This window comes from Haliotis asinina, chromosome 1, assembly GCF_037392515.1.
Source record: "Haliotis asinina isolate JCU_RB_2024 chromosome 1, JCU_Hal_asi_v2, whole genome shotgun sequence".
Classification (NCBI taxonomy): Eukaryota; Metazoa; Mollusca; class Gastropoda; order Lepetellida; family Haliotidae; genus Haliotis; species Haliotis asinina.
This window is the reverse complement of record NC_090280.1, coordinates 74907266-74979354: the sequence shown is the minus strand read 5'-3', so window position 1 is coordinate 74979354 and position 72089 is coordinate 74907266. Positions and strand designations below refer to the sequence as shown.

Below are 72089 nucleotides of genomic sequence, written 5' to 3'. Positions count from 1 at the left end.
TTAGATATCAAAATTGAGCTACATTCTCGTTCGATAGTTAACTCGGACACAGGATAAATCTCCATATCAAACTCTAGGAGACATGGCAACGTATTATATCTTTTTGAATTTATTGTATTGTATTGTATTGTATTGTATTGTATTGTATTGTATTGTATTGTATTGCATTGTGTCCAGTTTAGCAATGTTGAACAGCTAATGAATATCTCCATATATTGCAAAGTCAGTGATAGTTTGGCGAGTCGCCCGTGGTTTCTTTCTTTCAAACCAAGGAATATAAAGATTGACCAAGCCATTGACAAATTCAGGTCACGTGTGGCAGGAAGTGTCCGGTTGGATACCAAGAGATCCTATGGGCCACAAATTCAAATGTCAGTGCCAAACATTCACCAAATAACGTGGCGAGATATAACAAAGAAGATTAACAATATGAATAATAGTTTCGAAATTACCATGTGAATTATACACTTAAAGACGCTTATGCATAATAAGTACCCTTTTATAATAAATAATCTTTTTGACAAGGACTAAAAGTTCATGCAGAAAAAAGCTGATATAGACAGGCTCAAAGAAAAGTTCACCCAAGTTAGATATCAAAATCGAACTACGTTCTCGTTCGATATTTAACTCGGACATATGATAAATATTCATATCAAACTCGCTGAGACATGGTAACTTGATATACCATTTTGAATTTATTAAATTGAATTGTATTGCATTCTATTATGTGTGTCCAGTTTAACGAAATGAATATCTCCATACATTGCAAAGTCAGTAACAGTTTGGCGAGTCGCCCGTTGTTTCTTTCTGTCAAACCAAGGAAAAGAAAAACTGAACAAGCTATTGACAAATTCAGGTCACATGTGACAGGAAGTGTCCGGATTGCATCCTGCGGGCCAAAAATTCAAATGTCATTGCTAAACATTCACCATATAACGTGGCGTGATATAACAAAGAAGATTAACAATATGAATAATAGTTTCGAAACGGTGAATTATACACTTTGAACAGATTCCTACTAATAGATCGAGTCTAAACCAGAGAAACCAGTGGTTGAAATGGTGACCACCCATCAGCACATTTAGGACACCATGATATGTGTCAACCAAGTCAGCGTGCTTGACCACCTGCTTCCGTCTGTCGCCCCTTACGACAAGCATTGGTTGCAGAGGGCCATCTCTGCTGACAAGGAACCTGACATGGATAAGTAATGAAAGTTTTGAGAGGCAGATTGTCCCAGACACGTTATTCCTACATGTTGATCACTGGATTGTCTGGTCCAGACTCGATTATTTACAGACCGTGGCCATAAGACTGCGGCGTTAAACCTTTGATGGAATAGTCAGAGACTGTGTGATATCCGCTCCGTTAATGCAGGATCACCGCCCTCCGTAAGATCTCCATACAATGTCCATGCGATTCCTGTGCAGCCTTCATGCATGTTTCCCTCGGCCTGTACCCAACGAAATCGCACGATGCACGTAGACAATGTGAACACAAACGTCGCAAGGCGTGGTCATCCGGGATGCGTGAAAATCAGACAGAAAATCGTAGATGTGATCCAGGTAGAAATGATACAAGTATGACCTCAAACAGGTTTTACAGAGATAAGTAATTTCCATAAACTCTGAAGTGATGACGCTAGGGTGTATCAAAGGATCACGGGCAGCTGCAGCATTAGCCTAAGATTAAGTGATGTTCACCGGAAGGGTTTCGTTGTGTCTAAAGGGCTGTGGGACAACATCAAAATGGAAAATGGCGTTTCCCCATGTGGCAGTTGCCATAAGCAACAGAGGTACGGCCAAAATGTTCATCATGATTCCAGCTGTCGCCTGAAAGTAATAATGTGTGAGTGAGTTAAAATTAAGTCACATCGACAGAATTTCTGCGACAACTACAGGAGTTTAGCATACATGATTAATTAATGTTGTGATATTATTCTGACGTCAAAGGACTTTGAAATGACTAGATTATTACATATCATGATAAAACTAGCATAGCAGTCAAGATCTGTTTTACAGTATGAAACAGGCCATAGATCGCCAACGGCTGCTCACCATAGTATGGGCAATGGGGACGTTTGCTTTTGCTACAAGCGTGGACCAAAGCTGGAGTTACATGTGTTGTTCGGACGCTAAATGTAACCCAATGGTAGACATTGTCCCTTACTATTATTAGGATAGAAATATATACACTTTGAAAGACCTGGTCCTACGCAGCCTCTGTTGACAATATAAGTGTCTTACCCTGTCGGACACTTTGATGTGGCCGTAGCCAAAGACGATGGCATTTGGGGGCGTGGCAGCGGGCAACATGTATGCAAATGAAACAGAGAGGGCTGCCGGGAACATGTAGAACAACGGGTTCACTCCAGTTCCAATAGCCTGTAGAATGGAGAGCAGGGTTCGTTTAGTCCAGGAAAACATCATCTGTGAATACTTAAGTGAGTGTGAGTAAGTTTAGTTTTACGCCGCACTCAGTAATATTCCAACTATATGGCAGCAGTCTGTAAATAATCAAGTCAATCCAGTGATCAACAGCATGAGCATCGATCGGGCCAAATGGGAACCGATGACATATGCCAACCAACTCAGCGAGCCTGACCACCCGATCCTTTTAGTCGCCTCTTATGGCAAGGGTTTGCCTTTTCTACCTTTGACCTTCATGGATCTGTGAATACTTAAGGATGCATATAAAACGTCATTCGTATAAATGGTGAATGAGTTGATTCTGTAACCGCTGCAACATCATTGCGGCTGACCCCAGACATGGTCTTCACACATTGCACCCTAGTGGGGAATCGAACCACTGACCACTAGACTACCCTATCGTCCCTCGTATACAATGACATTGCTTGTCATTATTCGTATACAATCAGTCTTTCTATATTTCTTTGTAGTGGAGGTCATAGGCCCAGGCTACATTTAAGTACAGAGTGGTACATGTGTGCATATAAAGTTCAACAGACAGTAAATTGATTTACAAAATGTACAAAGGGAAATCTGACGTTATTGGCAGACGGGTGAATCTCGAACTTTCCTTCCATGGTGTACATACATAGCTAGGTTTCTTTACAATATCTGGATTGACAATTCACATTAGACTATTACATTTATGAATAGTTGGATTTGAATAGAACTTATGCAGTAAATACAAACATGTTACATTTGGAAAACATTTACAGACTAAAATAAAATGAAATTCGTACAAATGCTAAGTTTGAACATGAATATCTGGAATAGTATCAAATAAACGTCACAAAATGGAAAGCTTCCTAAAGTTCTTTGAATCGTGAATCAGTGAAATGAAATTGTTTTAAGTCATTTTATTGAATTTGTATAATGATTACATGGACACGTGTTGTAGTCACCTTTCCTAATTCCTGATGAACCGATTATGGGCTATGACGTCATTTATATTACACACTACGCCACTGACGAAAACACAAACACACACATGTAGCGTACCAGGTTGGAGAGGATCGGCATGACAAGTGTTGTTGTTGCTGTGTTGCTGGTGACCTCTGTTGTGCAGCACACAGGTGATAGATAATCAGAAGCGGCAGCCACGGATTCAGGCCCTTCATCACCTGCAGCTGAGTACCTATCCAGTAAGACGGGCCCAACTCCTGTAATTAACACAAAGTAGAACTAGTTACTTTTCTGTTTATGTAGTATCCAGAGCGAGTATGGTTTTACGCCGCTTTATGCTTTACATTCTGAAAAAACGTAGCAGGGTACACCAGAAATGACACACACTTTGTGCCCATGTGAGGAGTGAGGAATCGAACCCGCCTTTACCGTAACGAGCAACGCTTTAACATCCAGGCTTCACAAGAACATTTTATAGGTACAAGCAAACACACATGTATCTTTGACGATTACGATCCTACCTCACAGCCCTTAGAGAGAGCATTATATGTGTCCAAGCAAACAAACATGCATCTTTGACAATAACGATCCTACCTCACAGCCCTTAGCAAGAGCATTATATGTGGTCAAGCAAACAAACATGCATCTTTGACAATAAAGATCCTACCCCACAGCCCTTAGCAAGAGCATTATATGTGGCCAAGCAAACAAACATGCATCTTTGACAATAAAGATCCTACCTCACAGCTCTTAGCAAGAGCATACCCGCCTCCTAGCAAGAGAAAGAGTGCCCATGGCATCTTCTCGTGGAGGACCTTCCACGTGAGTAACCGTGTGATTGGAGCCTTGGCTTTTGCCTTCTCTTCTTCAGTCATTTCATGCGCGGTAGAAAAGGTACAGTTGAAGTATCACCATATCACCAATATGACCATTTTACTTCCTGGTGGTCATGTGCTGGCGTTTAGTACAGAGGCTACAGGCACTTTCAGAAAAAGGTGTAAAACCAACTGTTTCATTAAAATCAAACCTAAACAATCATTTTTGTTAAAACAAACTTCTTGCAAAAACTGTTATTTATTTCATGGTGGACCCCCTCTTAAATTATTAGTACGTAAGCACTTTAAGCATTTTCTGTATTTTTTACGGATAAAATCCCATTCCATCTCCAAAAACTGTTCGACTCCAAGAAGGTTTTGAAAGTTATAGCCCACATCTACCTAAAGTAGGTGTCCGTAAGTGCCTATCATTTACAATTTCAAACATACACAGATTGTTTTACAAAGATACAAAGTGTAATGGACAAGGTTCAGTGTTTCATTACCAAACTTACAGTTTTCAACTTCAAGTTACAACTTACTTATGGTCAAAGAGATCTCCCCAGCCACCAACTCCTCCGAGATCTCGCGAGACCCAGAAAATAACCTTTAGAACAAATACGACCATGACATTGGCTTGGGCGTATCTGATGACAAAGCACATTACAATGCAGTAAACATTTGCAGGAAAATATGCAGTATATTGAAATATTTTACCAGTGAGAAATCTTCTGAAATACCTGATATGTACAAGGAATACCAGAAAGCAGAATCCTTTTTTTTCGAACGGCCTTGAACTCAAGGCAAGGTAAGCATGCTGATAGCACGCTCTGGACTAGTTGACGACTTTATAGGCAAACATCTGCACCAGACCCATACGTTTCATAAGTATGGTAGTTTCTTTGCTGATTCCGATGTCATTTTATTATCTTTTTCTCAAACCCACTATAAAATGATTGTGTAACACATAACACAAAACACATATAATCCCGTGAGTAATGTGTCATTACAATAGGTTGCAGTACACATATGCGAATACATTGTGTTGGAGCAATTGCTATAACTGTACACTTCCTGCAGGAAGAAACAGAACCCGAGAGTAATAAAAAATGAAAGCTCACGTGATGGCACCAAGTTTCTTGTAATCTGTCACGATAGCATTTCTCACTTTCTGGGCCTGGATCTTTCTCAAAGGATCATCGCTCAAGCAAGTGCAGAGACCCCTGCAATATGAAAGTAAACAGGTAGACATTATTCCATTCTGAGAGGAAGTGCAGGGCATTTCCAAGTGACGAAATCTCTCCTACTTTGTGTCAAACTAGGACACCTCTTCGATGGCATGAAAGACTATCAGTTAAACAATGTTTCTGTTTTTAACTGTCACGTTCCGTATATATCATAGTCATTTAATGACCCAAAATGATGAAAAATAAAGTAAATGCTATAATGTATAGTAGTGTTTAAGGTACATTTAGTGCTGGGAGAATGGTGATGTAATAAAATACTTGATCGGTCGGATAGTTGATTTGGTGTGTAACGCTGCACTCAACAATATTCCAGCAGTATGTACATAACTGAGCCTTTACCAACCAATCCTGTGATCAACATCATGAGCATCGATCTACGCAATTTGGATGCATGACAAGTCCGTTAAGGCTGGTCCAAAATTTGTCTTCAGCACCACATGATGTCATTAGGGGCCTGTCTTGATGCATGTAATCCTATCCCAAGTGCATAGAACGATGCTCATGATGTCAATCACTGACATGTGTTGCTCAAACTCGATTATTTCCGGACGGTCGTCATGTAGATAGAAGATTGTAGAGTGCTTCGTAAATAATCAGTAATGGCCAAATATTCTTACTTGCATCTGAGGTACAGAATGTTGAGCCAGCACCAGCAGACAAAGAGGACGACAACAGACAAAGGTAATCCGTAGGCCATCCAGGAGGCAAAGTTGACGGGGGACTCAATACCACGGGCGTTGTATAGTCTGGAACAGCATGTTGTTGCCATGAATTATGATCCCATTATCGTTATAAATTGTCGTTTATACAACCTCATCAGCGGTTCGATAAACTGGATCGTTTTTAGGAAATGAGAAGCTGACGCCATGCTTTCTTCTGACCTTGGACAATAACAACTTCCCAAAACAAATACAAAACTGGCCTTGCTTAATCACTGTCTTACACGTCCATTTACTCATTAAGACTGGGAATTGTAGGTATATAACTCATTCTACACTCACTCATCTGTTGTAGGTACATATCACTCATTCTGCCTTGCTTAGTCATAGTCGTACACGCCGATTTACTGGGAATTATAGGTATATAACTCATTCTACACTCACTCATCTGTTGTAGGTACATATCACTCATTCTACACTCACTCATCTGTTTGCCCTTTGTTCCAGTTCCTGTAAGACTTGCGATGCCTCCGGATTTAGCAACGTATGCAATACATAGAGAAAGAGCCTTCTTCAAACGGGTAAACTCTGCTTCCTCAGCAATGTCTGATCCATCACTGCAACGGGGAGTTGTAAGATGAAACTTCCGTAAAATATCGCATTGTCCTTTTCATACGAATCAAATGTTGATTGAGATACATCATTATGATACGTCGCTTTTAATGTAATTCCTTGTAGATATTTCCAATTAGAAGCCTATTTCCAACGGAAGTTGCATTAATGTGGCTTAGAGGTGAATATTGTCGATGTAAGCACGGCTCTTATAATACGCTATCTTAGAATTTTATTGACTACAGTGCCTCCATTTTGTACTTTCATCGTGATGCATTTGTATGGATTTGTAAACTTAGTTAATTTTATAATGCAGTTCTAAATTACAACACATTTCTTAACTGTTTGTTGGTTTCGAGCCCAGTTCTTCTACGGACTGATTACTGGGATCGTTTCAGTTTCAAGGTCCTAATCAACGCGTAACAATACTTACTACATAATTAATTACACGGTTTGAACATTAATGAAACGATTATTATTACCAACAAACATAAGAATAACCGACTTGAACTCACCAGATGAAAGACAACATTGACAGATGGGGTTCAGCTCTAATAACATCCATATCGTGCCTCAAGATTGTCTGTTCCGTCACTCGTCAAGATTCAAAGTATTTGTATGAAACTAAATGGTCGTCTACAAATGGCCGCCATAAGACAGAACTGCTGGACGACGCCAGGCAACTGACAAACATTTAAAACTTTATTACAACTCGGGCAAACTACTGGTTCGACATGACATTAAGGCATGGTTTTACTGACCCTTATCGCGAACCCATGTTGTCAACACTGGTGTTTCATTACTTATTAGTCTCTACTCACCTTTATGCTGTCTTTTACGACCAATATTATTACTTCTGGCGAATAATCCAGATTGATTTTATCTCGTTTTTTTGTGTTGACGTAAAGTTAATATCCCAAGCAGTGCGCAACAACAGAAGACCCAAGTGTCCACTGTTTACTATACGTGATACTAGCAGATTTAAATACGTCATATATTTTATGGACAAGAACTTCGTTGTATTTTTATACGACATTTCAGGGTCAATTCTTACTCCTTAAACAGGTGAGTGATGGTGAGGCAGCAAGAATTATCTCTGAAGAGTCGTGTAAAGAATAACAGTAAGTTATATTTCTTGGGCATTTGTCATCACAGATGTTCCTTTATTTATTTATCAATATGTCATTTTTGTGTCACCTTTTTCATTTGGTCAGTAATCATAAATGATTTTCTCTGGTATTGTTGCTGACAGAAACTGTTGTGCTAAGTATTAATCACTAGAAGACACAAGAAACAAATCTCTAGAAGATACGAGAAAAAAATCACTAGAAGACACAAGAAACAAATCACTAGATGACACAAGAAAACAATCACTAGAAGATACAGGTAAAAATTCACTAGAAGACACAAGAAAAAAATCACTAGAAGACACATGAAAAAAATCACTAGAAGACACATGAAAAAAATCACTAATAGACTCAATAAGAACAGTGTCGGATGTTTACTATTCAAGACGCAGACTAGAAATATTAGCTTTGGGCTGTATTTCTTGAATATTAGCATGGAAAAGAAAAACAGATGTGCTGAAACCAACGTATATGTCTATGGTGTAAATAAATATGAAATACATAGAGAGAATGAACCAGGAATTCATAGCCACGATCATAATTTTCATACTGACGTTAGGTACTTAACCGAAACAACTGGGCCATCAGCATCTGTAACGTGGGCTGGAACTCTAGCAAGACAGGGATATCATCTTGCAATATGGTGGAACAGATTCTGGCAATAAACTTACAACGGTTGGATTTGTAACTTCTCCACTGGTGGTTCCTTTTCTTCCTTTTCAACCTTTTTGTCGTTACTTGATTCTTTTCCACTCATTTCAATTTCTGAAAAGGAAAATATGTCTCACAAATGGAAAACAAATTTGAAAGATTCCAAAGATCACAAAGAGAAATACTTTATTGACAACTGGAGAACAAGACGTTGATAGGTAATTCGATAGGGTTTTCCTCTTTAATTATCTGGCATGTACAGTTGTCTCTCGAAACACAAGTTAATATTAATCCGTTGTTGAATTAGTGATGCAAAGGGACATGAATCTATGTGAACTTTAAGAAGGAAGAGTGGTCAAGAAGGACATTTTCTGTCAGATAACTTCAGGAAATGTGTGATTCAGATTACTGCTCATCAAAAGATTTTTCGGATCAGTAAATTTGCCGAAGAATATGTATCGTATGTTTGTGTGTGCTGTGATGCAGAAAGCCATCCGACGTTCGAGTCTAGGACAGACAACACAATAATTGACATAATAAGCATCGATGTTGGGATATGACGAACATATATACACGAACCAAGTCAGCTAGCCGAACCACACAGTGCCGTCAACTGCCTCTTACGACAAGCATAGGTTCCTGCCTTCCGACTGAAGAACAGCATCTACGAGCATCCCTGGTAATTAGACCAATCTCTCATATGCTGGCTTCAGCTGTGGGAGAATGTCGGCTGACTAATACAGGTGTAGCGTACCTCCCTCGTCTTTAGACCTGTCTTTCGTATCCTTCAGCTGCATGAGAATGGCATTGGCTATTGGATCATCATAGCCGTTGTTGCAGTGTTGCTGATCCACATCGACAGAAACCATGTTGCTATCATCTAGCCAAGCATTAACCTGTTAAAAATAATAGTGTTTTCGTTGTAAGATTTTTCTTCAATGGGTTTAGGCTGCATTATTTCTGCTGATCATGATGGCGATCAACCCAGTGGTTGATACTATGAGCAGCATCCAAAAACCTTAACAAAGTCACAAAGCCAAAACTACAACGAGCAGCGATAAAGACTTATTGTGACTTGGATAAACATGCTGTCGGAACATAGTCGTTATTCGAATGTTCCGTACAGCGTCGATATTGAGTTTTTACGCAAGGGGAATTTCAGCTGGTAAACATATAGTATCTGTCAGTATATCATAAATGTGTAATATGTAAATCCTCCATCTGTAAATGGCTATTATGTCATTATGCATTTGGTCACTATTTGAAATAGATGTAGTACTGGTGGAGCATTATGAGATATTTCAGGAAAGTATTTCGTTCTACTTAAAATTTTCTTCTTCACATTGACGTGAGTCTGTTCAGAACAGGATGTGACTGTATTAAACCTCTGAAATGAACATATTTTACGGTAACAGAATGATTCATGATATATGACATGATATAACAACATATAATGAAATGGAACCCTGAGACTTTCTTCGTTTACTGATACTGTGGAAATCTAGACTTGTATATATTCGTTACGGGGTCTGTAAGACTGACTAGCAAGCTTTGTAAGTTTGGCGATTTTCGGCGATGCATTCATACAATGTTTTCAGAGTTATTTTACTATAATTGCTGATGTTATATCTCTTGTCAAATGGCAAAAATAAATAAAATAGAAAAATAAAAAATAAAAACAACAACAAAAAACAAACAAAGAAACAAACAAAAAATAATATACGGGCAAAGTTGTACACTGTAACAGTTTGTTAACAAAACAAGACTAGTTTGTATCGATTTTTGCTTAAGGACTCTGGATACACTAGTATCAAAGCACCATTGAAAGAGTGTAAATTGCTTCTACTCACATTCATGTAAGCCTTGGATATGACATTAGCCTCCACTACATTGAGGAGCGGGAACATGAAGACTGGAAGCAGCGCTGTCTCCGATTGGCAGCGGCTCGGAGATCAAGAACGCTGCCATCATTATAACAACGTAGGCACATCGTCCCTCCTGGAAAGTCACGTGCAGGTTCTGCTATTGCCCGCCTTGTAGCTGCTGGAAATCAACCTTTCCGTTAGTATATGTCTGGACCTGGGAGTCATTGCACAAATCAACCTTTGGTCTACTGCTGTCGAACGTCTATGTCGAGGTATTGGAGCTACGATTACAATTGCTCTAAGACTGTTTTGTACAACGGCACCCAGATGACTAAATCTGCTTTGCTAGTAGTTTTACGCTGCGCTGAGCAGTATTCCAGCTCCATGACAGCGTTTCATATATAATCGTGCCTGGACCAGACAAACCAGTGATCAACATTTCGAGTATCAGTTTACGCAACTGGGATACGATCACATGTGTTCATCAAGACAGCGAGCTTTGACCACCCGATTCTATTTGTCGCCTCTTACGACAAGCATGGCCTGCTGCTGATCAATTCTAACCCGGATCTTCAAGGGTACAAACTCGTTTAAATATCTAGAACAGATAACCAGATGTATTGCTTTTCATTCTGTACAGTCGCATTTTAAACTGATCAAAAATGTGCTGCTATAAATTCCGTATTGTCAAGTGAATTATGCTGCTCTACTCTCTGTACAGTAAATAATAAAGACAGTAACAGGCTAGGTATTCTCGAAACGTTCGTAGCCCTACAAACTTCTTTAGCCCATTCTTAACACATACGATCAAGTTAAAGTTAAAGTTAAAGTTAAAAATTCTTAGGGCTACGAACGTTTCGAGAATAAGGGCCCTGTTTCTTAAGGTTCTATAATACATCCCACACAATAGCCATTAAGAAGGAAGAGGAACATTACTTTACCACCAGCATTCAGTTAGGGCATAGAATGACATATCCGCTCCACACCTTTCACAATAGCTATTCAGACGATAGAATATCATCACCTTTCACATCCTTCTAAATACATATCTAGGCCATACAAAGATACATATTTCTTCACATTTCGTATAATGCTGTCTTATGTTTTACTTGATGTATTCACTGGGTGTAGTTTACGAGTTCTTCGCCATGTGGCGTCGTAGTAGGTAGGTGATGATGTCAAAGATAACGCTGATCACTTAAAGCTGAGATCGGTCAGTCACATGTGACATCTCTAGTCAAAGCTTACGAGCATAGAGCGTAGAATATACATGATTACAATGATAAATCATTCATATAACGCCTAGTATCCATCTGACTAGTTGTTCAATGGATGCTCTCATCAGATTCTGATTATTATTATTACCCCTGATAACCCAAGGTGCCCGTGAGGCGCTAGAAGGCTAGCAGTCACATGGCTTATCTCATCAGGTACCGAGTTGTTTTTTCTGCTGGGTGAACAGAAGCACTCTTGAACAAACTGACTTGCCTCAGGTGAGACCACGTGTATCACATGTGCCTCATTGTGGGGCAGGTCTGAATTTCCAGAAACTCTCAGGAGTCAAGCTGCCAAACACGGCCACCCACACAAAGGCTCCCCGCGATCGACTTTGCTTAATTTCGGTTGATGTGTGACCTCAGCTCTACGCACAAACTGTGTACACAATACATATCCCCCAACCATCCTCACAAACCCTAACGTTCCTACGGGTCTGTTTATTGATGAGATGCTTCATGACCAATTTCTAGGGCTCACTGGAAACATAATACAGGTTACATGAGACATACGTGTTTACCTGATTTGTTTACTGTGCACACAAACGGTACCATGCCGTATAAACGCTGTGCCCTTGACGTGACATTGAATGTTGGATGGAGATGGTCAGACATGAGGTACGAAAAGGATCACATCTCTACTATAATGCCTATAAACATACATAAACATACAAATCGGTCTGAATAAGCGTGGCGATCATGGGCCCTGGCTGTGCTATGGCATATTGACCTAGAAAGAATGAATACGTATTTAAACGTCTAAAAATTTAATGTTGAACCAAATGCCCCCCTTTAAGGTTAGAGCGGACTAACAGGATCGGGTGGTCAGACTCGCTCACTTCATTGACACATGTAGTCTATCCAATTGCGTAGGTCTATGCTCATGCTGTTGATCATTGGGTTGTCTGGTCCAGACGCAGTTATTTTCAGACCGCCGCTATATAGCTGGAATATTGCCGAATGTGGTGTAACACTCACTCACTCACTCGTTATCTGTTATGAATTATAACGAATTGGGAGACCTTTCAGTGATACGTCAATTCCTGATTCACAGGAGGAATTATGGCATCACTATGACCATCAGTGGTGGCGTCCAAACCTAACCAATATTATAGAAATCTCCACTGTAATCGAGCAAATCTTGATATATTTTAATGAATGTGGACTCTAGTGTCAATGCCAGGGTTTTACCATGTGGTAATTCTGAGACCGCATTTAGTACACATAACAATACGTACCACAGAAGCTGCAAATGACTAGTATAAATATGGGGTAGCCTAGTGGTTAAAGTATCCGCTTGTCACGACGACGACCCGGGTTCGATTCCCCACATGGACACAATGTGTGAACCCCATTTTTGGTGTCCCCGGTCATTATTTTGCTGAAATATTGCTAAAAGCGGCGCAAGCTTATACTCACTAACTCATTCATTCGAAGTGAACCTCCAGCATGAAGTTGACTCGCCATGTAGATACTCTTGAAAGCCCCGTAAGTATTCCTACACTGACCTCAGTATGTGTTACACGTATTGAATGTTATACCCAATATTCAAAGGTAGGCCTTTATGCTGTATGGAATAAAATATAGTATGAATGTAGTCTAAAGGAGGCGTAACAGACACAAACTGTCGACCAGTGTTTACAAACACGGTGATATGGAAGCGTATTCGTGCAACTATCCAAATTCTACCATCCATGTGGATAATACACTTGTTAACGTAGATAATATTTTCGTTCATGAGGATGATAATTTCACTATGGAAGAGTATCAGCACATCAGTCTAAAATAATTCTTACATCTATGTAAATTATTCTTTCGTCAACTTCATTTGTTGGCGATCTACAGCCTGGTTTTAAGCTGTTTGATTGCTAGTTTCGGTTTATGTCTGTGACGATCTACTTTTACTGTCTTTCGTTAACAGATATTTATACTTTACTGTTATTTATTATAAATCTATAGCTTGCTTTAGTCACGCTAAGGTCCTCAATGACACTGGAACATGCACGCAGCCATAGTCATGCTGCTTAACGGAAGTGGATGTGGGTCGTGGGATATTGAATAGGTATCAGAAAGCAGATTCTTGCTTGACAACCGTGTAAGTGTTATATCATAATATCATTAAAAAGTTGTTATCCACAAAGCATACTCTACACAATGGCAGGGGATCTGAACTTTTGAAGTCTGATAGAAAGAAAACCCACTGAGGAACGTTACAAAGACATTCATCTTGTGTATGCAGCATCATTTCACGTTATCACCACACGGAAACACGTGCACAACGTGGGAGCCTCCTACATGTGCATGGGGTGTCATTATGAATGTTGACGTTTTTCAGGCAGGTCGATAAATCACTGTAGACCATTTTTTTCCGCTAATTTTCTTGCATCTGTGAACCTGTCATACTCCAATTACCTAACAAGGGGAATAACTGAACGAACCACTTTGCTTTAAATGAAATCCATGAGGTGATTCATTCTTAAAACATCTGTTATTATTGTATCAACATTGATTCAATCCCATACATCTCCCTATTTCGACAATCGTACATTGAAAATACAGTTCCCCTATTTTTGAAGAGTATATATTCACCAATGCCAATCCAACAGCAGAATAGGCGTTGACAAAAACATGGCGTTTTCATTTTACATGTTTGTAATGAACTCGATGAACAGGCCAGATACAGGAAAACATACATTTACGTACACTAGCGTTACAGAGAAAACGTGAGAGGTGGAAGATACAACTGTCACAATAATGTGATAAATAACACTACAAGGTACTCGTACATTTACAACAAGGCATGGGTGATATGCAGGAGACCTCACTAAGGTTAGACAGCCATATCTTTGACAATGTAAACAACAACATTTCTGGTTCAGTGCACAACTAATCATCAAGCTGAGACCTATCTCTTATACTGGAGCAGCACAGGCTCAATTAGACAAGACCTTTTGTTCCTTCAGCATATTTATGACAAGTTCAACTGAGATATATAAGATAAGATAAACAAACAGTAAATAATGTTCAGCTGTTACCAGTTTGTATTTTCCGTATATTTTGTTATTAATTAAGTAATAATTATTATTGGGTCACAATGTTTAGTGTTTTGAATAATAATTATAATGGGTCACATTTCGTCTAATAGATGATCCGCATTTTCAGGATTCTCGCTGCAGGTTTTCCGGAAATTATCTGCACTTGACTTCCTGTTTGTTTACTTGCAGGTGGTTATTCTGGGGTATTCTACAGTGTTGGCGATGGCCGTAGGTGCTCGTACTTTCGGCTAGTTGCCGTGTTCTGAGCGACACAGATGCACAGATTGACACATTCACATTCATTCATTGGAGTATATGATCATCAATCTGCCAACCCCTGAGACTGCTGTCAGAGCTCGCCGTGTTACATTCTGCACGACTGTTTCTCTCTCGCACTAAGATTATTGGTGAGTATGCTATACAATATATTTTGTGATCCACTGCCTTAGATTTTGTCTCACCTGTATTGTATTTGAAATAGATATGGTGATATTGACTTGTGACTTTGTATAACGTGCTCTCATTGCCTAAATACAGTATCTGATTATTTTAAACTTGTCTTTGTTCTCTTTTGCTGGTTCACAGTGGGTTTCTTACACCTTTTGGCAGACTAAATTCTTAACCGTAACCCAACTGAAGTATATAAGAGAAGATAAACAAATAAGTAAATACGGTACTATCATGCCGTGCATATCAAGCACTGCATTTCCACAACATTTACCTAAACATAATAGTTATATCTTGAAATAAGCGTTTATCAAGGACATAACATGTAATTATTACAATTGCAATTGGGAATCGATGACGCGTGTCAACCAGGTCACCATGACCATAGTCGCCTTTTGTAGAAGCATAGGTTGCCGAGGACCTGTTCTATGCCAGATCTTCACGGGTTATAAGGGTATGTAGTTGAGTATTGATGATTCGTGAATCCACTAAGAAGTTATAACTGTGTTATAATGAAACGGATGGGAATAATGCATCAGCTTTTTAAATTGTAAAAGCCAATAAGAAACATAGTTAAATTCACACTGTAAAATACTCGGTTGTCTGGTACTAATAGGCTTTAAACAGTGGAAAGCAACGTCATTTAAAGAAAGTCTATATTGAATTATATAACGATCGTGTTTAATCTTATCTTTCTACAGATTCTCCTAAGTTGTCCCGCCCGGCCTTAATACCTAATGATCATAATCGTTACCAGTGATCATGTACATTCCTGGAACAGTGGAATGTATGTATAATAAAAACCTGTCGACGAAGGGCAGTAACAACACTAGAATATCAAAGAAGAAAAATAGTGCCCGTGGCATACAAGTGACATGCTAAAATCTCATAAAATTCCCAATAAATAGTGTAGACCCTACGGCCCTTGAGATACGATAACTACTTAAAATCCACAAATATCAGACTAAAACATTAAGATATTAAAATGTACACTGATAATTATTGTCCGGAACTAAAACTTATTATGGACATATGTTATTTTGCGGCAAAAGGCGTCACAAATCTTTCATATGTAACACAAATATAGACTGAGCTTAAGAAGACATTAATACGGAACATATCCTGCCATAAATTGTATCTGATATCTGAATAAAAGTAACACCCGGTGAGAAAGTTACTTCTTCAACTGATTTGCTGCAACAAAATTTACAAACCCTGTCTTCTAAAGGCGTTTTTGGGCGAGTATACCTGCCTTGTTCTATCAATACAAACTGGGTCATCTCAGCGCGGAACACCAATTAGGACTGTTCCCCTTCACCCATGGATGTTGCTTAATTAATCTCCGTTCTTAGAATTTATGGCCGTCTACTAAATGGATGTCTAAGTTTTGGGAGATACAGTGATATACACCTTTACACTACAAGAGCTTTGAGGCGAAGATTTGAGGCATGAAAGATGTAGCAGGCAAGGTTTCTAATGACAGTTTCATGATGAGAAGTAAATTAAATTCAGCTATATACATAAAGGCGTACCTACATGAAGTTACATTCACTAGACGATATATGCGTGCAAATAGCAGTTCGTCACCAGCTCAAGTTGTACCAGTTGCGTGATACGCTGTGCCACCACGTGACATACATTCCAAGGTGATGCCCGTGTCGAATGCACTGTCGGCCATTTAATTTCTCAAACTGCTTTAAGTTGTGGCGTGTTGTGCTTTGCATACAGCCCAGGTCACAAATCAGTTGACTTTAAGCTGCATTCGTCTCGTAGAGTCCTTGGCCGTGTTTGATACATTGACTCTTGAGTTTCCTCAGAAGTGATTCCTGAAATCTCTATGACTTCACTCCCGCCTCACAACGAAGAATTGTGACACATGTGGGTCTCACCCAGGGAAGTAAGTATGTTCATGAATTGCCTCTGTCCCACCATGCAGTGAATGGATACCCGTTGGGATAAATCCTATAACTGTTAACCTCCCACAGCGCCTCACCGACGGCATCGTTTACCGTAAGCCTGTTTGTGAATGTCTGCATACATTGCAAAATCTATGATGTTTCAGGGAATCGCGGATATTTTTCACTCTTTCACATCAAGGAAGATGAAAAAGAGAAAAATGAACAGGCCATTGACAAACTCAGGTTACATGTCACAGAAAGTGTCCGGATTGCATACTACGGACAGGGATCATATTGGCCACAAACTGAAATGGCCAGCATTCACGAAATAATCTTGCTTGATTTTATACAGACAAAATCAACAATATGAACAATACTTTACTAATGACCACGTCATAGCGTTACTTGAACACGGCTTATAACTGGGATATTGTTGAAACAACAAACAATCCAGCACGTGACCACGTCATTCATGTAGAATAATGTTACTTGAACACGGCTTATAACTGGCGTTAAACAACAAACAATCCAGCAAAGACTTGAACAAATACAGTACAGATACCAATCATCAAGATTCCGTGGTGTATATGGTCAAACGATGCAACTGCACTATTGGAATTCGTGAGTGAGTATGATCACGTGACTACCTTTCATTATGGTAGTCAAATAGTGACGTCATTCAAAATAAAAAAAAAAACATTTTGCTCCTTGTTCCCATAGGTGTTGGCCCACTTTCTCTAATCATCGGGCCAACTGGCCCAGTATTGTGAAAAACTGGATGCATCCTTGCAAGGGAAGATAAATACTAATTAGATTTGCACATTATTACCCCGCGTAACTATTTCATGTCAACAACCGTCCTCGTACCAGAAATATACTGTCCCAAAGGTGAAACGCATAGGCGATTTGTAGTTTTGAAATTCTATTCATTGCCAAATATTTTCAAACAATCGTCAAAATATGTAACAAAAGCGTTGATAACATAATTGTACTCAAATGCACAAGTAAAAAGAATCGATTTTACCTGAACATGTTGATTTTGATTTTCTTACATGGGTGAAAAAGTCATAGCCAAAACGCAACGGAATTCGACCTTCCACTTGAAGTTGTACAGCAAAGAGAATGCACTATCTGGCAATGAAAATCCAGATTACTTTGGGAAACTGGTATCCGTTTTGAAGGAGTTTCCAGGTCAAATCACAACGCCACGTCTTGAGTGAGTGAGTGAGTGAGTTAATGTTTAACGCCACATCGACAATATTTTAGCCATATCGCGACTAGAACATTTAACGCTGAAATGGAATGTACGTATAGAAAAAAACCTTTCGACGAAGGGCAGTAACACCACTAGAATATCACAGTTAGATTTAAGACTAGCGTGGAGCTAAAACTAATATCACTATACAATGGACAATACAACATAAAAACAGGCTACATATCGCCCACAACAAGTTCATGTCCTCATTACTCACTTCTATTTCCTCTATCAAGATTTATAGATGTATCGTTTCAAGGAGCCATTCCTGGTCCGCCCTTCCACCTTCATAAACAATGGACAATGACTTCTGAAACAGACTTTTACAAGCAGTGTGTACCTTGAAACTAACAACTGTGCAGAAGCTGTAGAAGATCAGTGTTATCTTTAAAGACCCATTCTACAAAAAAAAAAAATATCACCTAAAGAACCGATAAACGAGTGAACTAAACAAACGAAGTTTTACTGGAAGACGCGCTTGAGACAAAGTAGAGACCTGAAACAGGAGGACTCAGTTGTCTCAGGTAAAACGGCTGAGACCTGCACACTGAAGCTGATTTTAATTGGAAAGAACACTCGCTCATCCAAGCAAAGTCTTACTTCCTCGCTAACCCAAGTATATTTCCACAAGACATCTTTCACATGCTGCATCAAATCCATACGGGATAAGCCTCGCTGAGTTTTAGACCTGTTTACCTGTTTTACATTCGGCAATCACTGCAAGGACACCCCCTTGATTCGTGTTTGAAACCTGAACAGCTCTCACTTCTGGCAGTCAAAGACTGAGTTTAGCTTCAGCATGGATTACAGAAGCCAAACCCTACCCCGGATCTTCACGGATGATATTGTAGACAAATACGGGCAGCATAACTGCCATGGACTACTATCATGCGGACAGAATGCATCTATTTAAGTATACTATTCCGAAAAGGAAACGCATAAGCCATAAAGCTATTGCGATAATGTTGTATTTTCAAATATGTATAACTCCTCCACAAATATACTTTAGTGCATGGCGTTTTACACCAGTTTGAAAGAAGTAATGTCAATACATGTACAACCAAGGGATACATTTAGATAACAAAGAAACTGAGCGCCATGGTGACAACGTAGCACGGGCCCGACGTCGAATTCCTGGCTCTCAAACCAATCTCATCCAACCTGTTCCGTACAGTTTGACCGGATATCCTAAGAAGTCAAGGCAGCCTGGATGTTGTGCTCTCATTCGTGGCAGTACGATCACGCAAGTGTAGTCCCAGATGTACCGATCTTCGGCTACAGTGGTAACTCGAGGTCTGTGGGACGGGGACGGTCATTTGTTCTACCTGTTTGGTTGCCAAGTCCTGCAAGCCGTGATATCTCGTTCAGACTGACATTCAGACGCCTGACAATAGAAGATTGGCAATCTCCAGCGTGCATTCTTTCGGAAAGTATATTCCGACGCGTTTTACCCTTCGTGCTGGGATGGAAAGCTTAGTATTACGTAATTGTCAAATAAGTGTCTAAGTGTGCGAGTGAATCCCTTGAATATTCCACGGATAGATGTTTAGTACTAGACATTACTATAGGTGTCCTGCTCAGTGAGTCCCATGTACTCGGAAACCCGCATGATGTTCACCGAACATATATATATTGGAGTTCATGCTCTTTATATATAAGCAGAATCTTCTTTCATTTCGCCTAGGATGACTATTTCTTTCTAATCACGATATATATCATCTTCCCATCGTCCTTGAATACTTTGGGGTTCATCCTTGACAAACGTTCCTTCACGTCGCCATACAACCCATCAACTATCTGCTCCTTCTCCTCCTGCGATCGGGAATCTGAGAGGCCATTCATGAAAGTGCTGTTGCTCCAGTTCCTGTGGGCGGACACGTACATCCTAGCAAACTCTTCCCTGTCGTCAATTCCTGCTTTGTCTTTCTTCTCCTTCCAAATGTTGTAAAATACATCAGGGTTCACGGCAGCTTCAGCTGATAAGAGAGTTAATCCAGACCTGGAAACGGGTGACGTTTTGTCATCGAACGGTTTTCTCACTTCCTTCATGGTGCGATAACAAGCGGACATATTTGTATTGACAAACTCGTCTTTGGAGATTTTTCCAGATTCACTGTATTCCTTCCATACTTCATTCAGTACTCCCACAAAGGAAGACTGAGTATGTCTATTTTGTCCAGTGTCTCTGTCCTCAAACTCAGCGCAGACACTTACGACAAGTAAGCCTCCCCGTTTTAGTTCTCTACTTCTTCTTAGTAAGAAGGTTTCCCAGTCCAACTCAGCCTGCTTGTGTAGTTCAGCCGTCTCCTCAGCACAACTCTGGTCATCTTCGTAAATTGAGTCTTTGAAGGTGGTTGGCGTCCTTGACAGCCAATGGACAGATATCATCGACATCATGAAATGGATTGAGTTTGAAGGTAGACACTGCTTGTAGAAGTTTGTTCCTGAAGCTAGAATATAGACATTGTCCATTTCTGGGAGGTAGGACGGGGGATCAGGGATGATCCCTGACATACGTTTGAAGAGGGAATTGAAATCATTCAGTTCCAAATCTTCATAGATGACCTGGAATTGGGTGTTTGGGCCATGGTGATCTTTCAGAGTCGTTAACAACTCCCCGAAAATGGCCATGGAAGTGGAACCATCAGCTGCACCATACTCGGCAATGTTGAAGGCCGAGTCCTTGTCAGTAAACGGAATGGTTTTGACCAAGCTGAGAATGCTTTCTCGCGCTCTTTCGACATGTAGAACATTTTGTTTTCCGAGTGTTGATCCATAATTTCCTTCACCTTTGTTCCAGTATGGGCGATATCCTTTATGAGGATCTTCGTAGTATCTCACTGGGACAGCTGTAAATCCATTGTGAACTCGTAGATGTCTTCTGATTCCCGAATAGAGCATCCGCATGAGCATTTTGATGATTTTTTTTTCAAATTATAGAGTCGAATGCAATCCGGCTGTGGAATTGTTGCCTGAAGAAAAGACAAATCATATTTTTACTCATATGTCTTACTACTATTTCCTGTCAAGCTCACACAGTTATGCCATTCTGATTATGGATGGGAATATCAAGATAAATGCAAAACTATATCACCTGGTCAAATGACCTGGTCTTGTGGCTATCTTGTGATTATAAATAATTCTCAGTCCATCAATCCACTAATTTACCAGCACATTTCCCCCGACCAATCCCAAAGTAAATTTTCCCCAACCACTCGCAAAAGAGACCCAAATATTCCTGGAGCATAGAGGGGCAGTAGCCTAAGCTACTGCAATTCGCTCTGGAGAAGTGATTTCTCTGTGCGCGCTAGAAACCTGGTCGAGACATTGATGAACAACGCGTTGAACAAATAAAGGTGAGTGTAGGATGAACAGTTATATACACAGCACCAACAGCAGCAGCAACTGGATTTAGCTAAGAAGAATTATCAATAATGCTCAGGAATTGCCGCTGTTCACCCAGCAGAAAATGGGTACTTGGTGAGATAAATCATATGACTGTCAACCATCTAGCAGTAATATCATGCTAACCCATGCACAAGTGCGTAGATATGGCCGCTTGTTAAATGGACTATTGTTATGTTTTGCAGATTCAAATGAAAATGTAGCACAGAGGGTTCCGGACATCCTGGCACAGGCAGGCTGGTAAGGCTCATCACCAGCCTCCAGCCCTCTACACGCAGCCGGGATAGCGAATGGGAGTTCTCCAGGAAACGCTGCCAGGTAGAACCCACCAAGAACCTTCCAGACAGTAGGAAGACTTCCCAACACTGCGGCCTTCTGCATTAGCCTGAGTGTCAGAAGGACTGTGCATCCAGTGGAAAACCCGAGAGCTTTCCTGATCGGCAATCCTGGGATGCATGCTAAATATTATCATTATAATCCAGCAGCACATTAACACTCTTTACGCACAATATCCCCGGGGATAACCCGGTCACCAGTTTACATATTTTAACCGTGTTATACAGAGCAAGCACATGCACACTTGGTCCTTGATATAATATTACGCTTAACATATGCAAAGTAACAGCAAACTTAGTCTGAAACCCTAGCTGAAATTCACTCAGATTTACCATATGAACAATTTTCAAAGGCACACTATTCCAATCTTGTGTAATACCCAAGTATGTACTAATATATAGAAATACATTTATACCACCAGACTGATGAAAGGTAATAATAATATGATAAAAGAATGAAAGTAAATACAATAGTTCTCCGAATACTGTTCCCATCCAACTCCCCACCCGTTAGGCTGTCTTTTTAGAACCATAATCAATATGCATTAACATTACTTACGTTCACCAGACGATGTGCTTGTGACACGTCGTCACCGGCGCAGGTTCTACAAGGTATGTGATATGCAGCAGACGCTACAAGTGATTCTTAGCTATGCAGCTGGAGTCATGTTACAGATATTGTCAAGAGGTTGTCACAATAGGCCCGTGTCTAACGTACACATGGTAATTCAGCTTAGCGTACAAGTGCACGGAGACAGGAGATTTATATAGCCATTATCATACCATCTTTTCTTTCAACTGCAGACTTGTCTCCCTTGTTTGCATTGTTTGTAAAGGAATGCGAGTTGGCGATACTGAGAAGAAACACATGCAAAAATTCATCCAGAATAAACCTTTTCACTATCTTTTAATTGTCCTGCCTTGCTGCTACCTACACAAATATTTGTCGCCCGATCCCACAATCCACCATGAATCTTCTAAACGGATATCATGACCGATGCGTTGACTTTCACCTGTGAGTGGTCTGTTCTGTTCCCTTGGTTGTTTGCTTAACCGCCACAAGAGACAACCAAGGTGCGCGACCAGCCAACATGACTTAACTGACAGAACTGATTTGTACTTGGCGATTGGGCTAACCCAAGACTAATGATATAGGTAAATTTGTGATCATGGTTAAAGTCTCTCCAGAATGACCACAAAAATGGATTATTTTACCTAGTATTCCTAACTCTACTTATTAATATAGGTGTAAATTACACTTTAACAGTCCATAGAATAGCAAACCTGTATTTATGTGACATGTTGAAATCTCCACTGCTCCGAGATGTTGATGCATCAAAAGTAACAGTAACTGGTTTCGTGATATCATAGAAACTGAGTACTGGACCTGGATCTGCAGTAAGATATGCAACAATCCGTTCAAATACATTTTGTTGTTCATGTGACCAGACGTACGCTGCATACTTTTTGAGAAGTTGTCTGATTGGTTCAGGGGGTTCCGAGAGATTTGGAATGAACTTTCTCAAATAGTTTATGAACCCTAACAGTCTGTCCACTTTATTGTTATCTTCAGGTACTGAAATTTTCCTGACGTCTTCAATTTTGCTTGGATCTGGTTTAACTTCACGATTGTAACCTGTGTTGGTAACTTCTTCAACAACAAAACTTAGGCATATATCATGCTCTTTTGTAGTTCAAACCTCTGATATATTCTCTTTTGGAACACTTCCTGTGCAGACGTGATCTAATAGCACGGTCACCTCTCAAAAGGCCTGTTGAATGTAGAGAGCAGTTGTGACGGCGGATCTAACAATACATGCCAGCATCCTGCACTTGCATCAATGTTTGAATACTGTTTAGTCCCAGAGAATTGTGTGGTTATTTCCCGTTTAATTGAAGACTTAAGATGTTTTTGGATCTAAACAGACGCGAAGCTTGTCACAGCCTGCCTTTTCTACTATTTCCAAGGAAATGACCGTGTCTGTGGTTTCTAATCACACCTTGCTTAACCTTGCTGTCCAATGGTAATTGGGTTTATCTGAGTGAAGGAGGCACTTTACGTGGAAGATGTATCACGGGTGGAACTGATGAATCTTTCTCAGTGTGAAAAGGTTCATTGAGACACGCAAGTTCTGAGAAGATTTCAGAAAATTCATCTACAGTTTCCTTTGTCTTGACAGACATCACTTTGTCTATGTTAAGTTACAGTGAAGTCAATAAAGGAATTTGTCCAGTGTCCAAAACGGTAAGTTCTAATTCATTGTATCCTCTTAAAAGCTTGCACTTCCTAAATTGTGGTATTATATCACCACTGTAACTTTTTAGTTTAACATATGATTTTCGAAAGGGAATTTGTTGGTAGTCTTCCCTGAATCTTTTTATTGGAATGATGTTGGCTTGCGAGCCTGTATCCACTTTAAACTTCAACATCATACCTTCAGCTGGCAAATTTATGAAAATATCATTTTATCCACCTCTGTTTCAATTACAGTTGATGTAAACATAACATTTTCATTATTTTCAGACTTTACCGAGCCAAGAAAGCTTCCTGTTGAAGTAATGTTGTTGTAATTGTCCTTCCGTCTCCTTCAGCTCGTGAAACAGTCTACTTCTACAACATCGTTGAAAGTGGTTGAGTTTGTTGCACTTAGCACATTGTTTTCCCATAAGCGGGGCATTCACTTTTTCCATGAATATTTTCACAATTTTTACGTTTGCATGTCACTTTCTGTCTTCCTGATTTCTGAAGGTTACTTTTGTCATAAGTCTTATATCTTGCTGCATTATTCTTTGAATATGTATTCTTCCCAAACAAGACGCTGTTTTCATGTTCAAACTGTTTCATCTGTTTCAAGGATTCCTTGTCTGCCTTACTAATAGTTTTAGAGTAAGATTTTCAACTCTCGTAACAACCTTTCCTTCAAACGTTCTGTATGTGTACCACAGACTGTCCTATCTCTGATTAGCTCATACTGAAGTGATCCAAACTTGCAACCTTTAGCAATTTTCAGTAGCATATTCATATCTTCAATTATATCTTCCTCTCTTTGAGATCTTGTATGGAACTTATATCTTTCAGTGGTCACGTTTTATTTTGGAGTACAATTTTCACGAAACTTGGTTTCTAAAGCATCTGTCTTGTTGACTTCCGACTGTTCAAATGTAAAGTGTTATAAATGTCTCTACCGTCCTGTCCTATAATATACAAGAACGCATTAGGTGTTTCCTCTTCATTTGCCTTTGGCGTGTCTAGTTTCAAGTATAAGCCCATCCTTTGTTTCCATCTGTTCCAAATTTCTGCTAAATTATCTGTATCGATATTAAACTCGGACATATGATAAATACCCATATCAAACTCGATGAGACATGGTAACTTAATTTACCATTTTGAATTTATTAAATTGAATTGTATAGCATTGTATTATGTGTGTCCAGTTTAGCGAAATGTAACAGCTTATGAATACTAAGTATCTCCATACATTGCAAAGTCAGTAATAGTTTTGTGAGTCGCCCGTTGTTTATTTCTTTCAAACCAAGGAAAAGAAAAATTGAACAAGCTATGGTAAATTCAGGTCACATGTCACAGCTAGTGTCCAGATTGCATTCTGCCGGCCATAAATGTAAATGTCATTGCTAAACATTCACAAAATAACGTGGCGTGATATAACAAAGAAGATTTAGAATATGAATAACAGTTTGGAAACTGTGAATTATACACTTTGAACAGATTATATATAATAAATACCCTATCTTTTTTCGCAAGGTTCTCTGGACTGAAAGTTCACGCAGAAAAATTCTGATATACATAGACTCAAAGAAAAGGTGTCGATATTCGATATAAGCTATGTACAGATTGGAATTTGGATTGATAATCTCTAAACAATTTTCAACTATTAGGAATACAGTTTGATGTTGACTTGGAAAAAATGGTTCAACTGAACTATTATGAGAAATTAAAAAAAGACAGATATTAAAATCAATCAATGGCCAATTTGTACTACAATAGGAACAACTGTAACCGTCTTCTGATAAAACACTTAAATATTTTCAGGCAAGATGTTTTGAATTCATATGGAGAAACGCCAGATGGAATAAAGAAAGAGGTTTGAAGCACGTATGGATGTGCCTATGATAATGTACCTATAGTAAATAATGTGTGCTGTTTTGGAAATGTGAAATGGAAAATATTGATTCAATGTTTGAGAACTATTAGTGAGTGAGTGAGTTAAATTTTTGCATCGTATCGGCAATATTACAGCCATATAGCGATGAAAACAAGGTAATCAATCTAAAATATCCGTCGACAAAGGACAGTAAAACTAACTAGATTATCACAGATATATTGATGTTAAAACTAGTCATGAAATCTAAAACATTTAAACTAGAGAGGACGATACAGAGAATAAAAACAGGCTATAGGTCGCCAACAACTAAAGGCAGGTCACCACACTAGGGACCATGGGGACTTACAGTACTTTTGCTACCTGCATGGACCCTAGCTGGATTTATATCATCCCCTCAGCTGCAGGCGATGAAGTGGATTTTAGCCAAGATTAAAATGACAGGGATACTACAATTAAAATAGACGGTCAATTTAAATTACCTTTGAATGCCTTGGGACTTACGTACCTTCTCAGGAGGACAATAATTTTAATCTACTTCAACCCCCCTTGAAGGTACAGCCACTAACAATCCCAGTTACTAATCCAAATGACCACTTATAAAATATTTATCTATTCACAAATCGGATAACAAATCTAATTCTTTTAAATATGCGATAAATGATAATTAATATTACTAAAAAGATCCTTCATGGTTCGTGTTTTAAAATACTTATCCCTTGTGATGGAATATTCAACACAGTCAATCAAGACATGCTTGACTGTGATTCTTTCATCACAAGGGATACAGAACGGATGATCCTCATCTTTCGTATTGTGGCCAATACGACATCGCCTTATGATGACCTCTTCAAATCTAGACTGACAACCCAAGTAGGTGTAACCAATGTGGGGTTTAATCTCATGTAATTTATTGATACCTATCTGGGTGTCCCAATTCTTCTGCATGAGATCCCGGATGTAAGATCGGATGAAATCTTTATAATCAGAGTATGGAATAAGAAGTGGTGTCATAGATTTGGTGAGTGCTGCTTTGGCACCAAGATCGGCAAGTGTGTTCCCAGAAATGCCAACGTGGCTGGGTAACCAACAAAAGACGACGTCGTATTGACCAGTAGCAAGATCATTGTACAATTCAATAATCTCTACTAAAAGTGGATGTTTGGTAGAAAGACCCTTAATAGTTTGAAGGCACGAAAAAGGGTCTGAAAAGATTATATACTGCTTATATTTGGAATGTTTGTTGATATATTTTAAGTCTGTTAATAAAGCGTTTGCTTCAGCTGTGAAAATTGAGGTATGATCTGGCAGTCGAGAAGATACCGTTTTGCATCTGTGAAAACTTAAATCCATTCTCAAGTGACCAGTTATGAATTTTATTTAAACACATCTGTAATTGTCTGTAAATGGTATGCATATTTTTACCACGACATGAAAAAACCACGAACAATGACCCATCTATGGAATCATGTAATACTTCCGAGAGACTATTGATTTTTATGCTAAACAAAGTAACAGACAAAATACTGCCTTGTGGAACCCCCTGATCCTGATTATAATGGTCAGACAGGGATGATCCGACACGAACTTGAAATTGTCTGCCTACTACAAATTGTGATATAAAATGAGGCAAACGGCCTCTCAAACCAAAATCATGTAAATCTCTTAAGATACCATATTTCCATGTTGCATCATAAGCTTTTTCAAGGTCGAAAAAGATTGATACAGCATGATGGTAATGGGCAATGGAATTTTTAAGAAATGATTCTAGTCGAACCAAATGGTCAATAGTGCTTCTATTTTTCCGAAAACCACATTGGATGTTAGTAATAAGATTATTGGATTCTAAAAACCCCACTAATCTATTATTGACCATGCGTTCCATGGTCTTGCAAACGCAGGTAGTTAGTGTAATAGGTCTGTAGTTTGATGGATCTGTATGATCCCGACCAGGCTTAGGTATTGGTACAACAAAGGCTTGACGCCACGACGGAGGAAATTGGCCTGTTGTCCAAATATGATAAAAAATGTTCAGAAGAGTTTCAAGACATGTATTGGGTAAATGTTTCAGGAGCTGATAGTGGATATTATCAGCACCTGTTGCCGTATCGTGAGCTTGCGCTAGGGCAGTATTCAGCACATGTAGTGAAAAGAGTTCATTATAATCTTCACCATTATCAGAATGAAAGTTAATATTACGTTTTTCTTGTTGATCTTTATATTTCTGAAACTTTGTATTATAGTTTGAGGAAGAAGAATGTCTAGCTAAAGTTTCACCCAACTTGTTTGCAATGTCAGTTTTATCAGTTAAAACCTAGGGTCCATCTTTTAGATGATGAACACTAGAATTTCTACCTTTACCCTTGATTCTCTGTACCATGTTCCACACCTTTGTCTTTGGTGTACGTAAATTAATATTTGATACAAAGGTCTTGCAAGACTGGCGTTTACTGTGTTTAAAAGTACGTCGAGCCTTGGCATTGTTTATTTTAAAAATATTTAAATTATGAACTGTAGGGTGGTGGCGAAAATATTTTTCTGCCTTCTTTCTACACTTCCTAGCTTGTTTGCAACTGTCAGTAAACCATGGTCTACGAACATGTGCTTTAGCAGAGGCCTTAGGAATAGCTTCATCGGCAATACTTTTCAGTTTGTCAGAGAACAACTGAATCGGATCTGGAACTTTAACAAAAACGGCAGAGTTCAAGTTGTCAGCACACATTATCTGAAATATGGCCAGTTAGCCTTATCAAAATTCCACCTTGTGGCAGATGAGTCATCACTCTGATTTATAGCGGAAAGTATTGATGGAAAATGGTCACTTCCACACAGGTCATCGTGAACTGACCATTCAAATTCAAATTCGTTAAAAACAGTTGGGTCTGCGAGGGACAGATCGAGTGCAGAATAAGTTCCCGAACCAGGATGTAAATATGTGACAGATCCATCATTAAAGGTGCATAAGTTATTGTTTGAAATGAAATCCTCTAGGAGTTTTCCTGTATTGTTGGTGTCGGTACTTCCCCACAAAGGATTGTGTCCATTACGATCACCCATGATTATACATGGTCGAGGAAGTTGTTCAAAGAGATCCTGAAGATCGGACTGTCGAAGAGCTGTAGAAGGAGAACTATGCAAAGAGCAAAGCGAAAAGGTGATCTGGAATGGAATGAATTGTGCCGACGCAATTCAAAGTTATCAGTACTTTTCAAGTGTGTCTCTTGTAAACTAAAAACCGATGGATTAAAATCTTGAGCTAATAATTGTAGATCATTAAAATTATTCCGAAGGCCTCTACAATTCCATTGAATAAAATTAATAGTGCTGTTCATGGCGGTTCAACCGGGCATCTTGAACGCGAGGAAAGTCTACTCCCTCCTTCTGGTTGTGAAGGAGTGACGTCCATATCAAGAGGTCCAAACGGATTATGAACCGTCACTGATGTTGGTGACGTTGATGGTACCTCTAAATGCTGCCCTTCGCAGCTGTTTCTTTTCTTTATTTGACAACTGAATAACCTTTCCTGGATTAGATTGTGTCTCTGGTTCTTGTTCAGTCTGTGAGGCACATCAACAATGCATCAACAATTTCTTCTTCTGTCATGTACGCCAGACAACGAGATCGGTCACGAACAATACCTCTGCAAGAGTGCAATGTCCTGTGCACAGAGACAACAACCCGTGTATCAACGAAATTTTGTAATCCTAGCAAGTTTACAGATTGCTGCCTCCGGGCACATTCAACAAGATGTGAGCCAGAACGAAGGCGTGTAACGTTGGCTACCTCTCCGCATATACCTTTGATACCCATAGATATAGCAAAGGGATTTAATTTAAATGGACCTTCATCTGCTGTTTCAATGACCAAGAATCTTGGCCATGAATCCACTACTGCTGAAGAGACTTCATCATCAGAAGATGTTGAAAGATGTCTCCGTTTGTTCGTTTTTGAACCAGGGGGAATGTGTTTAGCCATGGTACTATAAGGATGTTCAGCAAAACCCTGATCTCCACCTGCCATCGAGTGTCAACAAGGACGATCCTGCAGTGGAAACCAAACTGCAAGATCAGAGCTACAGAGATGCTATACTCCAGAAATACAGACATAAATAGCTAAGAAATAAAAAAAAAGGAATATCAGGCTCGTCCGGCCCATGACAATCTTCCTAAGAAACTTAGAATTCAGAGGTCTATATCACCAGATTGGCCCATGAGCCACCGCCTTCTGGCACAAGTTCAATTTAATAAAGTTGTCACAATCTTTAATCAACATTTCCATGCTGTGATGATTCCAAATAAACGTTGTCCATGCACAGGGCATGACGTGACCAACCGATTGATAGAATCGGGCCAATTCTACCTCCCGTCTAGGTGAAGTCAGGGCCAAAGTGGTGTGTTGAGCAACAGGAACAAGGTTGCAGGTTCCTATTGCCCTCAACCACCAGGACCCCCTCCTCCACCAACACAGGGCCGCAACCCACGGCCAACAGGTTGGTGGACCAAATATGCCCCCTGGTCCACTACGGGGGTGTTAGCGAGCTCTTGGCGTTACCCAGCACCCACCACGAGGAGGTGGCTCGCCACGGGTGCCTTGAGAACTATTAAATATGGTTAGGTGATCCTTTATATAAACAATGTTGTATACACAGTTAGAAACTTTTTTTATGAATTGTGGGAGGACATTGGTGATACATGGGGAAAGTATTTGGTTCGAATCAGTAGTTTACGAAAACTCCGAAGTTTAAGGACTTTGAGGAGAAACGCTCTTCTCAGCTGAAGCTGTAGGGAACCCTGGTATATTTTGCAATGCCTGGAGATAATATAGAGATGAAGTAATTGATGATAAGAGGAGTTTCCCTGGATGTATGTTTCCGCTCACAAGAACTGGAACAACAGCACCTTCAATAATGGTCTTTCAGATTCCCGATTACTGGAGGAGAAAGAAACTGTATTGGATGGGTTATATGACAATGCCAAGAAATGGATTTCATTGATGAACACCTAAATATTCAAGAACGAAATTCATTCTAGAAAACGATAATCAGCCAATGCCTCATAGAAGAGGAGCATACAGGATGCCATATGCATCTGTATTAATGTTGAGTTCACAATTGTACAAAAACATAGAGGAACATGCAGGAAGTCATCTACATAGGCATTAATGTTGTAGAGAGCAATAGTACTGTGGTAAGGCGTCTGCCTATCACGCTGAAGACCTGGGTTCGATCCACGGTGGATGGACCTAGGTTCGGGTCGCGAGGTGGGTACATTTGCATAGTATCCTTGGAGAAGATACTTAGATCCACATTGTCTCAGTCGACTCAATTGTAAAATTAGTACCCACGAGGATGTGCAGGCAATGTGAGTATTTAGTTCCTTGCGCTTAACCTGCAGCATAGCTGTATATTCCCCATGGAGTTGAAAGAGTATCGGAAAGTACGTTGAAACAGGTTTCACTTTCGGCGGCATTTTAAGTATAGGAAAGTACGATAGCGTTGTATGACTTCTTTGTGTGACTGTGCCCGTCACCCTTGCTGAAACTGATTCATCAAATCACGTTCATCTATGGAACACTATGGTTCCCTATCGCTTGTGTTTGGACAGTAACCTCTGACGACGTTCAAGCATAATGCGAAGTTGATTCTTTGTTCGACAGTCCATGCAAATTGCATTTGCTGATGTAAGTGTATTACACACAGATTTGACTGTTGGAAGTAATCCTGCGTGCGCGTGTGTGAAATATTTGCAAATATTTTTTGACAAAAAATGCTAAGTGGTAATAGCTTAGTGCCGCTCTCTTACCACACCACAGTGTCATATATATCCAGGCTATTATGCACCATTATGAAGCTTTGTCGACTGTCCGTGTTGGGAGTAGAACGTAAACAATTTACAAATACTGTCATACAAAATGTTATTATGCTGAAATTTTGGAGTATGTCCCTCGCCCGTAAAATCATAGGCTGTTGGCCACGTACTTTTCTTTTGGACAGTGGCTTTTGTCAAGACTAAAATACAAAGTGCGTATCCGTCGATATGCATGGAACGCATACCAGTACACATGCATAGAGCGTACATCTGTCCACGGGCATATCTGTGCACATCTGTACACATACATAGAAAGCACATTTGTGCACGTGCATAGAGTGCACATCTGTCCACAGGCATGGTGCGCACATGTGTATGCATGGGTGGTGAGTGAGTGAGTGAGTTAGTGAGTTTAGTTTTACGCCGCACTCAGCAATATTCCAGCTATATGACGGTGGTCTGTAAATAATCAAGCCTGGACCAGACAATACAGTGATGTACAACATGAGCATCGATCTGCGTAATTGGAAACCGATGACATGTGCCAACCAAGTCAGCAAGCCTGACCAACCGATCCCGTTAGTCGCCTCTTACGACAAGCATAGTCGCCTTTTATAGCAAGCATGAGTTGCTGAAGGCCTATTCTTCCCCGCGACCTTCACGGGTGGTATTCATGGATTGAGCGCATATGGGAACACATGGGTAGAGCGCACATCTCTACAAATGCGTAAAGCGGACACCTCAGCACATGCGTAGAGTTCATGTCTGTTCACATGCATATGATTCCGTTATACACCAGAACACTCCCTTAGTGTCTATATGTTGTAGTTGAGGTCAAAAGTCGGCTCGTGTGGCGGTGGTCTGAAAGCAGACAATCCAGTGAGCAGACAATCCAGTGATAATAACATGAACATCGATCTGCATAATCTGGATAAGATGACATGTGTCAGATCCAGAACACAGGATCTCGTTAGTCGCCTCTCAAGCTTTGGCTACTGCAATCAATTCTAACGCGGATCTTCAGAGGTACAATGGCAAGTGAAAAAATGGGAACACTTCTGTACAACACATTTCATGATAAGGAAATCAACAGCTGTCACCGTCCGGTCTATCCTTTGCGTGCTCGTGGTTAGAATTGGTCTTCAGCAGCCCGAACCTTTCGCAAGAGACGACTAACGAGATCGGGCTCACGAACCTGGTTGAACATGTCATTAAATCCCACTAGCACAGATAATGCACATTGTTGGTGTTGATCAACGCATTGTCTGGTCTAGACTGGAATATCTACAGATCGCCGTTCTTTACTAGAATACTGTTGAGAAACAACAGACAAACATGGCAATCTCCCTTTTATTGCAGTTCCTGCATTGTTCGGGACTCTAGGTCAGGAAGACGCACTTCTATCTTTTGTTACGACTCACAGGCATTATCGAACGCACTTCCTGCCGCAAAGGTTTCCTTGTCGGCTGGTGATTTCAAAATAGACAACAAAGTGAATACAAACTTGTTCTTTATTCTTGTTTCTATATTACCAAATACCCAATCAGATGTACCGTTTAACAGTACCACGCCCTGACTTAACGTTGTTCTGATTAAACATATGTAGTATCAAGGCAAACGTAAACATACTTGAATCGGTAGAATGGTTAACTACAGAATATCTTTTAATGAACATCCCAGCAACAACAAAATTTGAATTGTCTGGTAGTGAGTAGTTTGATGCCACCAATGGGCTCCATTTATTGTCCACGAGAGGAATCGAACCAGGGTCTTCAGCGTGACGAGGGGGCACTTTAACCATTAGGCTATCCCAACGTTCCTTTAAACGTTCTTTTCTATGGTGTATGGTATAGACAAACCAAAGATGACTATCATAGTGGAAAATCAATACGTTACAACCATGGTGATACTGTCTCAGGGAGCGGTGGGGTAGTCTGGTTGTTAGACGTTCTATTCCCCCCATGGGTACAATGTTTGAACCCCATTTCTGGTGTTCCCCCGCCGTGATATTGCCGGAATATTGCTAAAAGCGGCGTCAAACTAAGGTCACTCGTCGTCACTGGGCTGCTGGGGACTATAGGGTATGTACACATCTTTACACGTTCGGTGTTGGAACCACGTGTGGTTGGCGAGGAGTTGATAAACACCATCTTTGTTGCCTTTTTAGCCATCTCCTTCGGGATGATCATGAGACAAAATAGCTGAGCAGAGAACGGGGCTAAATACACCGAGTCTTTTCATTTGATGGTCTTTAGATTTGCCTAAATCTATTTCCCAACGCCATCAATAAAAAAAAATAATAAAAGACAAACAGAACAAGCCAACAAAGCGACAAAAGTAGACCATAGAGAAGCACAGATGAATTAAAAGTCTGAGCCGGTTTAGAAATTTCAAAAATTCCCAAATAAAGCTCTCTTCCGTTTGTAATATATACTTTACGGTCTGGAGAACAAGTATAAATGGTACCGATAAACGGAGAGCATGTTATGTTATAAATATTTTCCAAATACACTATAAATAATCCTACGTAAAGATTTTCGTCTGGAAACATGAAACAAAACCCAACAAAAACACTACCATGAGTTTGCTGAGATAATTTAACCAAGCGATTTGATATACTCATTACTCAAATTCGGCTTTCTGACACAATGAGCGACAGCACATATTTTCTATAAGGAAAGGAGGTTACTCGAATTACCTTTGTTACTCGTCAGGACGACGTTTGACTTTTTCGTCGGACGAAATGAAGATGTTTTAGAAAGAAACACAAGTGGAAGAACAGACAAATGGCAGTTATGTCAGTAGCACATTATTTTCCGGTTATAGGGAAAAAGATGTGTTTGAAGAATTAGAATTTAATAGAATTCTTGAAATGAAAGTATGCAGTTTGGCGAACGTCTAAAACAACTTACTGACTTGGTCTTAACAGATATTATCGACGGATTGATTGACGAATGTATCGTATCCCAGTTACGTAAATCGATCGTCATGTTGATCACTGGATTGTCTGGTCCAGACTCGAATATTTAGAGACCGCCTACATATACATTCTTGGTAGCTGGAATATTGCTGACTGCGGCGTTAAACCTTCGAATAGTTAGAGAGTGTGTGATAACCGCACAGCTGATGCAAGATCATCGGCCTCCGTAAGATCTTCATACAATCTCCGTACGATTCCTGTGTAGCCCTCATGAAGGTTTGCCTCGGCCTGTCCCTAACGAAATCGCACGATGCCAGAAGACAATGTGAACACAAGCGTCGCAAGCCGTGGTCATCCAGGATTCATAGAAATCAGACAGAACATCGTGGACCACTTTATCTTACGGCGCCCGTGGAAAATGTGATCCAGGTATAAGTGATAAAAGTGTGACCTAAAACAGGTTTTACAGAAATAAGAAATGTCCATAAAGTCTGAAGTGATGACGCTAGGGTGTATCAAAGGATCACGGGTAGCTGCAGCATCAGCCTAAGATTAAGTGATGTCCACCGGAAGGGTTGCGTTGAGTCTGAAGGGCTCTGGGACAACATCAAAATGGAAAATGGCGTTTCCCCATGTGGCAGTTGCCATGAGCAACAGAGGTACGGCCAAAATGTTCATCATGATTCCAGCTGTCGCCTGAAAGTAATAATGTGTGAGTGAGTTAAAATTAAGTCACATCGACAGAATTTCTGCTATAACTACAGGAGTTTAGCATACATGATTAATTAATGTTGTGATATTATTCTGTCGTCAAAGGACTTTGAAATGACTAGATTATCACATATCATGATGAAACTAGCATAGCAGTCAAGATCTGTTTTACAGTATGAAACAGGCCATGCTCACCTTAGTAGGGGCAGTGGGAACGTTTGCTTTTGGTACAAGCGTGGACCCTAGCTGGAGTTACATGTGTTGTTCGGACGCTAAATGTATCCCAAAGTTAGACATTTGTTAGACTAATGGCAGGACAAAAATAAATACACTTTGAAAGACCTGGTCCTACGCAGCCTCTGTTGACAATATTTCTGCTGTTTGTTGGAGTAGCGCTCTAAACGTTGGCTGCTTGTAAACGGCATAAGACGCTATACCGAAACGTCGATGTTGTGAAAAGTTAATCATCCCTAAAATGTTGTCATTTGAATACTTCTACGGTACTACAGTCCCCTCGAGAACACACCCAGCAACATTTATGCTTATCTACACCATCAATAATGAAAATGCAATGATGAGAAATGGTGAAATTGCGCTTGTTTATGTAACAGGTTATCTGGTTGATCGTATATTGTCTTGAAGTGATCCGACATTCATCAAATACACAATGTGTGTATCAAGTCTATACGCTTACCATGTCGGACACTTTGATGTGGCCGTAGCCAAAGACGATGGCGTTTGGGGGCGTGGCAGCGGGCAACATGTATGCAAATGAAACAGAGAGGGCTGCCGGGAACATGTAGAACAACGGGTTCACTCCAGTTCCAATAGCCTGTAGAATGGAGAGCAGGGTTCGTTTAGTCTAGGAAAACATCATCTGTGAATACTTAAGTGAGTGTGAGTAAGTTTAGTTTTACACTGCCCTCAGCAATATTCCAGCTATATGGCAGCAGTCTGCAAACAATCAAGTCTGTTCCAGACAATACAGTACAGCATGAGTATCGACCTGCGCAATTGGGAACCGATGACAGGTGTCAATCATGTCACCGAGCCCGACCACCCAATCCCTCTAGTCGCCTCTTAAGACACGCTTAGTCGCCTATTATGGCAAGCATTGGTTGCTGAAGGCCTATTTTACTTTTGACCTTCACAGATCTGTGTATTAAACTTATGAATGGTGGGATTTGAATAGAACTTATGCGGTAAATACAAACATCTTACATTTCGATAACATTTACAGACTAAATAAAATGAAATTCGTATACTGAGTTTGAACATGAACATCTGGAAAGTTAAGTAAAGTTCTTTGATTTTGTGTTAAGAAAATCGTGAGTCAGTGAAATGAAATTGTTTTAAGTCAATTTTTTGAATTTGTATAATGATTACATGGACACATGTTGTAGTCAGCTTTCTTAATTCCTGATGAACCAATTATAGGCTATGACGTCATTTATATTACACACTACACCACTGACGAAAACACAAACACAAACATGTCGCGTACCAGGTTGGAGAGGATCGGCATAACAAGTGTTGCTGTTGCTGTGTTGCTGGTGACCTCTGTTGCTGCAGCACACACGTAACAGATAATCAGAAGCAGTAGCCACGGATTCAGGCCCTTCATCACCTGCAGCTGAGTACCTATCCAGTAAGACAGGCCCGACTCCTGAAATGAACACAAAGTACAACTAGTTACTTTTCTGTTAAGCAGTATCCAGAGCGAGTATGATTTTACGCCGCTTTATGCTTTACGTTAAAAAACAACAAACAAACAAACAAACAAACAAACAAAAGCCCGAACAAATTACACCATTAATGACACACACTTTGTACCCATGTTAGGAATCGAACCCGCCTTCTCCGTAACGAGCAACGCTTTTATTACATCCAGGCTTTGCAAGAGCATTATATGTGTCGAAGCAAACAAACATGCATCTTTGACAATAAAGATCCTACCCAACAGCCCTCAGCAAGAGCATCATTATATGTGTCCAAGCAAACAAACATGCATCTCTGACAATAACGATCCAACCCTACAGCCCTCAGCAAGAGCATTATATGTGTCCAAGCAAACAAACATGTATCTTTGACAATAAACACCCTACCTCACAGTCCTTAGCAAGAGCGTTATATGTGTCCACGCAAACTAACATGCATCTTTGACAATAAAGATCCTACCTCACAGCCTTTAGCATGAGCGTTATATGTGTCCAAGCAAACAAACATGCATCTTTGACAATAAAGATCCTACCTCACAGCCTTTAGCATGAGCGTTATATGTGTCCAAGCAAACAAACATGCATCTTTGACAATAAAGATCCTACCTCACAGCCCTTAGCAAGAGCATACCCGCCTCCTAGCAGGAGGAAGAGTGCCCATGGCATCTTCTCGTGGAGGACCTTCCACGTCAGTAACGGTGTGATTGGAGCCTCCGCTTCTGCCTTCTCTTCTTCAGTCATTTCATACGCTGTAGAAAAAAGTACACTTGAAGGAGGTCAAGTTTAGTACAGAGTCTGCAGACATTTTCAGCTAAAGTTGGAAAACCAAATGTTTTATAAAATTAAACCTAAACGATTATATTTTTTAAACAAACACCTGGCAAAACTGTTATTTATTTCATGGTCCACCCCTTCTTAAATCATAACTACCTAAGCACTTTGAGCGTTTTCTGTATTTTCTATGGATAAAATCCCATTCCGTCTCCAAAAATTGGTCGACTCTAAGGAGATTTTGAAAGTTATATCCCACATCTACCTAAAGTAGGTGTCTGTAAGTGCCTATCATTTACAATTTCAAACATACAAAGATTGTTTTACAAAGATACAAAGTGTGACGGACAATTTGATAATTCAGTGTTTCAGAACGAAACTTACAATTTTTCCGGAGACAAAAGACACGTGGTAGTTTGGAAGGAAAAACAAACAGCAGCACTGCTAAGAAAACTGCAGGGGTCGAATCTTTTACCAAGCTGCAAAGAAAATGTCTCTTACAAGTTCATGTTTGGGGTTTTATTCAAATTCGTTATATAATATCGAAAAAATGTGGGTCAATTTGAGTTGTTGAAAATGTCACATAGAGTTCAGTTTCTACAGGTTTGTGGTTATAGCTAAGATGCTTCTTGTGGTGATTTCAAAAGAAATGAAAAAGACCGTTACGTTACAATTTGAAAACTTACTTATGGTCAAATCGATCTCCCCAGCCACCAACTCCTCCGAGATCTCGAGAGACCCAGAATATAACCAGTAGACCAAATAAGACCATGACATTGGCCTGGGCGTACCTGATGACAAAGCACATTACAATGCAGTAAACATTTGCAGGAAAATATGCAGCATATTGAAATATTTTACCAGTGAGAAATCTTCTGAAATACCCGCTATGTATAAGAAACATCAGGAAGCAGAATCCTTTTCTTTGAACGGCCTTGAGCGCAATGCAAGGTAAGCTTGCTGATAGCACGTTCTGGACTAGTTGACGACTTTATTACTTCAATTGTAGGCAAACATCTGCACCAGACCCATACGTTTCGTAAATGTGGTAATTTCATTTGCTGATTCCGATGTCATTTTATTATCTTTTTCTCAAACCCACTATAAAATGATTGTGTAACACATAACACAAAACACATATAATTCCGTGAGTAATGTGTCATTACAATAGGTTGCAGTACACATATGCGAATACATTGTGTTGGAACAATTGCTATAACTGTACACTTCCTCCAGGAAGAAACAGAACCCGAGAGTAATAGAAATGAAAGCTCACGTGATGGGGCCAAGTTTCTTGTACTCTGTCACGATGACGTTTCTCACTTTCCGGGACTGGATCTTTCTTATAGGATCATCGCTGAAGCAAGTGCAGAGAACCCTGCAATATGAAATTAAACAGGTGGTCATTATTCCATTCTGAGAGGAAGTGCAGGGCATTTCCAAGTGACGAAAGCTATCTTACTTTGTGCCAAACTAGGACACCTCTTCGATGGCATGAACGACTATTAGCTAAACAATGTTTCTATTTTTAACTGTCATGTTCCGTATATATCGCATCCATTTAATGACCCAAACATGGTGAAAAATAAAGTAAATGCTATAATGCGTAGTAGTGTTTAAGGTACATTTAGTGCTGGGAGAGTGGCGATGTGTCGCATCATAATAAAAGAGGTCGGATGGTTGATTTGGTGTTTAACGCTGCACTCGACAATATTCCAACAGTATATGTACAGAATTGAGCACGTTGGGCCTGTTCCAAAATTGGTCTTCAGCACCACATGATGTCGTTAGAGGTGACTAATAGGTTTTCAGCCTCTCTTGATGCATGTAATGCTACCCCAAGTGCATAGAACGAAGCTCATTTTGTCAATCACTGGCATGTGTTGCCCAATCACGATTATTTCCAGACGGTCGTCATGCAGATAGAAGATTGTAGAGTGCGTCGTAAACAATAGCCAAATATTCTTACTTGCATCTAAGGTACAGAATGTTGAGCCAGCACCAGCAGACAATGAGGACGACAACAGACAAGGGGAATCCGTAGGCCATCCAGGAGGCAAAGTTGACGGGGGACTCAATACCACGGGCGTTGTATAGTCTGGAACAGCATGTTGTTACCATTAATTATAATCCCATTATCGTTAAAAATTGTCGTTTATACAACCTCATCAGCGGTTCGATAAACTGAATCGTTTTTAGTAAAATCAGAACTTGACGCCATGCTTTCTTCTGACCCTGGACAATAACAACCTCCCAAAAACAAATACAAAACTGGCCTTGCTTAATCACTGTCTTACACGTCCATTTACTCATTAAGACTGAGAATTGTAGGTATATAACTCATTCTACACTCACTCATCTGTTGTAGGTATATAACTCATTCTACACTCACTCATCTGTTGTAGGTATATAACTCATTCTACACTCACTCATCTGTTGTAGGTATATAACTCATTCTACACTCACTCATCTGTTGTAGGTATATAACTCATTCTACATACACTCATATGTTGTAGGTATATATCACTCATTCTGCACTCACTCATCTGTTTGCCCTTTCAGAACGAGATTTGGTCCAGTTCCTGTAAGACTTGCGATGCCTCCGGAGTTAGCCCCATACGCAATACATAGAGACAGAGCCTTCTTCAAACGGGTAAACTCTGCTTCGTCGGATATGTCTGATCTATCGCTGCAACGAGGAGTTGTAACATGAAACGTCCGTAAAATATCGCATTGTCTTGTTCATACGAATCAAATGTTGATTGCTATACACCATTATGATGTGTCGCTTTTAATGTAATTCCTTGTAAATATTTCCACTTGGTAGCCTGTTTCCAACGCAAGTTAGATTAATGTGGCTTAGAGGTGAATATTGTCGATGTAAGCACGGCTCTTGCAATACGTTATCTCAGAATTTCATTGACTGCAGTGCCTCCATTTTGTACTTTCATCGTGATACATTTGTATGGATTTGTAAACTTAGTTAATTTTATAATGCAGTTCTAAATTACAACACATTTCTTAACTGTTTGTTGGTTTCGAGTCCAGTTCTTCCACGGACTGATTACTGGGATCGTTTCAGTTTCAAGATCCTAATCAACGCGTAACAATACTTACTACATAATTAATTACACGGTTTGAACATTAATGAAACGATTATTATTACCAACAAACATAAGAATAACCGACTTGAACGCACCAGTTGAAGGACAAAAGTGACAGATCGGGTTTAGCTCTAGTAACATCCATATCGTGCCTCAAGATTGCCTGTTCCGTCACTCGTCAAGATTCAAAGTATTTGTATGAAACTAAATGGTCATCTACAAATGGCCGACTATTCACATTTATGTTGTCTTTTACGCCCAATATTATTGCCTTTGGCGAATAATCGAGAGTGATTTTCTGCTGACCTTGGACAATAACGACCTCCTAAAAACAAATACAAAACTGGCTTTGCTTAATCACTGTCTTACACGTCCATTTACTCATTAAGACTGGGAATTGTAGGTATATAACTCATTCTACACTCACTCATCTTTTGTAGGTATATAACTCATTCTACACTCACTCATCTGTTGTAGGTATATATCACTCATTGTACACTCACTCATCTGTTGTAGGTATATAACTCATTCTGCACTCACTCATCTGTTGTAGGTATATATCACTCATTCTGCACTCACTCATCTGTTTGCCCTTTCAGAACGAGATTTGGTCCAGTTCCTGTAAGACTTGCGATGCCACCGGAGTTAGCTCTATACGCAATACATAGAGACAGAGCCTTCTTCAAACGGGTAAACTCTGCTTCGTCGGATATGTCTGATCCATCGCTGCAACGAGGAGTTGTAACATGAAACGTCCGTAAAATATCGCATTGTCTTGTTCATGCGAATCAAATGTTGATTGCTATACACCATTATGATGTGTCGCTTTTAATGTAATTCCTTGTAAATATTTCCACTCGGTAGCCTGTTTCCAACGAAAGCTGGATTAATGTGGCTTAGAGGTGAATATTGTCGATGTAAGCACGGCTCTTATAATACGCTATTTTAGAATTTCATTGACTGCAGTGCCTCCATTTTGTACTTTCATCGTGATACATTTGTATGGATTTGTAAACTTAGTTAATTTTATAATGCAGTTCTAAATTACAACACATTTCTTAACTGTTTGTTGGTTTCGAGCCCAGTTCTTCTACTGACTGATTACTGGGATCGTTTCAGTTTCAAGATCCTAATGAACGCGTAACAATACTTACTACATAATTAATTACACGGTTTGAACATTAATGAAACGATTATTATTACCAACAAACATAAGAATAACCGACTTGAACGCACCAGTTGAAAGACAAAATTGACAGATCGGGTTTAGCTCTAGTAACATCCATATCGTGCCTCAAGATTGCCTGTTCCGTCACTCGTCAAGATTCAAAGTATTTGTATGAAACTAAATGGTCATCTACAAATGGCCGACTATTCACATTTATGTTGTCTTTTACGCCCAATATTATTACCTTTGGCGAATAATCGAGAGTGATTTTATCTCGTTTTTGTGTTGACATAAAGTTAATGTCCCAAGCAGTGCGCAACAACGGAAGACTCAAGTGTCCACTGTTTACCATACATGATACTAGCAGATTTAAATACGTCATATACTTTATGGACAAGAACGTCATTGTATTCTTTATACGACATATCAGGGCCAATTCGTACTCCTTAAACAGGTGAGTGATGGTGAGGCAGAATGAATTATCTCTGAAACGTCGTATAAAGTAGAAATAAGATATATTTCTTATCCATAAAATGTGTCATGTATTCATGTTAGTTCAACTTCCAAATGCCTTTCAAGAACTGGAAGATTGATCCGTTCTTAGAGCTGCATTTCTGGGGCATTTGTCATCACAGATGTTCTTTTATTTGTTCATCAATATCTCATTTTTGTGTCACCTTTTTTGTTTGGTCAGTAATCATGACTGATTTTCTCTGGTATTGTTGTTGACAGAAACTGTTGCCCTAAGTATAAGTATTTCTTGGATATTGACATGGAAAATAAAAAAAAGTGATGTAATGCATGTTTCCCATGTGCTGAAACCAACGTATATGTCTATGGTGTAAATAAATATAAAATACATAGAGAGAATGAACCAGGAATTCAGAGCCACAATCATAATTTTCACACTGACGTTAGGTACTCAAACCCAAACAACTGGGCCATCAGCATCTGTAACGTGGGCTGGAACTTTAGCCTAAAGGATACCTAAAGGATACCTAATGGATATAATCTTGAAATGTGGTGGAATAGATTCTGACAATAAACTTACGACGGTTGGACCTGTAACTTCTCCACTGGTGGTTCCTTTTCTTCCTTTTCAGCCTTTTTGTCGTTACTTGATTCTTTCCAATTCATTTCAATTTCTGAAAAGGAAAATATGTCTCACAAATGGAAAACAAATTTGAAAGATTGCAAAGATCACAAAGAGAAATACTTTATCGACAACTGGAGAACAAGACGTTGGTAGGTTTTTTTATAATAATAGGTTTTATAACTGTCTGGCATGTACAGTTGTCTCTCGAAACTCAAGTTAATATTAATCCTTTGTTGAATTAGTGATGCAAAAGGACATAAATCTGTGTGAACTTTAAGAAGGAAGAGCGGTGAAGATGGGCATTTTCTGTCAGATAACTTCTTGGAATGTGTGATTCATATTACTGCTCATCAAAAGATTTTTCGGGTCAGTAAATTTGCCGAAGAATATATTTTGTTTGTTTGAGTGTGTTGGGTCGTACAAAGCCATAGGACTATGGTCTGTAAATGTTCGAGTCTAGACAGACAGACAACACAGTGATTGACATAGTTAGCATCGATGTTGGGATATGACGAACATATATACACGAACCAAGTCAGCTAACCTGACCACACGGTGCCGTCAGCTGCCTCACACGACAAGCATAGGTTCCTGCAACAGTCTAGAAACTACTTCCGACTGAAGAACAGCATCCACGAGCATCCATTGTCGGTCGAAGATTAGACACGGGCTAATCGCTATGGCGTCACAGCCAGTGAAAAGGGGTTGTTGTGATAAATCTTTCCTGTAGGTAAGGAACCTACCTGAGACCCGTTTCACAAATCTCTCGTAAGTTTACGATCTCGAAAGCTTCCTCGTAACATGCCTACCTACTGTACTGTAGCATAGGAGGTACTAAGATTACGAGAAAAGTTACGAGATCTTAGGATTAGGAGAGCTGTGTGACACGGGCCTTTGATCTTTAGACGGGTCTCTCATATCCTTCAGCTGCAGGAGAATGCCGGCTGACTAATACAGGTGTAACGTACCTCCCTGATCTTTAGACCAATCTCTCATATCCTGCCTTCAGCTGCAGGAGAATGTCGGCTGACTAATACAGGTATAACGTACCTCCCTCGTCTTTAGACCGGTCTTTCGTATCCTTCAGCTGCATGAGAATGGCGTTGGCTATTGGGATCATCATCGCCGTTGTTGCGGTGTTGCTGATCCACATCGACAGAAACCATGTTGCTATCATCAACCCAAGCATTAACCTGTTAAAAATAATAGTGTTTTTTGTTGTAAGATTTTTCTTGAATGGGTTTAGGCCGCATTATTTCTGCTGATCACGATGGCGGTCAACCCAGTGGTTGATACTATGGGCAGCATCCAAAAACCTTAACAAAGTCACAAAGCCCAAACTACAGCGAGCAGAGTTATTGTGACTTGGATAAACATGCTGTCGGAATATAGACGTTATTCGAATGTTCTGTACAGCGTCGATATTGAGTTTTTACGTAAGAGGAATTTCAGCTGGTAAACATATAGTATCTGCCAGTATATCATAAAGGTGTAATATGTAAATCCTCGATCAGTAAATGGCTAATATGTCATTCTGCATTTGATCACCATTTGAAATAGATGTAGTACTGGTGCAGCATTATGAGGTATTCCAGGAAAGCATTTCGTTCTACTTAAAAGTTTATTCTTCACTTTGAGGTGAGTCTGTTCAGAAGAGGATGTGACTGTATTAAGGTGCCTCACCATCTTGGTTCGGACCCAACCGACATCAAAATGCGCAGCGCGATTCTTCTGTGGATGTTCCAGTGTTCTACAGCAACAGCCATGCACAGTCCACCAAGGAAAACCATGATTGTATCCTGTAGGAGTAGATCACCAATGTACAATAGCTTCCCATATAGATTGAGTGAGTGAATGAGTGAGTGAGTTTAGATTGACGCCGCACTCAAGAATATTCCAGCATATGGTGGAGGTAAACTATAGAGTCTGGTCCAGACAATCCAGTCATCAACAACATGAGCATCGATCTGCACAATTGGGACCCGATGACATGTATCAACCACGTCAGTGAGCCTGACCACCCGATCCCGTCAGTCGCCTCTTACGACAAGCATAGTCGCCTTTAATGCAAGCATGGGTTGCTGAAAGTCTATTCTTCCCCAGAACCTTCACGAGTCGCTTCCCACATAGACACACATCGACATATTGTTACACTGATACACCGGAACTTAAAAAGAATGCCTACTCAATATATCTTGATATCTTCATTGGTTAAATGTGACATATTATATCCGACTCATAGACATATTAGTCACTTGAGGTTTATTTGTGCTGAAATTATGTTGGGCGAAAGTGATTGATTGATCAGTTTTAAGCCGTACTCCAGCTATATGGCGGCAGTCTGTAAATTGATAGAGTTTGGACCAGACAATTATCCAGTGATCAAAAGCACAAACATCGATCAGCGTAATTGGGAACAGACGTTACTGTTCTAACCAGGATCTTCAGGGGTACGAAAGTTAAGGAAGAAATACACACTTTTTTACGCAAATTAGACGAACAACAAGCCTCTGAAATGAACATATTTTACAAAAACAGAATGATTCATGATATATGACATGATATAACATCATATAATGAAATGCAGTCCTGAGACTTTCCATTATACTGTGGAATTCAATAAATTAAAAAATCCAATAAAATTGTGGGCAAAGCTGTACATTGTAACAGTTTGTTAACAGAACAAGACTAGTTTGTATCGATTTTGCTTAAGGACTCTAGATACACCAGTATCAAAGCACCATTGCAAGATGAGCCGCATACTGAAATCACAAAATAATCATTACGGATTTGAGTCACTGGAGTGTAAATTGCTTCTGCTCACATTCATGTAAGCCTTGGATATGACTTTAGCCTCCACTACACTGAGGAGCGGGAACATGAAGACTGGAAGCAGCGCTGTCACCGAGATTGGCAGCGACTCGGAGATCCAAAACACCGCCATCATTATAACAACGTAGGCACATCGTCCCTCCTGGAAAGTAAAGTGCAGATTCTGTTATTGCCTGCCTTGTAGCTGCTGGAAACCAACCTCTCCGTTAGTATATGTCTGGACCTGGGTGTCATTGCACAAATCAACCTTTGGTCTACTGCTGTCGAACGTCTATGTCGAGGTATTGGAGCTACGATTACAATTGCTCTAAGACTGTTTTGTACAACGACACCCAGATGACTAAATCTGCTTTGCTAGTAGTTTTACGCTGCGCTGAGCAATATTCCAGCTATATGACAGCGTTTCATATATAATCGTGCCTTGACCAGATAAACCAGTGATCAACATTTCGAGTATGAATTTACACGATGACCACACGATTCTGTTTGTCGCCTTTTACGATAAGCGTGGGCTGCTGCTGATCAATTCTAATCTGGATCTTCACGGGTACAAACTCGTTTAAATATCTAGAACAGAGAACCAGATGTATCACATGGAAAACTGTACACGAGGCTCCACACGTGAAGAATGGTGATGTAGCCACTCTTTACTCTTTACATAAATGTATCTATTATGGCATGAAAACGTAAAGATGGGGATTTGTGAGTGAGTTTAGGTTTACTCCGCGTTTAGCGATATTCCACGGCGTGGGATACCAGAAATAGGCTTTACACATTGTACTCATGTGGGAAATTAAACACGAGACTTTGGCATGACGAGCGAACGCTTTAACCACCAGGCTACCCCACCTCCGTAAGGGTAGTGATAGGATTGTTGGGGTGTGGGTTTGGGTTATTAGTAATACACATACCACATGCAACAACCCCCAGAGATGCGACGACTGGTTACATCTTCCTCAGTCAAAAAGAAATATATATGTGAATTTCATCAATAACATCTTTTTCTATATATTTTAACATGAGAAATATTCTTAATTATGGAACATTTTCCGTATATATATTATATTGTTTATAATGAAGTAGGCATATGCAGAGACCAAATTCCTGCAGAAAGCTTGTCTTACAATCATATGTGTACAGATATACCGTTGTACATAGGACTTTTGAACTAGTATATGTTAAAAATAGGGGGGAGCCTAATGGTTCACTCGTCACGCCGAAGATCCGTGTTCGATTCCCCACATGGGTACAGTATGTGAAGCCCATTTCTGGAGTCCCCGCTGTGATGTTGCTGGAATACTGCTACAAGCGGTGTAAAAACAGATCCATCACTCACTCTTGAAACTAATCCAAAACAGCCTTCCAAGAGCACAGAGACGGCTCTCTAAAAGCCAGCTGAAGACAGCATGACATTCAACTATATTGTAAGGTAACGTCAAGAGTTATTGCTGGTATTTTATGGAGCTTTTGGGTTTTTCTTATGCCGTAAATTATTATAGAACTCGGGCAGACATAGCTCATCCATATCTGCACCTACAGCAGTTCATGATTTGTCAGGCAACCTACATCAAACGAGACGTCAAGCGTGTGTCGCATTAATGCACCTACAGTAAAATAAGGAAACATTTCTTCTTTTGTTTTCAAAATAGCATAGTTTTTCGGCCCCGAGAAACTACTAAATGGCCTCACTCAAACACGTGTCTATTTGTGAGCGTGTCAAGCGCTTTGTACCAAATGTTTTGAAGCATTCGTGACATGCCCAACTGTCGCCCTAGCTATATATCAGACAACAAGGCGAGTCGTCAGCGTGGGAGTATTGCGGAACAGAGGATTAACACACCATGGTCTCAAGAACTCAGCACTTTAAAAACACTTTTGTTCTACTTACCTCTACAATAGCCATTTTTATCCTCTTTTATATCAAAACCAAAAGCTAATATACAATGCCAATGTACAGTGCAATATGCATGTTCTAATACAAATTCACGCAACCTTAGTGGCGATACATAGCACTGAGCTCAATCTTTTTAATAATAATCACGTCCCGTAACTAGAACACATGACACGGTTTGGTAGGGTAGGCTAGTGCCTAAAGCGTTCACACGTCTCGGGTTCGATTCTCCATATGGGCTCAGTGTGAAGCTCAGTTCAGGTGTCTCCCGTCGAGATATTGACGAGAATATTGGTAAAAGCGGCGTAAAATTATACCTTACGATATTGTTAAGGTGGTCTAAGCGCTAAGGTTGTTTTGAATGTATATTGCCACCGAATGAATGTAGCAACTCATCGTCAAACTCAAATGGGAGTTGCTGAATCACGATTGCAGACATTTCAAAAACGATCTGGAATTACTGAATTATAATTGTATAAATTTCTGAAATGACTTTAAAAACGAACGGGGACGTATTGAGTCATTTTGGTAAATTTTCTTTGATTTCCCTACAATGATCTCGAATCGTTATTAGATATATTTGTAGACTACAATGATCTTAAACTGACCCTGGGTTATCAAAACGGACCAGTTGTAACTTAATAATGAATGAACACGTTGGCGTATTTATTGATAGCACATGTTTGCTAGTCCAGCTATATGGCGCTGTTTGTAAATAATCAAGTCTTGACCAGACAATGTGCACAATTGGGAACCGAAGACATGCGTCTACCCAGCCAGCAAGGCTGACCAAACGATCCCGCTAGTCGCCTCTCACGATAAGCATAGTCGCCTTTCGTGGCAAGAACTACTCTGACGACCTATTTCACCAAGGATCTTCTCGGGCCTGAGGATTATTTGGAGATATAACATGCGCTTTCCGACATACCGACATAATACATAAATTAATGCTAATTTCACACACGGGCTCGCCAGGCCATTTAGTGTTTGATCGAAAGGAGGGTGGGGGATGTCTTGATCGTAAGATATGGCAACTTCAAAGGTGATCGGGCTGTATGATTAGATTTGTATGATTTTAGAATTTAGAAATTCGCTAGTTGTTAGGGGATGGACTGTGGGATGGTTTGGATGATATTTGTTTTGTTAGCACAAATCGTTTATATGTGACTCAAAAGACCAGTTTTGAAAAGAAAACAAATACCTCAGGCTTTGAAGGCTTGGGTGCTGTGTAGTGGGTTTTGAAGTGTTTGTGGTGTTAGGTGTGTGTTTGCGTCCAGTGAGGTGCGGAGAACCATCAGCTCATGCTTGTAACACAGGGGTAATAGGATCGGGTGGTTGTTGTTGTATATGTCATCGTATAATTATAATGATGTTGTCAACAGATAGTTTGTTCCTGCTGAATATTCACACACCAAGGTGATTTAGCTGCCATATTGCTGAGAATAATGTATAGCAGACAATAGAAAATGCAAATGTAGCGACTACAACCAACCATAAACAACAAAGTAAACAATGGGAACAGTTGCTGCAGGCCGTTAGTAATGTTTAAGTAATGTTAATGTTCTGCCAGGTGGTGAAACTGTTACAGGTAGAGATGTAGCGTACAAGTTAATGCATGCTGCCAAGTGTTAAAACAGCCACCCAGATAGCATCACCTATTTCAGCACGGCTCCCTTGGGAGCTGCATTCGCCGCCTTATACGCGCATCCTGCATGTCGTTGGATAGCGGGACCCTTGCGCGTCACGTAGAATTTTTCCGTTTCTTTTTTGGCAAATTTATAGCCGAGCAATTAAGGTTTCTGTGACTTTGGGCCGTCTGAATTTCTTCCACAGAAGTCTCGGTGGAAGACTTTTCTTCCACCCAGCCTCCGGTGGATGTGGCTCGCGCCATTGTATTTTGGAAGCCTTTTACTGTGTGATAACTATGCATGTTATACAGAGTTGGAAACCCGATCCAACGCTCTCTCCAAAAATGCAAACGTGATTCTAATGCTGCCCCTGGTAACCAGTCCAGACTGAATCTCCGACATGATGGTTTGTGTAATTTTGTTGAACTTCAATTCTTCTATATCACAGCAGTCATCATGCCACCATGGTCCGGTCATGATGTAATGGCAACCACTCTTGCGATTCACCTCAGAAAATGCATTTCTATACTGCGTTTGAAAGCCGTTTAAAGCGTGTGTCAGACAGTGTATAACACGCACACGTTGCGCATTTAGTGGTGGGGCTATATGGGTATTAATGTGCGAGATGCAACAAATACCGCAGGTGATATAGATTGGCGGAATTTAGATGAATCTGTTCATCGGCTATACCGGCGTCGTTAATATTTACAACTATAAAGCATTTGCAAGGTGATTCATGTGGGATTCTGAAAATGTGTAACATGCTGGTGTGCAACATTAGACATTCGCGCTACACAGGAATCAATATACGTGACAGAGCTAAAGTTGCAATGAATTGGAATAAAGCCATAAAAGCAACGCCTGTAGTCTTAGCATATAAACTTTTACTGTGGTGGAAAGCCCTTGAATGTGCGGTTCTGCCAAGGTGAAATGTGCATTCGAGTCGCGTCTGAGAGTCAAGCAATGCGCGTCATTATGCAACTGCACTTGCGCTAATGGCGGGTAAAGTCGGGGGTCTGGCGCACGTCTCCCGTCAGTGTAACGGCAGCTATAATTTCACGATCCACCATCCACAACTTAATGTTTAACACGCATCTGAAAGGCCTTGAAAGTGCCAGGTTATAATATGTATTCAAGGAACGTCTTTTAATCAGGCAATGCGGCATTATGTAACTGTACTTGTGCGTGTGGCTGGTAGAAATGGGGATCTGGCGTGCATCTTTCCTCAGCTGTTACTTCAGCATCAGAAATCAAAGGTGTAAAAGGGGTCGGTAATGCCTTGAAAATGTGGATGTGCCAAGGTATACTGTGCATTCGAATAAACGTTCCATTATATAACGACGCGCATCAAATAGACAAGATGGCGCCACGCTCTGACAACTGTAACTTATCACAAAGGCCGCCTCTGTCTGGCCACTTAATTACTCTGTTGCGGTCGCAACTCCTTATCATCATTATTTTCATAACTTCTTTCAGATCTGTCCGCATGGACTGATTGTATATACACGTTCTTCTCTACCTTCCTGAAAACTTGATTATTACCTGATTAGCTGTATATCACTCGTCTGTGTTCACATCTCCGTACCCTGGAGGTGCTACTTATCAGCAATTGTAATTTCGTCACCTGCCTTGCTCTGTTATGGTTATAATCACTCAGCTTGGGTCACTTCCTTTTGACATGCCGCTACTTTGTGATTTTAAACCTCGTCGCCCCACTGACTTCAACTTTGAGTATAAAATTTCTTTGGCATGGGCAATTCACACCTTTTGGCATGCTCATGCCCCTCCAAATGGACATCACACATGGAATGGAGATGGACAATTTCCAGTTTCCTCCTCCCCCGTAGAAACATCCGGCTTGGCCACGTGAACTTCATCTAAACCATTCCATTGGTTGTCTGACCGCGACGTGGTAATATAAGGGAATGCATTTCACTGCAATTTCATCATCACAGACCAAGCGTCTTAGTGGATCACTACCCGTCAGCGTTGGCAATCACCACTGGCAAGTGAACTTTACTTTTGTTTCTTCTCGTTTGTTCTTAATTTCTGCATTTTTCAGTCATTTACGTTGCTCACTTTATCAAACTGATACTCAACATTACTAGGTTTATTCCCTAAATAGACATATTGTATAAGCAGTTTATTTCTTAATTTGTCCAAGACTGTGACATCCAGACCCTCTTCTGTTGTGCCCAATCTTTCCCAGAAAGTAAGTGTCCCAGCAATATAATAAAGTATGCCTTCCACAAACATATCGGTCGTTTGTAAAACATATTACAAAGGCATCACGCATTTAAAGCAATGTTATCCTGGTAGTTCTACTCCTGGTCTACACGCTATACACGCCCAAAATCGCCGCCGTAGCGAGTCCTATACTGCTACACAGCTTGTGTCAATATCGGCTCTATTGGCATTTTGTGGCACATACAGTGTCAACAAAAATCAAATCCCTGATTACATCAGGGTACTTAAACACTTTGGCCACACAATTCAAGGAGAGGACGCATCTGCAGCCTCTCCTTCAACTAGTAATCCAATGCCGAGTACCAGTGCTGGTTTAACTGGGTCTACCAGAAGTGGTACTCGGTATAATTACAAAGAAAACACAGTCAGGGCTAATCTTACAAACACTGGCTTATACGATAGGTTCCCTGAAAGTGAGTCAACACTTTCAGGGTTTAACCAATATTTAACCAATATTCTTAAAAAAAGCAGGGCGTAATGCTGGTGACACGTGTCGCCGCGTATTTTTATTATATCCAAAAACATGTTTTCCCAAATAGTAATATGGCTTGTATCAACTTTGATATACGTAGATGAAATTCATTATTTTAACACGGTCCTTTCACTAGATGGGGTTTCTGCAGGTGGCATTAAAAATTACATGTCAGCTGTCAAATCCTTTCTCAGTTACTGTCAAACGTATGTTCAAATGTCCCCAAGGGTTTTCGATAATTTAGGTTTACAAGTGTTACGTACTGTTCATATACAGGTGTCTGTAGCCAGTATAAACGCGAAGAGGTCCGTAAATCTGTTACAGAATTCAGAGATGAAACCAAACAACCGCCGCCCATTTCCGTTGTTCAAAAGGGGTTCACCGATCCTGCAACCAGACAAGAGGTGAGGGACATCCTGGACCGGGCCAAGGCAGATCAACTTCCATCTGAGGACGATCTTGGTGATGCGGTACTTGTCTTGTGGGATAATTCAACTTGGACATGCCCAAAGACCTTCAGTGGCGTCGTGTATGAAGTTGGCAGATTTCAATAAGGCACGGTGTGTTGACGGGAGGTACCAACTCTCTTTCATGGACCACAAGACGTCCATGAGCTTCCTGGTCACCCTAAGCTTGTCCAAAGAGGATTACGACATGTTCAGGGATTACCGCCAATATCTACGTGGTGACATGCCTGAAGATGCTCTACCGGACAGGAGAGTGGACGGCACTGAAGTGGGAAACATGTGTCTCGAGTTGGCCCGCTATCAGAGGACAAGAGGTTTCTTTAAACCCAACTTGGAAACCGAACGGAGGACATTTACGGCCACGGATGTTCGGAGAGCTTTGGAGACTGAAGTGACAAGGCAGCATCCCAATGATGCTGCAAAACATAAGATGGCCAGTGACTATCTTGCACATGGCCAAAAGACCATTGGTACTACGCTAAGAAGACTCCCTTACAGGCTGCTAGTAAGTGTGCTTTTGTGCAAGATGTTATCCAACAAGCTGCGGGTACAACAAACGCTGAGGAATCTGCATCGGCGTCAGTTCCAACAGATTCCTCCATCCAGCTCCAACACCCTGAAGGTAGGGGGAAGGGAAATGGGAAAAGCAAAGGTAAAGGCAAGCTCATAAAGCCCAAAAGGTGAGAAACAAGTAGATCATGGAAAGCAGGGGGAAGAGTGAAAGTAGACCGGAAAGTAGATAAAGCCAAAACCGTAGGTTACAGCCTGTAATTCCATAACCTTATGTCAGTTTCGACCCATTAGGTTTATACAGCAGTAGTAAAGGGGTTCGCTGTTCGAACTTGCTGTTGTGGGAACGGTGCAGGAAAGCCAAATGACACTAGACCAGAGAGTAGATCAAACCAAAACCGTAGGATAGAAGTAGTAGGTTATAGCCTGTAATCCCATAACCTAATGTCAGTTTCGACCCATTAGGTTTATACAGCAGTAGTAAAGGAGTTCGCTGTTCGAACTTGCTTTTGGGGGAATGGTGCAGGAGAAGAAAAATGGCACTCTTAAAAGAGCAACCTCCACGTGGTGAGTGCTGGTTAACACAAATAGCTCATAATATATTTGGTTCAGTTATACAATTCTTTATGTATCTAATGTGTTATGTCTTTTTCAGCTATATTTTTCTACATCCGTTCTGCGCTATGCATTTAAAACTGTTTCGTTTATGTGGTTCCGCAAAAGTCTATTTCATGATATATTTGGTTCAAACATACAATTCTTTATATATCTAATATAGTATATCTTTTTCAGCTATATATTTCTTTATCTATCCTCTGCTTTCAAATGCAAAACACGAAGTCCACGGACATGTCAAGCTGCAAACGTCTGCGTATTATAATTTCTCTTTCCTTTCGAAGATCCCTAACATCTATAGTGCATATGAAAGCCCATGGAAACGGGCCTCAAGACGATGTATAACATGCCCATGTGCACTGACATGTCAAGCTGCATACGTCTGCGTGTCCTGTGCGTCGCCAACACATCAGTGCATTATTTCTTGGTTAACAATGTTTACCTGCATCATGCGACTTTCAATATCTTATATTCATTAGAAAGAGCATTTCAATTCGCTTCTGGTGGTGTATGGCATGTGCATGTGCGACGTTGAGCAAAGATGCTAGGCATATCCGTATGTAATGCCGCATGTCAGTTCCGTCGCAACCGCGCCGATACCGGAAGTAGACTTTCGTTCTAATTTCGTTGTCCCTCTTTGGATTTCTAATATCTATGATTCATTTGAAAGGTCTTTCCATGGGGTTTCTGGCGATGCATAACATGCACGTCTGCAATGTTGTGCACAGTGGCAGCCGTCTGCATATAGTGCCGCTTTTCTATCCCGTTTGACTTCCGCCGCCGACTCATGTCGACCCCGCCAATAACTCCTTATAATTTCTCTTTCCTTTCGAAGATCCCTAACATCTATAGTGCATATGAAAGCCCATGGAAATGGGCCTCAAGACGATGTATAACATGCCCATGCGCACTGGTATGTCAAGCTGGACATGGATTTCTAATATCTATGATTCATTTGAAAGGTCTTTCCATGGGGTTTCTGGCGTTGCATAACATGCACATCTGCAATGTTGGGCATAGCTGTCCGTATGTAATCCCGCATGTTAGTTCAGTTGCGACGGCTCCGTTAGCGGAAGTAATCTCTTGTTCTAATTTCGTTTTCCCTCTTTCGATTTGTAATATCTATGATTCATTTGAAAGGTCTTTCCATGGGGTTTCTGGCGATGCATAACATGCACGTCTGCAATGTTGTCTATAGCTGTCCGTATGTAATGCCGCATGCTATTTCCGTTTCAACGGATCGTTAATCGGAAGTTAAGTTCGTTGATAATGTTTATATCGTGTTAGCGATCCTAAATGTCTACAATGCATATGAATGCCCTTTCAAATCTGCTTCTAACGACGTATCACATGTACATATACAATGTTTTTTGGAGACGCTACACACGTCCGTATATACCGCCGCTTTTTGCGTCTGCGGCCTTTCAATGGCGCATTTGCTGTCGTGTTGCCTTATTGCGTCTTTTTTTGCTTCTAACTGCAGCACTCTAGTCTGTAGCATACATTTTTGAGTATCATTAGAAAGCTCTTCTGGTGGCGGCAACAATAGTGTAAACAGATTTCCTCTATTCTGAAAATTGTAAAGTATATTGCACAATTTGTTCGAAAAAATAGTCGTTTTTTGCTGTACTTTTTAAAAAAATACTATGTAACGTCTTTTCTATATGTCAAAAAGGATGGTATTGCCAAAAAGCCCATGTAATGGCGGAGGTGCATGCTAAATTTCGTTGCTCTATCTTTTCAAATAAAGTAAATCTAAACTTTTTAAAATCTGTACTATCGTCAGGTGAAAACTATCCAACGTATTCACGTAGTTTTCTACACAAGGGGAACCCGAGCCAGTTTGGCCACTGCTCGGAAAATGCCTACGTTCCCCGGGCACGAACGTAGACTTGACGAGAACGGCGATGCGGAAATTGCGACGCTGCCCTCTACGTCTGCCCACGGAGGTTGGAAAGATGGAAGTCCCAAGGTAGTGCATAGGGGGATAATTCCGACCTCCACCACGATCAAGCACTTGGTTGACGTGGTGGTTAGCGTGACGTTGTTCATACTATTCATCATTCGTTCTGCCGAAGACGCTCGATCTATAAGCGGCCATGGTGTAGCCGAACTGAAACCTATCGAGTCTTGACAGGGGGCTCAATGGCGAGTTTGCGAGAAGCAGAACGAAATGATGGTGTTGCATAGCAGGCGAGGGGCCGATCCCGAGAGGAGAGGCGATGATGGTAAAACGGTAGCTGGCGCAGGCAAACCTGTTCGAGTCTTGATTTTCCCGTGAGCAAGTGTAGACTCTGCTGACTTTTGCCTAGAGATGGGTGATAGTGCCGGAAGCAGAGCGACATGCTGTTGTTGCATAGCAGGCGAGGGGACGATCCCGAGAGGAGAGGCGATGGTGGTGAAAGGGTAGCTGCGCAGGCGAACCGGTTCGAGTCTTCATTCGCCCGCGAGCAAGTGCATACGCCGGTGATTTTACCTGGAAGCAGGCGATGTCTCAGCCACGAAGCGGGCAAAACACTGGTGTTGCACAGAGGTTGAGGGGGCGACCCCGAGAGGAGAGGCGATGATGGTAAAACGGTAGCTGGCGCAGGCAAACCCGTTCGAGTCTTGATTTGCCCGTGAGCAAGTGTAGACTCTGCTGACTTTTGCCTAGGGATGGGTGATAGTGCCGGAAGCAGAGCGACATGCTGTTGTTGCATAGCAGGCGAGGGGACGATCCCGAGATGAGAGGCTGAGTCTTGACAGGAGGCTTTAAGTCGATTTGGTGGTAATTGTTCATGATTTGCCGTGTCAAATCTTTGCAATTCCCTAAGGTGTGGCATATGAGAAATGAGCGGTCTATTGCTGTAGTGTGTACAGCTATTTACGTGAGACATCTACTTGATGGGTATATGCGACGGCATGACATGCCGGACGGACATTGACGTTTTGTGACCTTTTGTTATGTATGTTGATGTAAACTGTATTATGTGTTGTTCACGTGTAGCAGTTCAACTGCCAACAGTAATTGAAGAACCACGACCTCCTTCCTACGTCGACTCAAGTGTGCCTTCACAACAATCAGACTTTGGAATGAAAGTTGTATCCTTCCAAGTTTCATGATTTGTATGATACATTTGTGTTAACATATTTGAGGTATCTGTCCATTATGCACGGCAATTGTATGGGTATTCATTAATTCGTGAGCTATGGTTATCATGGTGCATGCTAAATTAAAAGAACAACCTAACACTGTTCCCTTCTAATCCAAACCATTAACCTGCAATCAAAATAACAAAATTAAAACGGGAAGTCTACGTCCTTCTCTATACACTAAATCACAAACCCATTCCGAATTAACCTAAATGACATAACCTTAAAACTAAAAGCATCAATACCGAGAATCTTAAAACTAAACCGCTAACCCAAACCTAAATGACATAAATTTAAAGCTAAAACCATGAATACCGCGGTGCGTATAACTGAATAATAAACACTGACAATGACAGAACGTAAAGCTGGAGATAAATGCCAAACTAAAAGTACAAAAGTAACGCGCCTAAAAACTAACCCCAAACCCAAACCAAAAACATTAAATTAACGTGAAAAATATACCAACAGAGAGAATGTGACTACGAAACTCAAACAGTACCAACTCAAAACAAAACCACCTAACACTACTTATAAAAACTAAAAGCGCGAAATAAACAAAGTAGGTGCAAATGGGTGGGTGATGTAACCCTTGACACAAGTGAAATGCTATACTTGCGTCAAGGTCTACAAAGTCAGTCGGTTGGCCAAGGCATTGACAATATGTTACCAGGTGAAGGTGACATATTTTCAATGCCTACAAACTGGCTCGTAAAAATTGTCTTTAATTTCAGCTGGTGTGATCCTTAATACCGGGTTTCCATGTTTGCCGATGGTTTGATGTTGTATGGAAGTTGTTTGATGTTGCATGGAAATGTAGCCTTGGTATTGTCTTTAATTCCAGCTGGTGTGATCCTTAATACCGGGTTTCCATGTTTGCCGATGGTTTGATGTTGTATGGAAGTTGTTTGATGTTGCATGGAAATGTAGCCTTGGTATTGTCTTTAATTCCAGCTGGTGTGATCCTTAATACCGGGTTTCCATGTTTGCCGATGGTTTGATGTTGTATGGAAGTTGTTTGATGTTGCATGGAAATGTAGCCTTGGTATTGTCTTTAATTCCAGCAGGTGTGATCCTTAATACCGGAATGCCATGTATGCCGATAGTTTCATGTTGTATGGAAGTTGTTTGTTGTATGCAAATGTAGCCTTGGTAACACCCTCACACAAGACAAACACAATCACATCACATCACTACATTGTCTGGAATTGTGCCGTGATTGGTGTCATGTTTGCAGAAGCACTTGTTGGGGTGGGACACACAAGCTTGGCTCTGATGTTTTGATAGTAATGCCTATCCGTGAGTTTCTGAGTGAGACATGGAATCCAACCAAAGTGGCGGCAATTACGACTGAAAGCACCAATCATTGATTCGTTGTTTCATCCCATAACTGAACGAGATGAGTGAGTCGTGTCAGGCTTAGGCTAACAACAGGTCTTAATCCATGAACGATTGATCCTGTGAGTTCAATGCAGAGCTCAGTACAAACACGTATCAATGACCCAGGCTATATATACTTAGAAGTCAGATACGAGCATCGCGGCACTTGTGCTGATATTATTTGACACAACTCATTGTCGGAAACCGTTCGTGAAGTCTAACTTCATTCAAGTCATGGCCTGCGCACTTTCTGAAGCTCCTGTTTCAAAGTCACTGCACTTTGCCATCCTGGGGCATTGTTTCGTGCGGCGACTTGTTCAAGTCTGTCCCCCTCCACATGGTGGGAGAGAACGACGTGTCGGCCTCTACTTATCCTCGGGACCTGGTCGAAGACCTGCTGGATCTTCTGGACTACCTTCGGTGGAAACGGCCAGGCTCCAGGGCGGTGATAGGGAGTCTGTTTCCGAGGGTAAAACCAAGGAACATGACGGCCTCTGCCTGTGTATGTGTAGGTATGTTCACTCACTCTCTCACTCACTCACTCACTCACTCACTCACTCACTCACTCACTCACTCACTCACTCACTCACTCACTCACTCACTCACTCACTCACTCACTCACTCACTCACTCACTCACTCACTCACTCACTCACTCACTCCTTGTGATATCAAATAGGCACAGGCTTTGGCTTTGGGTGGCTTTAAGGGTGGGAAAACATGACTGCAGCCGCATGTGTCGCACATGACGTGGAAGCCAAGACTCAGGGCTTCCGATCCAGAGTAAAATCAAAACCCTGGGGTCGTTGTACGAAACGCAGCGTGAAAAGCTGCCATCGGACTAAAAAGCGTCCCGACGTCGAACCTGTCGACGACAGGTCGTTTCTGATGACACCCCCAGATAGCCCTGGAAACCAGCTTTACGTCGATGTGCAACATGGGAATGGGCCGTGCATGGTCGGCGCCGTTACGTGACGGCACCCTACGCCTCTTGCCCCCTGATATAGGCCATGCACTGACTCTAACACGCGAGACAAAATTGTCTACCTGTGTATGTGAGCCCGCGTATGTGAATATGTATGTGCACCCATTCATGTTCCTTAAGACAAATATTGTCCCAAATGATGGGGAGCCGGAAGACATACACAAACTAAGGTTACAGCGATGCAGCTGCATTGTACAACGTTAATCTCAAAACACAAGTTCAAGGACATTATTTGTTCTCATCCGAGTCACAATAACCTTCACCAAAAGCGAATAGTGCACAGACAGAATATAACAATGTTTACTTTGCATTATACACCGAAAGGATATAGTATAAAGTATCCTTATGTACATGAAAATATGTAGGTCAAGTGCTTCTTAAAAGTTCCTTCGGGCCTGTCGAAATATACGTAAACGTTCATGTCTGACCTGTGCAAGATTTATGCTCTGGGATTGTAGTTTACACGTGTTTACACATAAGGTTCTTATGTCAACGTGACGAAATGTCGCAAACTTGTAAAATTAGCAACAACGATAAAAACAAGGTTTGTAATAAACAGATTGACTTTTACAATTATAACAGGCTGCATGAGTCGAATACTCTGCAGGGAGTTGAGTCTGTTTAAAGAATGCCAAAAATAATCCGTTGATCAACGGAACACTGAAGCGTCTTGAGTATGTACTAGTTACTGGTTGCGTGGATTTGTGCGATATATAAATATCCTATAATGTAATAATGATAATAACATATTTCGTTAAAACTTCAAACTTTACGCGTACGGCAAATTAACATCACATCGGATCAAACGTAACAGGTTCTCAAGCGTGGTAAGTTTCTGATCTCAGCGTATCTGATCCGGTGAACGATGAGCTGAAAAAAATCAGAGGCTGAGAGCCTAGTGCAAAGATCATGAATTGTAAAGGTCGGGAGATGTATGAGTCCTTTGTTACCCATATATGTTCCATAAGGGATGTTTCATTTGAGGACTAAACTTTGAATATAAGTACCATACGCAGGTATATGGTTCGTTGCTTTCAGACACCACGCTTTCTTGTTATAGCCTCAGTACTAAAAGCTGGAATACAGCATGACAAGTTCTTTATCAAATCTAGCCGGACACACGCTCCTTCACGGTCGAGAGAGCTTATGTCACCAGATGTTTTCAGACATTTATGCATAACGCTGACTGAACGTTGAAGTTAAATGCGTGTGTAGATAACAGAGAATAATGTGACACACGATCTGGAATTAAATTATCTTTATAGTAATTTTGTGGCATTGATTTACATCTTAATTTTGCCTTCTCTCTGTAAATGACGCAGATGTATAGTGTTAATGAAGGTGGTACATGGTGGAGTCTATGGTTAAAGGGCTGTTCGCCCGAACCCTATGTCATTTCTTGAACAATGTTTATTCAGTTAACAGTCAAGTAGGCGATTTATATAATAACCAACTTGTAGCAAGTTGTCTTCTGGCATTAAACAAATTCATAATGCAATTGCTTGGATAACCACACTCTGCCCAGTACAGAATAAAACAGATGTGGAATCTTACGGTTGATGTTAAATGCTGATCCACCTCATCCAAGCATTTACAAAGTGGCGAGTGATAATCAAGTCTGGATCGGGATAATCAGCGGTTGCCAGACCCATGTTACGCTCGTCATGATGATCGATGATCCACCTCATCCAAGCATTTACAAAGTGGCGAGTGATAATCAAGTCTGGATCGGGATAATCAGCGGTTGCCAGACCCATGTTACGCTCGTCAAACACTGTTGCTTCTAGCAGCTGGTCGACGCACAACATACATTTTGCCATCTGCTAGTCAACAGATAGGAATGATTTTATAAATGTAGATCACAAACATACCTTTTGTTCATTAGTGTTTACTTAAATGTGTTCAGAAATATGCATTATATTATTTGTGTATATTATTGTGCATACTTCAGAATGCGATGACAAAAGTATAGATTGCCAGTCCCGGACTGTAGCGTGACAGTGTTAACACCAAAGCAAAATCGCCATAGAAGAGGCAAATAGAAATATATTTGTGGCTTGAAACGGACTTACTTTCAACTATGCTACATGAATATCCAACATCTGTACATGCTGTCAACACGTTATTGCTTGTACGTTATTGCTTGAGTGACAATGACAGGGCTTATGCGTCACCCGCCCAAAGGAATGACAACTGGACACCGGCCTACGAAATATACACAAGGGCATACTCATACATGACACAAACAGACTACACAGGAAACATGTCTATAAATTCGCGTGTTGAAAATGTATGTGAACAACTGACATCGCTTGACATCGAACTGATTAAACCAGTCGAGTAAATAATGGAATAATACTTACCCTCGTAGGTATCAATATTGGAAGAGGTAAAAGCAGAATTGGGGTGAGAAAAAGTATCAGTAATGATAACTGGACACCGGCCTACGAAATATACACAAGGGCATACTCATACATGACACAAACAGACTACACAGGAAACATGTCTATAAATTCGCGTGTTGAAAATGTATGTGAACAACTGACATCGCTTGACATCGAACTGATTAAACCAGTCGAGTAAATAATGGAATAATACTTACCCTCGTAGGTATCAATATTGGAAGAGGTAAAAGCAGAATTGGGGTGAGAAAAAGTATCAGTAATGTCCTAATTTTCCATAGGTCCTTCAGCGTTTTGCTCACAGCCATCGTTTGGAATACGCTGTTGTCCTGCCGTGTTCACGTGTTCAACCTTATGCTCCGTTACACTTGGGTGACGTCTACCAAGGTCCTGTAGTTCGTTGTTGAGAGTTGAGAAACACGTCAGTGAAGATCCGAATTTCGGTTAGCCCCGATTATGCTTCTGGGTTTGTCTGCTCCATTTTCACGGGTACCGTCACATACCTGTGTCACTTTCCTTCTCCACAATATTAAGACTCAGAGGCACACTCGGGGTTATAATATTATATTATACCATTCCGTCTTCTGATTCCATTCAGTCAAGGGTCTATTAGGGATGTTACAGCAATGATCTGTGCAATACATTTGCATATATATATGGCAGCTGTTGCGATTATGTAACCGTATGCTTGGCGCTGTTAATAATATGAGGTATTGCTGATCTGTTTGATACGGTTAATTGTGTTTCATTCCAATGTATACATTTTAGAAGGCGTTTCAAATGAGATTGTGAATGCTTTTGTCACAGTATTGATCGATGCATTTCTATAGGTCAAATGGGTGTGTGAGTAAGTTTAGCTTTATCCACAGGGTATCGCATGGCCCCTACACATAGGTCGACTTTGGGTATATAACGAACATTCGTAGTTAGTGATTCGATACATGAAAGCAGTCGTTGATGACTCGTCACCGACATCACTAATCGTGTTGTACTATCGATATATCGTGCCGTATCATCGCGATATATCGTATTATATTTTCGACATATCGTGTTGTATTATGGATATATGCCGTGTTGTACCATCGATATATCGTGTCGCACTATCGCTGTCTCGTGTTGTGCTATCGCTATATCGTGTGGTTTTATCGCTATATCGTATTACAATATCCCTATGGCATGTTGTGATATCGCTATATCGTTTTGTACTATTACAGTGTGCTTGGTCATATGTGTCTTCATGCGCTTGGTGACCTGGTTCATGACGGCGAGTGCACCATACTCATGATATCAGTCACCGACTGGTTGTCAAGGGTATTGCTGGAACATGGCCATACAGATCAGATAACTGGAAAGGACAGACTGTTTACATGAAAATGTCAAGGAAACCTTGTAGCATGAATTCTTCTGTATCACAGCTTCTGTGTAACACTCCGAGCTGCACAGTAGAGCAATATTTCTTCATTCGTAACTCGCAGGGATGAGTAAATGTGTATGGTTTTACGACGCATTTTCGATTCCACACATGGGTAAATTGTGTGAGGTCTATTTCTAGTGTCACTGTCGTGATGGAATATTTCTACAGGCGACGTAAAGTTAAACTTCTCAACCACGTATTCGCCTACCATCCAAGTATGTACTATCTACCGTTTACTTACCTACGTACTGCTTGACAAATATTAGATGAGCCACGACCTGACAAATGACCCCAATTTGCATATTTAGGGACGCCCGTCAGAACATTCCATTTGAAACAAGAGGGAAACAGGATGTCGTCTAAATATTGAAAAGTTCAATTTTCTCGTGCAAATCGTGTCGTGATAGTGTCTTGCTGAACTAAATCGCTCTACGAGACACGTGTTAAACAGTAGCGGTATTGATTTTCACGCCACGGTCAGCATGTATTGCACGTGATTAATCGCCAATCTACCTGTAGCAACCAAGTGTATTCGTCCGGATTACTTGCCCCGCCTGTTTGTAACAAGCGCGTTCACAGCGCTGGCTCATCTAATACTTGTCAAGTAGTAGTTACCTAAGTATAGGTTTACACCTACCTATCTGTATATATCTAGTTGTTCGTTGTCTTTCTCCTCCACATTATGTTTTGTGGGGACGTACTGTCAAGCCTGATGGCAGAATACATCATCCACAAGGACTGTGAAGTCGGTACAGCTCCATGAACGTCCCGTCTGTGGCCAAAGTGAGAAACTGCAAGCGGAATTGTAACATCTTGATTTGAAAATACTCCTAGATTTTTCACCATGTTATTGCTGGATGTCTGATCTGTTATTTTAATATTTTCTCCAACTCTGAAATACACGTGATACGTGTGGTCTCACCTTAGGCAGTGAGTTTGTTCAAAATTGCCTCTGATCACCCAGTAGAAAATGGGTAAACGATGAAATATGTCGTGAGACTATCAACCATCAAACGCCTAACAGGTAAATATGATCAGATTGTGCGCTTTTGGCAGAATATCTAGGCTGGTAAACTCGAGTTATAAATATTCTTATTATTACTAACTCTCTTGAACATTGTCTCTGATTATTACATAGTCTCACACACTGAGTGTTCTTGTGCCAGTGTGTTCTGTTTGTTTCGATTTCTGGTTTGGTTTGGTTGTTGCTTAACTCCGCTTTCAGCAGTATTCCACCTACAATGCAGCAGAATGTTAATACTCGAGTCTTGCCCAGGTAATCCAATGATCAACAGCAGATGACTTCGTTCAACCGGAAGCTGGCAGGGGTAATGGAGGCGAAGAGGGATCTGAATACCACGAGTGGAGTTTAAAATGTTGAATAAAACATATTACACGTGAGTAATTATTAAAGATATTAAACACAGGTAGTAAATCTGAGAGCACAACCAAGTGAGGAAATGGGAGCCTACCTTTGATGGTGGCGATGTTTTATTTTGATATGAAAACTATTCGATCCGAAGAATCTGATAATGACAATCACTGATCAGAAAATGAGTAGCCGGTGTACCCGATGCAGGGTGCATCGAGACAATGGGCCGCCAATGAACAAACCCTGATGAGTAATCACCCTGTCTCTTGATGAACGAGCCATTAAGCATACAATTTTTTAGAACGTCCTGCTTATTGTGTCAACGCGTTCATATATGGTTGGTGCGTCGACTGGGGATCGGCTCATGGATAGGATGACTGGAGAATTAGCTCATGATTTTGATGAACATTACGTTGACGAAGACAAACGAATACGTTGATAAAGACGAAGGCACTGTTTAGTTGTTCAAACTACGTTAGTTGGTTTCACAAGACATGACAAACAAGTATACATGAATGAGGTGAGTGGACTTCTAGCACAACCCCAAAGCCTTTCCTGCGAGCGGCATAGTCCTGCTCGCGGTCGTAACTACAAAGACAGTAGAAATGCCGTTCTCCACACTCACATTCAGTATAGATGTGAGCATACATATAGATATATATACATACGGTTTTTAACAACACTGGACAGGCAAAGATTCAACAATGGACAGATAGAGAAACAATAGTACTTCCTTCTACAGTTGATGTGATGACAGACACAGTCGAGGGAGATGACCAATAAAGGCAATAAATGTCATACGATAATTAATGGGAGTGACAAAGAGGAACAGGGTAGCTGACCAAAGTACTCTACGGTAGTGATAAAGACTGAATAGTAATAACTAAATGTGACTACATAGTTTTTGGTCTTTAGACTTATTTGGAAATGGCAGTCCTGAAGTAAACACTATAACAACTGCATAGAGACCACGATTTAGAATTTGTTATTCAGAGAGCCACGTTCTTCATTAAAGAAAGCCTCATTAATGATACTGAGTGAGTGAGTTTTACGCCGCACTCAGCAATATTCCATTTGTAAATAATCGAGTCTGGACCAGACAATACAGTGATTAAAAGCATGAACATCGATCTGCGCAAATGGGAACCGATGACATTTGTCGACAAAGTCAGTGAGCCTGATCACCCGATCCCGTTAGTCGCCTCTTACGACAAGCAGGGTCGCCTTTTGTGGCAAGCATGGTTTGCTGAAGGCCTATTCTACCCCGGATCTTTACGGGTAACTCTTAATAAGGTATAATCTTTCAAGATCTTATCCTTTCGACTACTTCCCGTTGGTTGAGTTGTTGAGTGTTGAGTTTAATCTCATTACGGTGATAAAGACCGCTTCAAAAAGATTCCACAAGAATCTTTATCACGACTTTTATAATCGTGCTTACTTATCTGCTCCGTCGTGTCAATTAGGCCAAGGTACTGCTATTGTGCCTTCATCTGCCCATTGTTGTCTTTCCGTCTGTCCATTGTCATCTTAAGTCATTGCCATCTGAGAGCCTGGTATTCCGACTTACGGCCTTGATAAACCCACTTTCTGGACTTAGTAAAGTTATAAATAAATGCTGCTTGTGTTATTTGTTTATTGTGTAATCAACTAAGAGGTTTGGACTCAACGTATAATGGCCTAGTTCTCATGTGCACTTATCTTCTCTCCGTTCGCTTTTAGCATGCATTTGGCATGGGCTAGCGCTATACAAATGAACAGTTATGTTATGTTACAATTGTTTCATGATTTTCTTCTAATATTTTCTAAAAGAAGCACACGGACGCATAAGAATCGAAAACATTGCCCTTGTTTGGTAAAAACATTAAGCCTTAAGTGATTTATATGTATGGACGCATAAGAGTAAAACACATCAGCCTTGTTTGGTAAAACATTAAGCATTAAGTGATTTATATGTAAGGACATTGAGAATAATTTCACCGCATTTTGTTCTCAGGTTCTCATTGACTTTCACTTTAGAATGTGTACCTTTCCGCAATATCCTTGGCATGCAACTTGAAGTCTTCCGAGACAGTGTTGCTTGATGATTACTGACCCTGCAACCCTGTATGGCACCAATGAGTCAGCATTGCATTGTCCTCATCTTGTCTCCGACAACATACTATCTGCGCTAGTATTCTAGTAACCTGATAAGGCATGAACGATTATGGTCATGGAATCTCTTCACAAGCAATGAATACGATATTGCAGATGTGGGCATGTATGCACACTGATGTTGGTTCTCGGTGTAAGAAAATTGTAAAGTACATTTTATCCTCATGTGACTCAGTTACGGGTGTTTGTGACCCAGCTGTTGCACTCGCACAGCGTATCCGCTGATGCTTTGAATGAGTAAAGCAGGCCTGAAACATAGCCTTTAACTTGTGTATTTGTAAATATTCCAGCTATGTGCCAGCTGTAAAAAATAATCGTATCTGGATCAGACAGTCTCGGAATTTACGTCTTGTACATTGATCCATAATAATTATAAACAACCTTAGCAAGGATGACATCTGAGAAAGCTGAAGAAGAGTGCAAGAAAATATGATGCGACATGTACCATGATGATGAAAATGATGGTGTTCTGTTCTGAAGATAACGAATAGGGGTGACTATTGACGGAAAAAACCTACTGCAATAGCAATAGTCTATTGCAACATACTATTGAAATAGCTATAATCTATTGCGACCAACAATTGCAGTACTGTTGCAGTTGTTTTTTACTCCTTGAATTGTATCATCTGATTTCATTTAGAAATGAATATATAGTTCATATGAAACAAAAACAATTTGAAGTTGTTTCAGTTTCTTTTAATAACAGAAAGGAACTTCAAGTAAACAGTTAAAGAGGAAACATACAGCTTTGTTCCACTGAAGCTGCAAGTCCGCACCCAAACATCCTGTATTGTGCGCGTTCAACGGGAGTCAATTACTAAACTATCGATAGTGACACATACTATTGATGTATCGATAGTTTTTCGTTTCTGCCGTCGATTAATTGCTATCGCAGAGTCAACAATTGTAATCCATCGCTAGTTCGCTGCATCGTTACTGACCTAGTGACGAATGAATGTGCAAGCTGAAGGTCAGGACACGATCCGATTACAAGTGCCCCGTATTTGTGTGTTAACGTGTCGAAACGCACGTTACAAGACAAGAAATGGGTAGGACTGCATTGAAAACCCGTCAATAATACTCGTTCTGCTGACCGCGTTAACAAGCAGGACAGACAGAGCGTGTATTTGTTGGAGCACATCGTGTGTAGGTCATACAATCCTGTATTGTATAAATACGTGAAGGATCGTTAGTAAGTGTTACTTAGTACACACCTGGTCGTTTTGAGTTTTTTTCTCCAAAACAATGTAAATAATTTGATGGTACACTGAGTACATGTTGACTGAACAATACATGTTTCATATACAGTGCTGCGAGTGGAATACCTTAACAATCCTGATTTTGTTCAATTACACAGATGTTGTACGCCAAAAGTACAGATGACCACCGACTGAGATTTTTCGTGGAGTACCTTAAGAGACGCGTTAAAATACTAAGGCATCAGCAGCGGGGAGAGTATAACAGATGGGGAATTCCATATTCCAATTTAGAAGGCAGGCCATCATCGGACTAATTATAAGCGTCAGCTAGAATGGCCAGACATCTAACTGAAGGTAAACAGACAGAAGGGTGATACTCTCCTCCGCATTCTCAATCTGCGCAACCAGGTGCTTACAGTGATGTTATCAGTGTCAATATCATTGGGTCACTATCTGTTAGTCTTTATGTAATGTGTGATGATAGAGGCATGAACTTTGGTCCTGAAATGACCGTGTCATGCTGAACAGGGTTCCGCTGACCTAAAACGCCCAGATAACACTTGACGCTAAGAGCGCAACCAGGTGCTTACACTGATGTTATCAGTGTCAATAGCATTGGGTCACCATCTGTTAGTCTTTATGTAATGTGTGATGATTGAGGCATGAACTTTGGTCCTGGAATGACCGTGTCATGCTGAACAGGGTTCCGCTGCCCTAAAAAGTCCTGATAACGCTTGAGGCTAAAAGCATCCAAACATAGTAGCCTCCACACCACTGAATCGCAACAGAAACAGTGCAATATAGATTCAATGCTGTGGTACACTGTGTACATAACAGTGTATTCTCTAAACATCACTTCCGTACACGACACGATAATGAAATATCGCTAGTAGGTAGAACAATACCTTCCGTCAGAATCATACGAAACAGCACCTGCCCAACACCCGAAAATCACGTCAATTGTTATTTGTATTAACTCCCTCTAAGAATATATACAGGAAGATACGAACGAAGGAAAATGAATATACTACAACCTTCTTGTCAGTCAGACAATATACGCTTTCCTCCCGGGCCATTGGCCTTTGTACCAAAATGACCACGTGACTATCACAATATTTCGCTCTTCCCTAATGCTCGTCCATTTTATTGTGACTGTTAGTATATCTCCAACATGCTGCTTACTGTCTCTCAAGAGTAAATTCCTATCACCACGTAGTATTAGGTGTCAAACTTAGAATGTTCAGTTGGATTTAATGCCTTATAACCAAGTGTACAATTTAGTTTCAGTTTTCAACTTTCAATTTTCAGTTTTCAAACCACGTTGTAATCGTATGCGTGTAATAACTTCATCACTTCATCACAGGGGCTGAAGGGTAGCCTAGTGTCTAAAGCGTCCGCTCGTCACGCCGAAGACCCGGATTCGATTCCTCTCCTGTGTGAAGCCCATTTCTCCTGTGTGAAGCTACACTCATTCAACTTAGATGAGCTGACCACTCTCTCTAATGGGTCACACGTAGACAAGGTAGTCAGTTAAGTGAGTGAGTGAGTGAGTTTGGTTTTACGCCGCTTGAAGCAATATTCCAGCGATATCACGGCGGGGGACACCAGAAAATGGACCTCACACATTGTACCCATGTGAGGAATCGAACCCTGGTCTTCGGCATGACGAACGAACGCTTTAACCACTAGGCTACCCTAGGTTCTTGACTATGCTAAATTCAGTGATAGCGATTTGTGTACATGCAGTACCTGTGGAGTGTTTGTTCAGTAACAGAGCACTGAATGCATGATTGACGATTTTACCAATATTGGACTACCTGTGTGTGATATGCAAAGGTAAGTTTACTCATTAAAAGTAATCCTATTACAACAAGATGTTGACATCCATAAAGAACATTCTTCCTTAACAAGCTTTTCATTCAACGCAACAGTTTCTGGACCATATAAACACACGCGTATTTTGTTATTGTTAATGGCCATTCAAATTGGTGGGTCAGTAATAAAACGTAAGACTGTATGGACAACAACTTTTTGTTGATTACATAGAAACCTTTTAGTTGGAAAACGATGTAAGAACATACACATAGACGTCTCTCTATTCAGTAAGTAAGAAAATCTTATTGCAGTAGTGCATACGTTTTGCTTAAAATTGAATGAAATATCCATTATTCGTTAGACAGCTGACGACTTGGCTTGACCATTGTCAATGTGAATGTCGTTGCTGTCGAGGTGGGGGTCGGTCTTGTCGAGAAAGATGTCCCTGTTTTCGCGTCTTGAAGGTCGCCAATCATCTGCTGGTCTACTTGCGTGACGCAGTCGCTGAAAAAACGTATAACGAAATAGATACCCGAATTTTTATCTTCGAAACACAGCATGAATCAATCGTGAAACATTTTTTAACGTCAAAGAACTCCACATTTGCATATGTCAACACTGTCTTCATTGGAAAGCCTTTTCCTTTAGTGGAGAGACAATATAACCTATAAACCCGTTTATGTTTACTGAACTCTCTTGAAGGTCCTGGCTGTTTTTCAGTTACTTTTTCTTGCCGCGAAAGCTAATAACAGTAATGTATGTATATAGGGTAGATCCAAATCATGACATCAATCACTGGATTGTCTCGCCCATTCACATTTTCTTCGTTTTGTGTTTTGTTGCAATATTCAGCTATATGGGGACGGTTTGTAAATAAGCGAGTCTGAACCAGATAATTCAGCAGTCAACATCATAAGCATCGATATGCTTAATTGAGATACGATAACGTATGCCAACCAAGTCAAGAAGCCTGACCATTCTATCCCTTAGTCGCCTCTTGCGACAAGCATGGGTTGCTGAAGACCAGTTCTAAGCTGGATATTAGTATTTATCATGTAATGGATTGCGTTCTCGGCAGGATAAAGACAATGGATATTTTCGGTATCCGTTAGATCCTTATACCGATATAGATGCAACTTAGGTCTTTGAGAGATTACTTTCATAGTGGAAACAAATATGGCGTCACGCCTATCTGTTGGAGATCGTGTACTGATACTGTCCGTATTTTGAATTTGAAAATTCATGTCTGGTGATGATAGCGTGAATTACGAAGCGAAGACGGAAATTCATAGGCTTACGGAGATACCAACACCAGTTTCCCGAACCACTGTCTGTATTCGTGGCCGGACAGGAATTCGTAAAGGTCACGCGAACATTGTATGTATTATGTGTATTTGTTATTAAAACGTTAATTGAAGGTTTCTGAAGTTCCACACGAGTTTGTTGTTATGTTTCAAACATATGCTAAGATTTGCTGCCATCAATACGTGCTTTAACATGAAGACGTATCCAGATGACCGAATGAGTGATCTGTAGAAAATTGTTTGAACGTATTACTATCCACATGTATGTGACGAGATATCTGTGCACATTCCACGAACTTTAGTGTCCCGATTTGCAGCAATTCAAAGCGCGTTTGTGTGTTTGTTTTTCAAATTATAAAGTGAGAATGACATTGTATGACAAATAGCCTTTCACAATCGACTGTATTGGAATAGTTATGATAACATCGCACATTTGCAATAAACACTATGTATTTCGCTCGCCAAGGCTCTTTAAATGCAAAGTTTATTCCTAATGCAAGATATTAACCATCCCTAAACACACTCGGATGAAAACCCACATATACCTGTATGCTTAATGTAGCTTAGTGTTACGTAAATGAGTAAGCAAACAAGGTGTGTCATTTGATTTGATAATATATTAATATTTGATTCAAATGCAAAATGTGTAACGCACCTCGCAAAAAGTCCCTTTCCTTTTTATAAGCTGGTGCAGCAGTGCGATCGGTATTGGTAAGGACATCACTACTGCCATCAAGATTCCAATCACCTTTGCGTGTTCAGGGTAGATGTACTCGCCATAGCTTGGGGGATCGTAGCAAAACAGGGAAAATATCAAGGACGCCTGAAACAGCAATTGTAAATCGGGTCTGTCCATTCTTGTTTTT

General features: G+C 40.5%; 3 protein-coding genes and 1 pseudogene across 3 annotated transcripts in view; all 4 read right to left on the bottom strand.

The window, feature by feature from the left end:
• Positions 1 to 1688: 1688 nt before the first annotated feature.
• LOC137282554 (Na(+)/citrate cotransporter-like) lies at positions 1689 to 9374 on the bottom strand (annotated as a pseudogene).
• A 10571-nt stretch (positions 9375 to 19945) lies between these two features.
• On the bottom strand, positions 19946 to 21169 carry LOC137282549 (uncharacterized). Its single transcript, XM_067814317.1, has one exon. It carries the CDS (start codon positions 21167 to 21169, stop codon positions 19946 to 19948), a length of 1224 nt encoding a protein of 407 aa, XP_067670418.1.
• A 12252-nt stretch (positions 21170 to 33421) lies between these two features.
• Positions 33422 to 62276, bottom strand: LOC137282539 (Na(+)/citrate cotransporter-like). The gene is made up of 14 exons (XM_067814305.1): positions 62169 to 62276; positions 46237 to 46386; positions 45096 to 45211; positions 44463 to 44605; positions 43368 to 43461; positions 41728 to 41874; positions 40014 to 40142; positions 39321 to 39422; positions 38731 to 38835; positions 38429 to 38523; positions 37880 to 38022; positions 37060 to 37221; positions 36250 to 36387; positions 33422 to 35540 (listed from the first exon to the last, which is right to left on the bottom strand). Exons 1-14 carry the CDS (start codon positions 62274 to 62276, stop codon positions 35397 to 35399), a joined length of 1776 nt encoding a protein of 591 aa, XP_067670406.1. The 3' UTR covers positions 33422 to 35396.
• An 8000-nt stretch (positions 62277 to 70276) lies between these two features.
• LOC137275136 (sodium-dependent proline transporter-like) overlaps positions 70277 to 72089 on the bottom strand; it is a 5687-nt gene continuing 3874 nt past the window's right edge. Inside the window, exons 5-6 of the mRNA XM_067808155.1 lie at positions 71879 to 72046; positions 70277 to 70423 (exon numbers count right to left, since the gene is read on the bottom strand). Of these exons, the coding sequence (XP_067664256.1) occupies positions 70277 to 70423; positions 71879 to 72046 (315 nt within the window). The remainder of the gene's footprint in view (positions 70424 to 71878; positions 72047 to 72089) is intronic.

Bases quoted from the DNA above. Each gene is read 5' to 3' on its own strand.
- LOC137282549 (XM_067814317.1), bottom strand. From the start codon at position 21,169: ATGCTCATGCGGATGCTCTATTCGGGAATCAGAAGACATCTACGAGTT.
- LOC137282539 (XM_067814305.1), bottom strand. From the start codon at position 62,276: ATGGCTGTGAGCAAAACGCTGAAGGACCTATGGAAAATTAGGACATTA. The intron at 44,606-45,095 runs GTGAGGCACCTT...TATTTTTAACAG, and splicing joins GTTGGGTCCGAACCAAGATG to GTTAATGCTTGGGTTGATGA. The intron at 35,541-36,249 runs GTAAGCGTATAG...TATTACTTTCAG, and splicing joins ACATCAAAGTGTCCGACATG to GCGACAGCTGGAATCATGAT.